The 72,089-nt window shown below is 41.3% G+C and overlaps 3 protein-coding genes across 7 annotated transcripts in view; 1 reads left to right on the forward strand and 2 right to left on the reverse strand.

Annotated features, from left to right (window-relative positions):
- TBPL1 (TATA-box binding protein like 1) overlaps positions 1 to 1,200 on the forward strand; it is a 15,544-nt gene extending 14,344 nt beyond the window's left edge. For both annotated transcript variants that reach the window (XM_026074219.1, XM_026074220.1), the window contains exon 7: positions 1 to 1,200. This exon is cut by the window's left edge and continues 49 nt beyond it. In XM_026074219.1, coding sequence (XP_025930004.1) covers positions 1 to 22 — 22 coding nt within the window. In that variant the 3' untranslated portion in view covers positions 23 to 1,200.
- A 6,413-nt stretch (positions 1,201 to 7,613) lies between these two features.
- SLC2A12 (solute carrier family 2 member 12) lies at positions 7,614 to 42,783 on the reverse strand. Its single transcript, XM_026074223.1, has 5 exons — positions 42,639 to 42,783; positions 34,105 to 35,427; positions 12,350 to 12,472; positions 9,605 to 9,737; positions 7,614 to 7,710 (listed from the first exon to the last, which is right to left on the reverse strand). The coding sequence occupies exons 1-5, from the start codon at positions 42,781 to 42,783 to the stop codon at positions 7,614 to 7,616; spliced, it is 1,821 nt and encodes a 606-aa protein (XP_025930008.1).
- Positions 42,784 to 71,531: 28,748 nt separating this feature from the next.
- Positions 71,532 to 72,089, reverse strand: part of SGK1 (serum/glucocorticoid regulated kinase 1) — a 9,064-nt gene continuing 8,506 nt past the window's right edge. For all 4 annotated transcript variants that reach the window (XM_026074225.1, XM_026074227.1, XM_026074226.1 and 1 more), the window contains exon 12: positions 71,532 to 72,089. This exon is cut by the window's right edge and continues 676 nt beyond it. The gene's annotated coding sequence lies outside the window, so the exon portion shown is untranslated.

The raw sequence follows: 72,089 nt of genomic DNA on the forward strand, positions 1-72,089 counted from the left end.
CGTGTTTGAAAGCAGGAAATAAATTTTATAATTTGCCACTTAATGGTTAGGTTCCCTAACCAAGCACCTTTAAAGACTGCTGCACATTGGACTAAAAGCAAAAAGGAAAACTGGACCAACTATAGCAGAGGAATACAGACTCTTTTACTTGTTCATGGCCACAGTATAAACTCCAGTCCTTTTGGATTTTATTTTTAACAGTGCTGTATTGTAAAAACGGAAGTTTACAAGATATGAAATTGCTGCTTTTAAAAAGACATTCTATTTATTTTTGCAGTAATTTCTGTGTATTCATAAGCAAAGCTGTCACGATGTGCACTACCTTTAAAACTTTTTTTTTTTTAGTTTGAGCTTGTGTTTTATTTGTGAATGGTCTTTTACATTTTTGTATGTTGAATATTGGGCACCAAAGAAGCTGTAAAAGTTATCTTTTTCACCTGATGAATGTGCACAAATAAAAGTTTGGAAAATATTTCTCTTCTTACCTGTTCTGTTATATTCCTTTCCCTTTTTCTATTACAGTTAAAATTGTATAGCTGCAAATTAATTTGAAACAATGTAAGTATAGTCTTTTGCTGATACCTTCTGTTTCTATTTGTAGTATGTGTAAAATTTTGTGTGTGGGTTAGATTGAATTCTATAGTAGTTACGTATGTTTATCTGAAGATGAAATTTGGTTTGTTCCTAGTTCTCTCAACTACATGCCAGGTTTCAAGCATTTTCTTGCTGTTACATGAAGAGAAGACATTTCTAAGTATAAAGGTCTACAACAAGTGTTTTCCTATAGATGATGGGAAAATTCTTATCAACTAAAGAAGCTACTGTAGAAAAATCAACTGTCCCGTCCACCTACTGGATGCAAAAGGAAAAAAAAAAAAAAAGTTGTGTGAGCTTCAGTGTTCAGGAAAGTGTTGTTATACTTCAACTCTGAGAAGATGGTATGGTCATGCTATGGTCAGCTTATTGCTGAAGAATTAACACAGTCCTTTTCTACACTGTTGTTACTGTATAATATTATCTTGACAGGAACTGCCAACAAGCAATGAAGCTTAATTCTGGCATGTATTGGTATTAATCTTGGACTTGGAAGCCAGTATCTGTTTCTCTCAGTACGTGCACATTTGAAGCAGAAGAGGTGAATGCTTAAAAGTAACTGCAAATGCTACTTTTAAAAAGATACAATAAATATGTATAAATGTATGTATGTCTTTTTTCCCTATCTGACTGAAGAGAAATGTAACACTATTCTTATGTGCTGCAGGTAATATACTGTCTTACAGGGTCGTGACAATAGTGAACCATGAGCTGTTACAATATAGGAAGTCACTAATGGTGGAATATTCTAAAGAAGTGAATGACCAGCATAATGTATTTAATTTGTTGGAGGGGATGGTATAGAAGCTGGGGCCATCCCCCGTGACTTCATGCAGAAGTTGTGGAAAGGAAGGAATAATGTGGGAAATGTTCAATCAAACCTTGCAGAACCAAATGAAAGAAGCAACAGAAAGCAACAACTTGCCAAGAGCCATAAGTGATGAACTCATAAAAGTCCTTCTTCGATCAACGAAGGTAGGAAAAGAGAGGATTTCTAACAGTGAAATACTAAGTTGAGTTCCACAGTCATAGAACTCATGATAAAGAGCTCATAAAGGAATACTTGGTATGGATGAACATTTCAATTTATGTAGAAGATGACTATGGCACTCTTGACACTAATGAGAGTTATATGAAAAGTCATAGGGAGCAATGGACAAACCAGCATTTGGGAACACTAATGTACTATTATTACAGTTAAAAAAAAAAAAAAAAAAAAGTAATGGATTTTCCAAGAACAAAGTGCAGACCTAAACTGATGAATGGCCATTAAAACTACAATAGGTGTCTTAGGTTAGGCTTGCCTTTTTTTATTTTTGAACAAATGGCAAAATACTTGAGTGCTACCAGTGAAATTGTGGAGCTTTTGTGAAGCATATGTGTCCCCCTAGATTTATCCAGGGAGAGAAGTGTGGTTTTTTGTTTGGTTTTTTTTTTGTTAGTTTGTTTTGGGTGGGTTGGTTGGTTGGTTTGTTTTAGCACTGTCAAATAGTATGAAATCTGCCTGATAGACCAAAAATGGAAGATAATAAATAAGCTGCAATTAAAGTAGGAACAGTTTCTGATGAAGGGCTGCTTAGATCCATGCTAGCTTTAGTTCTGGTTGAGGCCTTTTGTAACAATGTGTAAAGGAGACAAAAAGCACAGAACTAAACTTGCATACAAGGTAGTATTGAGAAAGAGAATAATAGAAAATAAAGTTAAAAGTTTCCTTAAAGTGTATGCTCACTTATCCCTCTAGCTCCACTGGAGCCTCAAACTGTTTGTGATAAATATTCTTTAAAACCTCTGATGATGAAGGATGTATACCCTTCTGCACTAGATCCCCGTATTTGATCGCCAGTTTCAGTAGAAGGATTTTTTTGATGTTTAGCCTATAAAGAAGAAAAGATTTCCCTGTGAGCATAACCAGGCAGTGGAAGAGGTTGCCCAGAGAGGTGCTGGAATTTCTGTCCTTGGAGGTTTCCAAGACCTGACTGAATGAAGCCCTGAACAACCTAGTCTGAATTTAGAGTTTACTCTGTTTTGAGCAGGAGGTTGGCCTGCAGACCTACTGAGATCACTTCTGACACACAATTCTATGATTTTTTTTTTTTTTAAAAGTGTCATGATGCTACTAAATCTTGTTTTAAAAAAAAAAAACTCAGTAGAGCTGTGGCTGAATATAGGAAAGTCTCTTTCTCGTCTGTAGTCCCCCTCTTCCCCTCTTCCCCTGCTTTCAGTGATCTAAACTGGAAGATACTGGAGCAGGATCAATATCTGGTAATTTTAGGATCATTTGGCAGTGTTAGCAATATGTTTCTCATCACTGCTCTAGACCAATAGGTCCCTACTTGTATCTGGAATAAGCCTTGCTGCTGCTGCTGCTGCTTATTCCTTCCCCCCCTGCCTGTCTTCATAAGCTAGATGTTTTGTTTCTTTCCCTCCTGTGGGGCTCTGTTGCCCCCTCACCAAGGCTCTTTGCCCTGGGCTGCTATCAGCTTCTGCAGTGGTCCTGTGGCCCCCAAGCCAGCCAGCATGCACCCAGCATTTCACCTCTGGTGTGAGTGTCAGTGCCCTGAATTAAACACACCTGTCAGCATTTCTTCTCACTGGCTACATTTTCTAGAGTTCAGTTCATTTGTTTCTGGATTTCCCAGTTGGATCACATGCAAAACTTTGTACAGTGCTGAGCTGTGGCACTAGCAGTGCAATGAAAGGTTTATTTCACATTCTTTAGAGAGAACAGTTCTATTTACACATCCCACTAAGGGTTCCTTTTTGCAGTAGAACGATAACTATGACTCACATCTAGCTTGCAAGTTGTCACAGCCACTAGATCTTTTCCTGCAGAACTGTTTCTAGCTCCATTTTGTCATTCTCTGATTTGTAATTAGGCAGCACAACCAGAGAAATTTGCACTTACCCTTTCAGAATTGTATCCTGCTTTTTTCGGCCCTTCTCACCAATTTGCTAAGCTCTCTGAATTCTAATCCAGTTTCTCCCAATTTGGTATTGCCTGCAAGTTTAATAAGCATGTTCTGTTCTGTAATCCAGTCTACTAATGAAGATATCGAATAATGTGAGATCTGGGACAAATCTTTGTGGAATGCTTCAGAGACCTGGGATGTGATTTGTAAGATGTGTCCTTTTTTTCCCCCTGTATTTTTATTGTTAATGAGTTTGTTAGTGCCAGCTCTGTGTCATCAGATGTGTAGGCTTTGCTGTAAAAGACCAGCAGAATTAGGACTAAATCTGAACTGTAATGAGTAAAAAGAGTCATTACTAAAGTATCATCACCTTTTGGAGGCAACTGAACCTATTAGGGTCTCTGTAGTTAAACCACTATTGGAACTACGCCTTCTTCAGAAAGATGATGTTTTTACTTGTTTCTGCACAAAGTATTTGGTCATGAGGGAAGTTTGTAAGAGTTCTCTATAGAATCCAAACTCTGTAAGGTTGGGAGACAATTTCTGTGATATTTTTCTGAGTCAAATTTATTATTGTGAGAATGCGTACAGGTTTTATTAACTGTTCAACAACAGAGATTTGTTTTGGAAGTTGTGGTAATCATCTTCTGGCATAAACATGAAGCAGATGTAGAGGCTTCTGTAGACATCGATGCTAAAAAACTGAGAAAGGTACTAACATGCAGAAATTCAGAAAAATGGTGGGTTCSAACTTGTTTTTTAACAAGAAGATTTTACATGTTGTCTAGAACTGATAGTGGAATATGTTCATTTTGTAAAAAAAGAGTGTCTTTTGATCAAAAAAAACCTTTACAATATTTGCAGACCTTATCTGCAGCCCTTTACTGGTGACTGAGAAGAGAAAAATGAATTGGATCCTTTGCTTTTCTTAAGCTAATGCTTAGCAGGCTTGGCACACACCAGGCAAAGCATGGCACTGACAATGTGTCCCATATTTTTTTATTCTTTCAGTTTCAGTAATAGAATGTGTTGTTTTCTCTAGCAATAAGGCATTGATATTTTTCAAAACTACTCTTCACTTGGGCATACTATAGTTAAAAAAAAAACAAACAAAACCCAAACAGACTGTGTGTCACAGACTGAGTTGATCCCAAGAGTGCAAAAATCAGAATTCTGAACGGAGCATTACAAAACTAAAAAAATTAAGCACAAATCTTGTAAGTTTTGGGCCACCTTCTGTTTTTTGAAATGCTGACACCTCCAAGATATATGTGAAATTTTCAGTTAAAAAATTCAGCCTTATTTGTATAAAAGATCTACACTGAAAACAGCTGCCCCTTTCCCCCCACTGCCAGAGTCAATTTGTGACCTCACCTCCTCTTGCCAAAAGGCCACCCATTTTTCCATGTGCCTTCCTCATCCACAGCTTCTCTCCCACTGCTCCAAACCCTCCTATTCTTCAGCTCTCCAGCTTTTTCCCCTCCCTGCTGCCATGATACTTTTCCGTGGCTGAGCGCTAGTGCTTTTTCCATCCTTTTTCTGGTGGTTTTTAGAAGTTGTAGGAATACTTGCCAATTCCTGATGCTGCAGCGTTGAGTAAACTGTTTCTGGTGAGGTCAGGGGAATGCTAAGAGGAATGCTATAGGGGGTCTCTCCTACAGAGGGGCAAAAAGGATCATTTCTTCTGTCCTCTTGTGGTCAACATCAGAACTGTAGAGCTCAAACAAAATTCTAAGCATGTCTTCGATTTTCACTGAAAATTTCAAATTAATCAAGACCAAACACACAGAGGGCTTTGAGAAAAAAAAAATCTATCAAAAGGGGTAAGCATCTCAGATCCTGGGTGGAATTTTAATTTGGGATGGCAATCCACCAGATTCCCTGCAGTTTGGTTAATCCTTCAGGGAATGAGAACAAAAGACTCTTGTGCTTTCTGCTTCTGGTGAGGCCTTAAGTCTGAGTTGCCTACAGCCCAGGTGCACAGCCCTGCCATCTGTGTGTCCTGCATGTGCTTGGTCTCTCATTGCTTCTTATGCAACATGTTGAAAGGGCTCATATGTACCCATATCAGAAGAGAAATATATAGATTTTACTTAATTCTTGCTATTTTTTGGATGCCAAAAAGGTATCTTGCTGACCCTTATGTACACCGTCATAAGCATTCTTGAAACTGGCCCAGGCTTGTGGCACTTATGAGGTTATTGTGAGGACTGATGGCACTAGGATAAGGACAAAAGAAATAAGGCAGCCATAAACTAACCAGCTAGCCAGTTGCCTGGCAGTTTGGTGCAAGACGCAAATCCCATGTCATCTAAAACAAGGAAAGCTCTGGAAGAGTTTTGTCCAGAGTATCCCATGTCTTAGATGACACAGGATCTGCATAGATAAAAGTCCTGCATTGTGATGACCACTTACCTGACCTTTATATGGGAAGTCCAACAGATCTTAGGTACTACTTCCCTAAAAGCTTGTGATACAGGAAAGTTGTGGTACACATCTGATCAGCAGGATCCCACTCTGAGGTAGCTAAATTTCTGGTCACTTCTGGTAAATCATGTCCTTAGCCTCACTAGGTTCTTCTCAGATTTTGAAAATAAGCTCATCTTATGAATAATGTTCTTTTTCAAATTTTACAATGTCAGTATCTAGAAGTGTGACAATTTTAGGATCTGATCAGGACTGATCTGATCTGGTGAAAACTTTGCCTACATGAGTAAGTTCCTGTTTCTGTTCCTTTAGTGCAGGACACAGTCAGGTGGTTTTAATGCTATAAGACAGCAAATAAAGTGGGATCACGTATCTAGTTCAAAGTAGTATCTGCACTCCAGGTGACAGCGTCAGTCTTGCTTCCTCAATTAAATGCTGGAAGAAATGCCGCTGTGTGGCTTCTGAGACAGTCGGCAAGCTTTTAAAATGTTTTGTAGGTTCTTTTGTCATTTATTTATCTTCTAGAAAATATTTACTGATCACTCTATTACCAAAATGTATTCATCTTTTAGAAAAAATAGACTAAGTTCTTTTTAGGGAATGGTATAGATAACCCCTTGCAGAGGCTTCTTAAGTATTCGGGAAGCATTTGCTAAGCAATAACCAGAGTCACTTAGAGTCACTTAGTTTATGATTTGCAGTGATTACTGTTTCAGAAATCCCTTTGTGCTGTCCAGTACCATGCAATTCTTACTTTCTGAATCCAAAAGTCAAAGTCTTTTGACAAAGTGGCCTGTGATGAGAAATAAAATGATTTTGGAGTCAACTCTGGTTGCTCCAGCTTCCAACTTTGCTGGACTGGAAAGTCAAAGAAATCTTATCTCCTCTTCTGTACRGCTACCCTCAGTCTAAAATAGTTGATGATGTGACAGTTCCCACATTAAAAAATTCTACTGTTTGATATCTTAGGAGTATAACCTAGGTCACTGAATCCTGGCCCTTGCCATCTCAGGAAGCCACGTGTAAAATTTCCTTTTATAAACTGAACATGCTCTATGTTATAACTATTCAAGTTCTGATGGATAAGACTCTCTGTCAAGTCTTGTTAAGCTCAAGCCTAAATTCATTCATAAACGGTTCATACCCAGTTGTTCTGCACTAACATCAACCTGTATCTTCCATAGTCATCTATTTTTTCTCCATGGTGTTGATTTCCCTAATGTCTTAACAGAGAGCTGTTAACCCCTTTCAGCCCCTTTTTTGCTAGGCTAAACAGACCTCTCTTTTCCAGTCTCCTGCTAAGAGACAGGCTTTTCATTCTCCTTGGCATCCCAGTAGTTCTTTGCACCTGTTCCCGTAAGAACTCGTCTTGAATATGGGTAATTAGAATTGTGCACAAAATTCCAGTTTCCATTCACCTCCTGTTTTTAAGAGGTGAGCAAATTCAGGGGAGGTGAGAGATTCGGGCTTAAAATAGACCGAGCCTAGTGTTCCAATAAGTTATAAACTACAATGATGTTTAATGTTGGCCATAAACCGCCCCTGGAAGAAGCTCTACTAAAGAATGATAGAGGGAATATCTTGTATATAATAAAGGTAGTGAGTGTCCCATCAAAGTGTGAGCATCACTGAACATTTTTTGCATCAGTCCATCAGCGAAGGCTGCCTTGGCCGCCCTTGGCTCTAGTAGAACTGTTCCTTCTCCCTCTGGGGAGGTTCCACTGGCACCAGTTTCTCTCTGCGCTGACTCACCCAGCACAAGGGGGTCTTCACATATTTCCTGAAGGAGAAAAAAACGTTTGCCATTTAATACACTGGGCAGAGTGTTCTCCCCACTAGATATGGAGCTGGCAGTACAGTTGCACAGTTGCACRGTTTGGCGAGGTGAAGACCAAAATCAGCCGCATTCCCACGGTGGCCCGAGGTGCATGCCAGCCCCTGCCTGCAGCCTTCTCCCTTTCCCCACGAGATGGCAGATTTGTCCACAGCTTTCCCTGCCCCTGGCACCATCCTGGCTTCAGGTTCTTTAGCTCACTGCAACCATGCTTTGGCTTTGTGTGTTATTATTTATTTATTTATTTATTTATTTCAAGAGGAGGAAGGAAAGGAAGAGCCAGCCTTCGGCTTCATCAGAAATCTGCATTTCTCAGCCTATTAAGCAGTAATCACCCTGTTGTGCTCCCAGGGAGATCAGAGACCTCCAGGGCAGAAAGTGCAGCAATCCTCTGTTCCTGCAGCAGAATTAATTCCAGGCTTTCTGTGGTGGAAAAAATCACTCTTTCCTACCCCATAAACAAACTCCTTCAGGCCTGGCTGAGTTGCAGCATACCCTTTAGAAAAATCTTCTATGATAATCTAAAAAATCCAAATACAGGATGACCCATCACAGTAGGCTGTTCCCAGGCTAATTGGCTTCACTATCAAAAAGTATGTGTCTTAGTACGAGTATTTCTCCCTGTGTCTTCAAGCCTGCTTCTCTGGGTGCAATTTGTCTTGTTGCCAGGCAGGGACGGAGTGAAAGAGGCTGCACTGCCCGCTCAAGTTAGAATTTGCTGATTAATCAGGGAATACTACTTGGCAGTAGCTGGCAGCAGCGTGCCTGCTCACTGCAATGCAGCCCTGCTGTCACCCCTGAGCCCCAGGAAAATTTGGTCACCAGATTATTTTCCCTGTGATTTCTTCATCCTTTTTATTCCTTATGCTGAACACTTGTGAGACCAATTCAAGAAGGCAAACAGCTAGTGCAGAGTGACTCTTTGAACATATCAGAAGAGTCCTGTGTTTTACATACCAGGCCTGCTTAGTCTTTTCTGTATTTTTATGGCCAGAAACAAATGAAAAGGAAGGGGGCAACAGCACATTGTTAATAAAAATTGCCAGTTAATTTATGGCAATGACACCTGCATTTGGAGATTGTGAGTACACGGCATATACCAGAGGACTGTTTAATTTTATTCTCCAAACTGATGTTCTACTTTTATTGAAGATATGTAATTCCAAGGACCACTCTGCTTCTGAGGGATGGGAAAGGACAGATGGAGTCAAGTCACACAAAAACAGTCAGAATGGGCCATATTAAAGGAAGAGGGACCAGGGCCATTCACATCACCAACATATATGTCTGTCTCTCTCACTGCTGTCACACCATATTTATTTAATGAGGTGGGGACACAAAACATATGCTGGAAGAACCTTTTGGGGGTATGATCTCTTACAGAGCCACAAGAGTCAGGAAACACACTAAAAAATCCCCATCTAAAAGAACTATAAAAATTTACATAAAGCCTTGAAGTATTTGAGGCAGATCTTCTCTCTTGCCCTCTTCCTGCGTGCTGGCCAATGCAGACAGCACCCTAGACACGAGAGCTCAGGTCACTTGTGTGCTCTGCCTCCTCTCTGGGAACACAAATCAGTCAAGCACAGGGGCAGCCAGGCCTGACTATTGATATTCACCACAGTGAAGCTGATAAAAGAAAACCACCATCCCTTTTGTGTCTGGTCCTTACCAGCTTAATGTTTGCTGGGCCACCAAGATCAGCACTTGCAGGCTGAAGCCTTGAGAGAGTCTGGTTCTTTCAGGGGAAAAAAAAAAATYGCTTTTTTTTTTTTGCATATGACATTAAAAGATTTTGTGCCTCTGGCACCACTGGGATGCAATCATATTCAGTACTTACTGTTTAGCTAGTTCCATGGATATTTGCTCCAAAGAGCATCCTTTTGTCTCTGGTATAAACACAATAACAAAAGCCAGGGATGCTAGGCTCATTATTGTGTAAATGAAACACACCCAGGACAAGCCAATAAGGTCTACAAAAGAAGAAAACATATTTATTATTTTCAAATATTAYGAGAATTTTTATGTAGCTATATTTTATAGGTACAGTCTCTAATGCACAGCAGCAATCAGAGGAAAGTTAGGCTATTATTCTCGGCCCTCTTATTTGTGCCTAGCTATAATTTGAAAAAGAAGGGTGCTTTTGCTTTTTCTAATAGTCCTTATGAAAGAAAACTGAGGAGTCCATATTAGCCCATTTAGCATAAGCCTATTGATTTATTATGTTTGCTGTCACTTTGGATGAAAACAGTGAGTAACCAATTGTTACTGGTTTGTGCGAAGGCACAGGGAGCCACAAGCTCCTCAAAATTCCACCCGTGTCTGGTTTTGTTGTAAATTCTTTCATAGGAAAAAAAAAAGCATTTTTTACACTGTTCTAGTTGTCTCCAGTTAATCCTTTCAGCCTGTCAGTTCCCAGCATTTCCACTGCAAGCCATGGGTTCTGTGCCGGAAGGGGATCAGACTTAGCTCCTAATGGGTCCAGCCAAGAATTATTTTTCTTTTGATACTACAGTCCAGGGACATATGATGCCCCCAGGCTGAAGGGAGACACACTACAGCCACAGCATGTGCCTGAGGGTGGGATATGCACAAAACTGACAGGCTACTGCAATCCTATAGCCTTCTCCCCTGCTCAGTCTGAGCCAGAAAGTTGAGACATTTGCCAATTGTGTCATGAGCCAAAAATTGAAGCTGAAGCTGCTATTCCAGCCAGTATCTTCTACATCAGATACCTAAGTACAGGTCCTGCTGGCTTCAGTGAGATCAGCATATACTTATTTGAAGACAGAATTTCAAATTAAGCCTTTCCACTGAAGAGGAAAAACTCATATTTGCTTGTAGTTACACTTGCATAAATCCAAATTAGATCCAGCTAAGCCAACAGAGTTGCTGTGGATTTGCATTCCTTGTAACCAAGAACAAAATAATGTCTGTGTATGCATTAACAAGCAATGCTGCACAATAGGAGAGGGTCTATAAGCTGAAACAGTTGATGCTAAGAACCTAATGTCCACACTTCCTGCTTTGGGGGACATTTCCTTAGGACTAGTTCTATTCTGGTCCAAGGACTTGAACAAGTTTTGGCAGCTGGGCAGTAGTCACCTGGAGTGTATCTTCTGGACTGGTTTTGTCCAAAAGTTTGTGCAGTTCAGAACTGCTCTACGATGCAAACCCAAGGGCAGTGAATGGGGACAATTGAAAGACTTGCTTCTGAAGAGGACTCTTGATCTAATTGAAGTGCTAGTGTAGACATAATGAATTTGACCTGATATCTTTTTCTTACTTTTAATCAAGAAAGAACTCAATGTTTCAAGAAGAAGAAGAAGAAGGAGAAGAAAAAGAAAGAACACCAGTGTGAAATACATTTTAGTCGTAGGTCACCTTCATTTTAAATAACCCATCTCAAAGCACATCTAACAGGATGAAATCCACCTCTGAACTCTTTGTGGGTCTTCTAACAATTGCTTGCCTGTCTCTGCCTCTGTTGGAGAGTAATGTAGAGTTAAGGGAAACCTGGAATTTCTTTTCCCTCTTACATTTTGATTTGCAGTACATATTTTCTTCCAAATAAGACCGAAAATTAAAATTTGCAGAACTTCTTGTGAAACAAAATTAGAAAAAAATATTTCCAATCAATGCATTTCAGTGTTGACATTTAGTCTTTTCCCTTGCTTATCATTGCATTAAAATTAGTTATGTGGTAATCTACTTTGTCATATTAAAACATGAACAATTTTTACCTTGCAAATACACTTTTCTCTAAATGAAATTTTCTCAAAGTCAGGACCTTCCTATACAATGGAATGATTTTAATGGGATGATATTTTTCTGAAGAAAAAAATGTTGATCAGAAAAGCTGCCATCTGATCTAGAGTAGAACTTCATTGACTTCAGAGGGAGACTAAAGCCTAAATATTATGTATTTATAACTCATTAAAGAAATAGTATTTTTGAAAGGCAGGTTCACAGCCTGTGGAGCTGATCCACCAGGTGTTCTGATAGAGCAATGCCCTGGCACTGTAGTTGCACAACTAGCTTCAGCTGGTGTCCTTGTGGGCTGCCACTGAAACGTGTCCTCTCCACACCCAGCCACACACTCTTTTCTTTTTCTGTGGTGCCAATATTAGCACTTACATAGTTGCATGGTAAACTGAATAAAAAATTTGTGTACAGAGTAGTTTTCAGCCAGGGCCATTCCCTGATCTGGCTGACGACACCATGCCAGTGCAAAAGGGAAGAAGAGATTCCCAGCCAGTGGTGCAGGAAAAGTGGAGTTGCTGCCTTAAACAGCAGGGCACATATAAAGTGGTTATGACCCCACATACTCATTCTCCTCCACTATGCTTCCTGTGTACTCTTTATGGATGTGTTGTTGTAGGGTCCATAGGACAGTTGAAATTACTAGGATAAGGAGGATCTGGAGGAAACATTAAAGTTACACAAACAAACAGCACCTAAACAGACCTCTGAATTTGGCTGCTGGGGCATGATGCCTGAAGTTTTAGCAATTGTATTTCTATTGGAAAGATTTGTTATGCCCACTAGGAGAACATCAACTTGGAATGGCACAGAGAAGGCTTACCAGTTACAGTCAAAAATGTCAAGGAGATGAGAAGATTAATACCCCAGTTCATGCTAGAGGTCAAAGCCATGGCACGTCCTCTGATCCCACCAGGGAAAATTTCACTCAATACCAGCCAAGACACTGAAATGGAAGAAAAAAATAAAATAAAGAGAAGATGTTATGTTTGAAAGCACAGCTTTCCTTGCCATAAATTCAGGTAGTCCATAAATTCAGATGAAGCCGTCTGAAAGAATAAGGTGGTTTTCAGGGATGTGAGGTACCTGTGACCTCAAGCCCAGGAGGCTGACCTGTGCTCTGAAAGCAGAGTGTGCCACAGTCGGCAGCAGGCTGGGATGTCCTGGCTAGCTGCTCTGCCAGCAAGAGTGTGGGTGACACCGCAGGGGAGAGCCGCAAGCTGGGTCTTCCAGCGCACACATAGCCATGGAAATATGAAAGGCCACAGGGAAGTGAGCTTTGACAGCGCATCTGTGTATGAAAGGGAGCTCTAACTAAATAACTCTCAAGTGACATAACACTAATGGAACTGGGGCAGCAAATCAAAGTAATCTTCAGTTTCAGAGCAGCTCTATGTGTTTATGCCACCTTATAAATCAGCCTGCCAAACTGAAGCAGGTTTGCCTTTCCAGCTCTCTGCTACATATAATTAGATTGCTGAAGTATAAATGAAGACAGAGGTCCTGATCTTTGGCTGCTTCATACCACACCACAATACAAGTGATCTAAACACTGGTGTTTCTAGCCCACAATAACAAATTCAGTCCTGGTTGGCTTACCACCTTGACAGCAAAAGCAAAAAAACCCCTCCACATTCCTGGGCCATGGAAGTTCCTTCATGTTAAAAAAATCCCTCCTTTTGTTCATAAGCAAGAGGCATTAGCACAAGGTTGCTCTTACTTATGGAGAGGTGATGGGTTAGCAAATGATCAGCATAATTGTTACATGTGCATGAACTGTGTCTTCAGATCCCTGGACATGGCCATACTAAGGTTGGTCCTGTGTGATGTTGTTTCTGCAAAATAACAAATGGGAGCTTTCTCAGGACACTTACATCTGACACTTTTAAAGTTACATTTTAAAAATAGAATACTGTGAGTCTGAGTGTGTGTCACACTTCAGACATTTCTAGGGCTCCTGTTTAACAGTACTAGTAAAGATATAAAAGAAAAAATGCTGTGTGGAAGGAGAGTATAAAGAACCAACTGAAAAGGGAAAAAACAACTGACTCTTGTGTTAACAGAGAAGATTCAAGCAAATTCTACTCTAGATCTCTTTGTACCATAGATTCAAATTTAGTAATATTTTGGAGCTGACACAGATATTCCTTCTTTTTTTTTAATAAAAAGAAAAATATAATGAGCTTTACTTCCACACTGGAGTGACCTGGCAAAGTGGTGACCTTATTCCAGAAGYAGGAAAGAGAATCAAGACCATAATGCATAACAGCCTAATACTGTTACACATAGTCAAATGGCACACAGTCATGATACAACATGCATATTTAACAATAGCTGTAGAGAGACCTCTTTTTTGCTGACCTGGATCACAGCAAAGCTTAATATATCCACTGCTGACAAGACAAACTTTGTTCTAAATAAATGCTTTAGACATGTTCTGTGAGGTTTCTACACATGAGAAAGAAAAGAAAAGAAAAGAAAAGAAAAGAAAAGARAARARARAAAAGAAAAGAAAGAAAAAAGATTAAAAGATTACTGGCTTCTAAAGCAGATATTTTTCACTATCAGGCCAGCTAGTCTTGCTCCTGAGTGAAATCAGGCCTTGGCAGTGCATGGGAATCTCATTATTGTATTTTGTCCCTCTTCAACAACAGGGATGTTGAAACATATATCATTAGTCATAGGCGATATAACATGTCACAACAGGAAGCACTAGCCAAAATGCAAAGCAACGAAAGTAAGTGAGATGCAAAGAAATGCTTTTTAGCAGTCCCTAAACAGCCTGTGGAATTCATCACAATAGGATAGCATTACAGAAGCTGAGCAGGACTGGAAAAATGATTATATGTGAAGACCTGCAAAGAGAATATTCATAGTCACATTAGATAGGATTAAAATAAAGTTTGAAAGATCTCAAACCCTCTTTCTGCAGGGCATAAACCAGTTTACAGATGACAGGATTAGGAATATACTTTCTCTCTAGGCACTTTGTTCTATATTTGTTTATCCAAGATTTTTTCTTGCRTTCAAGCAACTGTCAGCAGCTGCTCACAGAGGCACTGAACTACATGGATCATGTCCTGTTCACCGACATGGCAGCTCTGATGCACTGGGCAAGTCCTGAGCTGGGTTAGTTTCAGCAATATTATGAGCACTGGGGGGCTGCTTATGCCGCACGCAAAATGAGTGATACTGCAGTAGCTCCAGTACCAAGCACTTTTTCAAGGACAGACAGGCTCTTTCAGGCTGAATAGAATTTGTCTGGAAGTATAAGACATTTTGTTTTTCTGTTCAGAAACCAAAATACTTGAGCATCTCCATCAGCCACAATAGTGCTTAACTACTATTATTTCAAAGAATTATTTTAGTTCAGAAAGATCCCTCCAATGTACCAGATCTGTTCTTCATGTTTGCTACTGGTAGCTGATCCTCTGGCACACCCCTGACCTCTAATTTGTTGTTAGGAGTGAATAGTTTTGTTGTTTTTTTTTTTCCCCCTGGGAGAAATAGCAGTTGTAGAAATCTGACACTTACTACAGTGTGTTTATCCCTTTCCCCAAGCTGAAGCAGTGATAATGATCAATTCTTCAATTCTTTGCTTTTAGCACCTCTCTGGGATTGTTTTTTCTATCTGTACCTTTGCCAAAAAGCAGCAGCTCCTGTAGGTACAGAGGGGATGTGGCTTTCTTTTGGGAAGCCAGTAACTGGGTTCTTGCTTCCATTCATATAATGATTGCTGCTACCTTTAAGTGTGTACACAGCATGGCAGTAATTTAACCTGCAGACTCCCAAAGTCACTGCAAAGTAGTCACTGCAGGCTCTACCTTCACCAACCTAAGCCACTACATTTCACAGTGGGAAGCAGCCCATCCTTGAAAAGAAGGTCCAAATAAAATCTCCCCCTCCCCTCTCCATCTGCTACATAATCTAACCTTATTTCCAAATGATGSTATGGTAGTAATCATATTGCACACACTCAATACTTTTTGATATCTACTTTGGCAATCCTTGGCTGGTGTTTGTGGAATGGATGAGAAGAGAGCTGATACCTTCCAGTTCAAATGTGGGAAAGAAATGAGGCTAAGAGCCTCTCATGAGTCTCAGCTGGATTTGTTCATGCAGTGGCTGCAGGTAACTCTCACCTTTGCTGACCTGTAATGAGTAGTATGTTGACAATGGTTAAGAATAAATGTACAGTTGAATATTTTATTATGGCAAAATCTAGAGAAAAAAAAGCCCACTGCATATACAGATGTAGAATTTAATTCAAATAAAATATCGCAGTGGATGAGAATGCTTAAGTGTTTCAGTGAGTACCACAGTCAGTTTGTGTGGTACTTACTTCAGCTGATGTGCTGAAATTCCTTGCCCAAACAGGAAGAACAGAGGGTTCAGATACACAATCAACCACTTGACCAGGATGTCAACACTGACCTCTAAACAAAATCAGAGGGGCTGTAAAGGCAGAAGACAGTAACAGTGGAAGACTTTAGCTACCCTCATTTAGACTGAATAAATTTCATAGTGGAGCACAGTGCAGAGATTACATTTTAGATGACTGTTTCTTTTGCAATTTGTCTGATAATTCATGAGAAAAAAAAATCTTGACTTAATGCTGAACAGAGCTAGTTCAAAATACACAAAGATACTCTGTTATATTGGTTATAACATTTCAAACTCAATATTCTTGTAGAAATGGAAGATCCAAGGTTCTACCATAGTAACTTATAGCTTTAAAAGGAGAGCATTAAAATAAGGATGATTGTTATAAGGGTAAATGCTCTAGAGGGGGTATGGAGAATGTTTAACTTATCTGATTGGAGACTTAAAATATATAAACAACCAAATAAAATAAATAGAAATAGCTCAGCACAGTTAAACAATTAAGTGAACCAAGCTGTTATAAAAACAGAAAAATTCCTTCCAAAAAAGGTGTGTACTGTGTCCAAACAAAGAAAATACAGCATAAATCCTGAAAAGTTATTTGTAAAACCATAACCAGGAAGCCAAATATTTTGAAAATGTATTGGCTAAGAGCATAACATGCCAGAAGCAAAGCTTCTACCAGCCTGTGTGTGTGGCAGTACTTCAGTAATGCAGGCTGTAGGAGAAAAATGTGGGTATGCTATTTACCTCAGTGTTCACTCTGAATAAGTTTAAGGGTTTTGCAAAGCAGAGCCCGTGTTTATGGGAGACAAATCCTGAAGGACTATTTCTAAATGCAGTACAAGGAAACAAAATGATAAGGCCAGTTTTCACAATGGAAGGATATTACTAGTTTTGCTCAGAATATTGCCGGATGATTCAGGAAAGGGAGATGAATGGAGGTGCAAAATTTACTGATGATACAAAATTATTCAAGGTAATAACAATGAAAAAGGATCGCAAAGAGTTGCAAAAGAATCTCAAAGTACTTTGATAAGATGACACATAAAATTCATGATCAATAAAGGCAAAGTACCACATATGGGGAAAACCRACCCCCAGCACCCATACCCGAATGCCATCACGACTTGGGGAATGAAGCCTTTGTGGATAGTTCAGAGACAATATCATCTCATTTGAGGCAGAGGTCATGGAGCAAACAGAGGCTTGGCAATTATTGGGAAAGGAGCACCAAGGAAGACAGAATAACATTCCTGCACCCCTGTGTATGCGTGTCGTGCCCCCGTGCCTGACGCTTTGCCTGCAGGTTTGGTCGTCCCCTCTCAGAACTGGATGAGCTATGGAGAAAGGTACGGAAGGGGTTCCCTGCACGGAGCAGTTCAATGGACTAAGGTTCTTCAACTTAGGAAATGTATGGCTGGGGGAAACAGAGCTGAAGCCTATAACAYTGTGAAGGTGAATAGAGAAGGGTTTTTCACTACTTTTTATAGGACACAAACAAAAAGAAACCAACTGAAGTTACCAGGCACAACTATTCAGGGGAAACAGGAGGGTGTGCTTTGTCAGGGAATGCATACTTTAACTACGGAGCTCACTTTCACAAGGTGCTTCAGATGTGGAAGATGTTAGCCAGTTAAAAATGATTAAGTTCTGGATGTTGAAATATTATTTCTCTATACACATGGAAAAAGATCCATCAATGGCTATTAAATACAACAACAGAGATAAACCCCCAATATTTTTCTTGAAGTCCCTAAACTACAGATAGCCAGAAGGACATACTGTGCATACTGCATGTGCCTTTTCTTGCGTATTTTCCCTAAGCATCTGCTATTGGCTGTTCTCGGTGACCGGGTAACAAATTGATTGTGTGGCCCTTCTGTATGAGCCAATGTGGACAATTTAACGAGTTTCATATTCAGGCCATAAGCAAAGAGATGCCTCAAACCCTTGTGTGACTTTTTCCTTATTCAACTATGCAGTTAAAAAAGAAAAAAGAAAAAAAAGAAAGTACAAACTTAGAACAGAGAAGCAGAAAATGAGAACATCTGAGAAATACTGTGGGCTTGAAGGTATTCCACATTGAAGTAAGGTACATGAATGAAAAATGTCCTTGTTTTGACCTCATTCCTGCCAGGAGGCAGAAGCAAATTGGAAGCTGTACAGCAGCTCTCATTAATGAAATATTAGATTCCCTTGGTATTCATTTGCTGCTTAGCATTTTTTCCTTTCCTATACCTGTATTGTGTGAGATCAAGTTCTTTATGGTGAGATTTAGAGAATAGCAGCTGGAACACTTGAAAGAATTCAGGGTTTCTGAGGTATAAACTGTGGAAAGAGATTAAGTGGATTTACAGCTTAGGAAAGAAGTAGGCAGAAGTATGTAAGACTTTGAAAGGAGCAGACTGGGTTGTTAGCAACAAGAGGTTCGACAGAAGATAAGGAAGGGATTATCCCACAAGTAATGCAGGCAGAACATCGAAGAACATGTAGCAAATTAACAAAGTCAAGGAAGGATGCAGGCAAGCAACTATGAAGCTGCCGAGGGAGGAAGTCAAAGGACATGGCCAATGACTAGGTTTGCCGAGAGCAAACTTTTTTCCAGGCTTATGAAACCCAATAGGTCTTTTATTTAACTGTTTTCTGGCTCTACTGAGTATTAACACAAATAGCCAGATGGCCAACTGCTTCTCAGAAAAGGCCAACTTCAGATGTGGTTTGCCTTGCCATGCAGATTTCAACGGGTGTGCTTGTAGAGGTCATCGGCACAAGCCCTCGCAGTGTGCATGGGAATGAGATACCTGCCCGTGAGTGCACACAGCACTGGAACTGAATGGGGATTTTCTGCTGTAACACACCAGCACTGTCCCACACTGCTCCCAGCATGGACAGCTGGATACTGGGATGGCGTTATGCCGCATGAAGAGGCTGCTGTCCCCATGCCATGTCCTGTCACTCACTGCTGCCTCGCTACAGGAGTTTTCCACCCCTCTGTATCTGCTGGAGGAGGGTGTCTGTGCTCACTCCCTGTCTGGGTTCAGTCAAAATGAGCCAAATTAGCATAATGTGAAAACTTCTTAAGGTAGCTCACTGTGATTGAAATGGTTTAGGGGATCACCCAAGCAGTGGAGTCAGCAGGTCAGGGTCAGGGTAACCCGAGCAGACAGTAAGCAACAGAGAGAGCCTAAGCTGGGCCCAGATCCTCCACAGGCCACTGGAGGGAGGGAGGACGAGTGTCTGCAGCCTCACTAGGGAAGGAGGCCTTTTCCCACTGTAATATAAACTGCTTTTGCAGGGCGAGAGACAGGGCTCCTTCCCGCAGCTCAGCTCCAAAGCAGAATCAATTAGCTGCTGCCTCATATTAACATGGATTATTTCTACCAGTACCTTGCCTTTCTTTATTTTCTCCAGCTCCTGCAGGCAATGATTTTTATAACTCTTGTCAGAAGGAAAGAGAAAATATTTTGTGGACCAGCATGCCTGCAGGTTGTGCAGGGAGTTTAACATCTCTCCCGATGATGTTTTGACAGTGTGGCTACCCGCAGAACGTGACCTCTGCAAATGCTTTCGCAGCAGCTCTGGTGAAGGACAACAAAGATGGCTAGAGGTTTTCTGGGGCTTGCAAAACTGAGGACTGTTTAGACTGGAAAGAAGACAGAGTTGGAGGGAGTTTGTTCAATTTCAGACCAGGTAAAAGAAGTGTGATGCAAGAATAATGGACTGAAATTTGGCCACTTGTGTTGTGCAAGAGGCCAAAGCAGATGATCATGACTGGCCTTAAAAATCAATGGATCTGCTTAATGAAAACCATTCTTCTTTCTGGCTCTGTCCCATAATATGACTGAAGTGGCTGCTCGAAATTAATAGCCAGCAAATATGGAGCCAATGTAAGGATGTATTACTTTGGAGAGTGCGCAACTGGCCAGCAGATTCCCTGTCTGTCAAAGGCCAACTCAAACCCTCTGTGCGCACATGAAAAGGAGTGGAACAATTTTATTGCTAACAGATAAGGGAGTCGGGAGAGGCCTCAGCTAATCTCATGCTTCTGGCTATATTCTGATTTCTGCAGGTGAAAACAGTGTGTACCTCATTCTAAAGCTTTCTAGGTGTTTGAAAAAAGTTTGATTGCAGCTTTTCTCTGACTGAGCAGCTTTGATGACTACTGGTTGCAAGATACCAGGACTGATGAACCAAAGAGTGGAGATTTGGCAAAGCTAATCTGAAATTCTTTTTTTTTTTTCCTCTTCTGGTATACTATATTTCTGTTTCTAATGATTAATCCTTTAGGCTGAATCATTGAAATTACACATGTAAAACAAGTGGGATCCAGTTCTTTTCCCTCTGAGGCTGTATTACAGTAGATAAAAATAGCTGTCCAGTGTTCAAACTATTTGCATCACTATCCAGTAGACAGACTGAACACTCACGTATACCTTTCTTAAGGAACCTTTTAGTGGAATGTGGAATTCTCAGTTCTCCAGCATCTCCTCCCCTTCACATTAGAACAGCAGGAGGTTTTTGGGGAAGGAACTGTGAGACCAGCCCACCAGCTTCTTCTCCTGTTGTCTGGGCCACTTGAGGAGGAGAGTGGTGAGATGTATTTCACCTCTGATTTTCCCTAAGCATCCTTCCTCTCCTAAGCTCCTTCTCACCACTGTGACCCTGCATTTAAACCTGCATTTTAGCTTGTATTTTTATTTAATATTCTAACTTTCATTTCCATGAGCCTGAAAAAACTGTAATGCCTGGTATGGGTTTTCCTGTTTCATGCAAGCAGTTCAACATATTCTTAAGTCTGTTTTCAGGTATCTTCAATTACCTTCCACCTATTTTCAGTTTAAAAGAACAGTCACAAATAAGAATAGCTTTCTTATAAACTGTGGTTCCCATCTGAATGATTGCTGGGCAAAAACTGGTTGGTCTACAAGGATCTAGCAATGATAGGATTGTGCTAGTTAATCCAATTTCGGGCCCATCTTGCCCAATACCTTGAGTGTTTTCAGCAGCAAAGACTTCAGTAGGATGCATCAAAGCTTTACGATAGGCWGATATGTAATAATCTGCATCTCTTTTCAGGTCCCCCAATAAAAGTTGCTTTACACCGATATATGAAATGACAATTCTGTTTGCAGCTCGATTTCACAGGCACTGTCTCTCTCTCATCCTTTGTTATATAGACACTCATAGTGTCCCATCAACACAGAACAGTTTGCAGGACAAACAAAAAGAGAAAAAGAGAAAAGGAAAGAAAAATGAAAACAAGCTTTCAAGGGAAAGCATGCCTGATTATAACAAATCACATACTGTCATCCCAAAAAGGCTGTTCAAATTAAAACCTGAAATGTATATTCCTATTTGTAGGTGTTAATTTGTTCAGCATATTGAATCCAAGATAATCACAGAATCACAGAATCACAGAATCGCTGAGGTTGGAAGGCACCTCTGGAGATCATCTAGTCCAACCCCCCTGCTCAAGCAGGGTCACCTAGAGCACGTTGCACAGGATYGCRTCCAGGCGGGTTTTGAATATCTCCAGAGAAGGAGACTCCACCACCTCTCTGGGCAACCTGTTCCAGTGCTCTGTCACCCTCACAGTGAAGAAGTTTTTCCTCATGTTCAGATGGAACTGTCTGTGTTTCAGTTTGTGCCCGTTGCCTCGCGTCCTGTCGCTGGGCACCACTGAAAAGAGTCTGGCCCCATCCTCTTGACACCCTCCCTTCAGATAGTTGTACACGTTGATAAGATCTCCTCTCAGCCTTCTCTTCTCCARGCTAAACAGGCCCAGCTCTCTCAGCCTTTCCTCATAAGAGAGATGCTCCAGTCCCCTAATCATCTTTGTGGCCCTTCGCTGGACTTGCTCCAGTAGTGCCACATCCCTCTTGTACTGGGGAGCCCAGAACTGGACGCAGTACTCCAGATGKGGCCTCCCCAGGGCTGAGTAGAGGGGGAGGATCACCTCCCTCGACCTGCTGGCAACACTCTTCCTGATGCACCCCAGGATACCATTGGCCTTCTTGGCCACAAGGGCACATTGCTGCCTCATGCTTAACTTGGTGTCCACCAGCACTTCCAGGTCCTTCTCGGCAGAGCTGCTTTCCAGTAGGTCAACCCCCAACCTGTACTGGTGCCGGGGGTTATTCCTCCCTAGGTGCAGGACCCTGCACTTGCCTTTGTTAAACTTCATGAGGTTCCTCTCCACCCACCTCTCCAGCCTGTCCAGGTCTCTCTGAATGGCAGCACATCCCTCTGGTGTATCGGCCACTCCTCCCAGTTTGGGATCATCAGCAAACTTGCTGAGGGTGCACTCTGTCCCTTCATCCAGGTCATTGATGAAGAAGTTGAACAAGACTGGACCCAGTACTGACCCCTGGGGGACACCGCTAGCTACAGGCCTCCAACTAGACTCTGTGCCACTGATCACAACTCTCTGAGCTCTGCCATTCAGCCACTTCTCAATCCACCTCACTGTCCACTCATCTAGCCCACACTTCCTGAGCTTGTCTATGAGGATGTTATGGGAGACAGTGTCAAAAGCCTTGCTGAAGTCAAGGCAGACAACATCCACTGCTCTCCCCTCATCTACCCAGCCAGTCATTCCATCACAGAAGGCTATCAGATTGGTTAGGCATGATTTCCCCTTGGTGAAGCCATGCTGACTACTCCTCATCACCTTCTTGTCCTCCACATGCTTGGAGATGGCCTCCAGGATGAGCTGCTCCATCACCTTTCCAGGGATGCAGGTGAGGCTGACTGGCCTGTAGTTCCCTGGGTCCTCCTTCTTGCCCTTTTTGAAGACTGGGGTGACATTGGCTTTCTTCCAGTCTTCAGGCACCTCTCCTGTTCTCCATGACCTTTCAAAGATGATGGAGAGTGGCTTAGCAATGACATCTGCCAGCTCCCTCAGCACTCGTGGGTGCATCCCATCVGGGCCCATGGATTTGTGGGTGTCAAGTTTGCTTAAATGTTCTCTAACCAACTCCTCCTCCACCAAGGGAAAGTCTTCCTTTCTCCAGACTTTCTCTCTTGCCTCCAGGGTCTGGGGTTCCTGAGGGCTGGCCTGAGCAGTAAAGACTGAAGCAAAGAAGGCATTCAGTAACTCTGCCTTCTCTGCATCCTTCGTCACCAGGGCACCCACCCCATTCAGCAAAGGCCCCACATTTTCCCTAGTCTTCCTCTTGCTACTGATGTCTTTGAAGAAGCCCTTCTTGTTGTCCTTGACATCTCTAGCCAGATTTAATTCCAAACGGGCCTTAGCCTTCCTCGTCGCATCCCTGCATATTCTAACAACGTTGCTGTATTCCTCCCAAGTGGCCTGTCCCCCTTTCCACTTTCTGTATACTTCCTTCTTCTGGTTGAGTTTTGCCAGGAGCTCCTTGCTCATCCATGCAGGTCTCCTACCTCCTTTGCTTGACTTCCTACTCATAGGGATGCACCGCTCTTGAGCCTGGAGGAGGTGATGTTTGAATATTAACCAGCTCTCTTGGATCCCCCTTCCTTCTAGGGCCCTCACCCATGGGATTCCTCCAAGTAGGTCCCTGAAGAGGCCAAAGTTTGTTCTCCTAAACTCCAGGGCTGCAATCCTACTTGGTGCCCTGCTTCCTCCTCGCAGGATCCTGAACTCCACCATCTCATGGTCACTGCAGCCAAGGCAGCCCCTGACCTTCACATCTTCCACCAGTCCTTCTTTGTTTGTTAGTACGAGGTCCAGCAGCACACCTCTCCTTGTTGGCTCCTCCACCACCTGTGTCAAGAAGTTGTCACCAATGCTCTGCAGGAACCTCCGGGACTGTTTGTGCCTAGCTGTGTTGTCTTTCCAGCAGATATCGGGGTGGTTGAAGTCCCCCATGAGAACCAGGGCCTGTGATTGTGAGGCTACTTCCAGCTGTCTGTAGAAGGCCTCATCGACTTCCTCATCCTGATCAGGTGGCCTGTAGTAAACACCCACAACAGTGTCACCCATGCTAGCCTGCCCTTTCATCCTTACCCATAAGCTCTTGACTCGCTCTTCATCCACCCCTAGGCACAGCTCCATACATTCCAGTTGCTCTCTCACATAAAGAGCAACTCCACCACCTCGCTTTCCTGGCCTGTCTTTCCTAAAAAGTACATAGCCATCCATGACAGCACTCCAGCCATGCGAGCTATCCCACCATGTCTCTGTAATGGCAATGAGATCATGGCCCTGCGACCGCACACAGATCTCTAGTTCTTCCTGTTTGTTCCCCATGCTGCGTGCATTGGTGTAATCCTCTAAGACATTTGCAGAGGAATGGCTACAGAAGCCAGAGGCTCTAATTCACGAGGAAGTTGTGGTTGAACTAGTTCAGTTTACCACATATTTCGCTCCTGAAAAGTATGGAGAGGAGAAATTACCCATCTGGGTGGGATAAATGAACCTGCTCTTCCAGTATCCAAGGGGCAATGTCAGGCCCTGAGGGACCTGTGCAACAGAAAAGTGTGCTGTTGGGACACAACCACCAGGGGCAATTTATGCCTTTGCTCTTGCAAAATACAGATTTGTGACACAGAAACTCAGTGGCCTAGGGAAAAAGTAGTGTCCTAATTCTAATGCAGTGGCTTATCTATTAGACCATCCTCTCTGCGCTTTGGCTGCCGGTTTGCATCTTCCTCAGCAGTGCCAATAAGTTACATGATTTCACATGTTTACCCTGCTGGTATGTCTCTCCCTCTCTCCCTCTCTCTCTCTCTCTCTCCTTTTTTTTTTTTTTTTAACTATATAATACATGTTTTGGTTTGATAAACTTTACAAGTGAAATAAAACACCATCTTTGCATTTGAGGTCCTACTAAACAGTTCTAGCTTTTTCACAAAGCTGGCCCAAGAGCAAAATGCCTCTAAAAGATTTCCTCCCTTGCTCCCTAAAGAAACTGGATTTTGTGAAGCTTGACGTATACCCTATAAACTTATATCCTTGACATATACACATTTCAGCATCACAATGATGATCTCTGCGAGAACATGGTCAAGGGAAACCAGTGTAAAATCTTTCTTTATCTTTGATATGATTATCAAAGGACACCATTATTTACTGAATGCTTAAATGTAACACTTGACCTACAATGTAAGAAGGGCAAATTTAGCTAACGAATGACACCCAACTTTGTTTATCATATGAAAGGTTATACAAGATGGTATGCTAGATTCATTTGATAGTGCATGGGTCTACCAAAGATAGTGTCCCTGTGGAACAAAAACAAATTGTTAGGTTCAATTACTAGTTAGCATCACAATAATATTCATTATGTAGACTTTTTATAAAGTGGATCTGGGATTAAAATGCTTTGTTTTGGCCAGCAGCTATTAACTAACCAGAGTCAACCAGTTACTTTAAAGCTATGCCTAAATTTAAGCACAGGAGTCATTCCTCTTAAGTCAAGCAGTACCTTTGTGTCAATAGGTTTATTAAAATACAAAAAATAGTAGAGACTTATTTATATAATTCAGAGCACCAAGATCAAAATATTGAATTAAATTGCTGTTTAAGTCCAGTATAGTATGCCAAAAGGCAGACAGTCTTCTACCGTTTCAAGTGTGTTCTCTCACGGCCAAGTTTTGTGCTCAGCAACCGTTGGCAGAACTGCTGGCACCAGGGTGACATAGCAATATGGTCTGGGGCATGAGGGTGCCTCTCACTATACACTCCCTCTTTTCATAGTACTGAGGGCTCTGCCTTTCAGAAGGCAAAGCACTTGGCCTGACCTACAAAGACATTTCATCACCCATGTACTTAAAAGTAAACTTACGAACAGGAACACAGAAGTCAGTGAAAATGACTTCCCAGATTTCATTGTGCACTTCAGTATACACAGTCTTTGGGTTAAACAAGGCTACTCTGCTCCTTGCAGAATGGAGCCCTTAACTAATTAAATAGAAACTCTTAATCACATTAACATGTCTCATTATTGAGGAATATTTTTTCCTTATTACGACATTTTTCACACTTAAAAAACCCTCCCAAACTCACAGGTTCTATCAAGTTAAGTAAGATTAACCTATCTTGCTGGTAATTTAAATAACATCTCCTGCAATCTGAAATCCTATAATTCAGCATCTGACTGTCCCAAAATATCTTAAACTGGCTTTCACTTCTGTCAATCATTGTGTGAAAAGGCAAACTGATTCCTGGTGTACTTACGTGTTAACAAGGGCCTTCAGATAAACATTGACTGGGGCAAGGCAATAGAAAGAGTGAGCAATTCACAATCTAAGCTTTATTTTTCATTTTGGCATGCCTTGTCTTTCTACCACAGCTTGGTACAGACGCAATGTGAAATAAAGGCCATATGAGGCACCATTTGAATAGCACAGGAATAACACACTGGATAAACCCTAGGAGTGTCATTTCCAAACTGCATGTATGCGTGCATTAAAAGATGATTCAGGACAGATGAACTGTTCTAGGAATCTTGTCTTAAAATAAAAAATCCAAGATCATTTTAAAATTATTTAAAATAGGACTTTCTGTACTGATCCTTAGTGAAACATACACATCTTCCAGGTTTATTATTCTGGATCAGATCCAGCAAAACATTTAAGCACTTGTTTATTTTTGATCACTTGATTTAATCCCCCCACCACCACTATCTTGTTCAAAGGAAACCACAAAACAATGTAAAATTGACGCTGCTCATTTCTGTGAAATTTAAGGCCAGACCCTAGGCGCTCTGCAAAATGTAGAAGCTCAGAAATAAAATATTGCAAACAAACATCATACAAAGCAATGCTAAGCATGAATGCCTGTTAACATCAAATGTATATGCACTACAAATTAATACAATAACCACAAGATTTGTAAAAGCCTGAAATATTGCTCTAATGTCAAAGATACTGATATGAATTCTAGATGCTCCTATCTTCTACCAGTGTTTTCCAAGTTAGTAGAAGTCCATATGGCTTACAATATTCCAAAACATAGGAACAACCCACTAAATCTGCTGAGGGTTGTTGGCATTTTCTGAAATAGAATTTCCATATTAACAGTTCTCTTTCCCACAATATTTTCCAGTTTCTAGTAGGGCATTTGGTGGCCAAGAATACATCCAAGAGCAGTTTGTTACAGAGAAAAAACAATTCTATGCAATCTGGATCATAAGGGTGGCATAAGATATGACCTCTGTGATCCCTGGGCTGTTCAGTGTCATATGTGAAACCGGCTGTTCTATTTTTTGTTACAGGTGCATTTAATGACTGAGGAGAATATACCCCTGAAATGCACAGAAAGACTTGTCCATTTAACCATGCTAATGAATCATGCTTTAACTCAGGTAGTCAAATAACATAGAAATCACAGAAGCAAAGTCCAGTGGACTAAATTTGTCTCCAATGTAATTCTATGGACTTCAGGAGAATGTTAGAAGTCTGGGTTTTGGCTTGCATAACCCAATAAAATACTTAAATACATACATGTGTAGATGACATGAGATTTCATAAGAAGGAGACTGATGGATTAAATGAGGGACTTATCTCCTTCACCACGTTCATAGATTTCACTTTTCATGAGAACCATTGAACTTTCATTTTGAACATGATTCTTCTTCCATCTTCTCTACTGCCCCAAATATATGGCTATAAAACTTTGTGTTGAAATAACTTCAATAATTCACAATAAAATTCAGACAAAACAGGTGGGTTTCACATGGAAATGCCATCACACAACCTAAATTAGCTTCCTGATCATCCCTACTCCCACAATTTCCCTTTTTTGGTGTCAAAGGAATCTGGCTCTCACATTAGGTAAATGTCCAAACATGTTGAAACATCTGTTCCATTTTAGATGTAAATTAGCTCAGTTTTAAAGCATCCATTCAAGCCAATCTAAATTTAACTCAGCTATATTCAGTATGGCAAATATGCCCAGGTTTAAACTAGAAACAGGCATCTATCATCCTAAACTCAAGTTTCATCAGTAAAAATTTCCATATCTTTACTCAGATTTGTCCTAGGTAGGGGCTTGTCTTTACTCACTTCCCCATTTGGGTTTTGCTTCTCACAGGGCTCCCACCCCACACGGATTGCTCTCACTGGAGTGAGATGGTGCATTGCACCAGGGCTTGCCTGAAAGCATGGTAATGCATGTCATTACAAAGTCATGACGGGGGGACTCTGGCCAGGTCACTATCATCCTTGTCTGGAGACATGAAGCCAGAATCCTAGTTTCCGCACGTGGGAGGAACCTTGGCAGTGTGAAACTAGTAACCCAAGGCTGGTTTTGCAGCCTGCCAGTCTGCCCTGTCCTAACATCATACGGGTCCTCAAACTGGGGATTCAAACATCCAGTTTAAAACTGAATGGAGAGCAGACACCTTGTGGGAATTAAAAAAAAGTCCTCAACAAAATGTAATTCTGAAGGGAAGTCATTCCCCTTTGGTAAGCTCATTTGTGAGACTGGGTTTCCGAGTGAAGAAAGTGACTTTTGTGATCACAACCTGCTTATTTGTTTAACTGTGTGGTTGCAGGTGGGGATATGTCCGCCTGTCTTGTGCATGCCCTAATACTTTTGAAACTGCTTGCTAACTTCAGCCAGATAGTTTTATGTGCCCCTGCATTTGGACACACAGAAGACAGCAGCAGGGCCATGTTAAGGCTTCCCAAACACAAGAGAAACTTCAATCTGAGGTTACTCTGAATCAACAGCTGAGGATCCTGTGGTGAGACACACTGGAGTTAAACCATGCTGCCCTCCTGCTGCTGCTCACAAAACTCCCCCTCACCTCACAGGGGGTCTGTGCCCTGCTGGATCTGGCATGAGACCTGATCGTGATGTCCTGCATAGACTGAAAGGATTCCTCGCCCCCCATACACAGCTCCGAGACACGCTTCACATCCGCCACGGATCCGAATTCCATAGCTCCAGCCTCCTCGCCTGTGCTCTGGGCACACGGCAAGGTGATCTCACTCAGTGTGGTACTCTCAGCTTACGGGCTAATGGTCTCAACTTCAGAAGTTAACAGGAAAGACTGCAGTGAATGGAGTGATTGGCATGCAATATTTATGTAGTTTTCCAATCTGAAATACACATCTGACAGCTGAGGCTACCAGATGGCAACAAAGCACACAATATTCCAAACTGAGACAACTCCTATGGGTTGACTATTCCACTGTATACCAGCATTTAACAGGTTTTAATCAATAACAAAGTACTGCCAATCCTACAAGCACCTACTTACAGGAGCTGTGCTTCAATGGGACTGAAATTAGAAAGGCTACTTGGAAAAGAAGGGTTTGCAGTAAGTTCTAAATCCCCCCCTCCAAGACCCTGTTATGCATTTATTTGTTCACCACAAAAATGTGAAAAACGTTTTTTTACATTTTATATTTATCTGGGTGGGTATATGTGGTGTTTTCCTGTCAAGTATCAAGATCTAGAAGACAGTCTTCTCCCATGCAGACACGGATCTGTCCTGGTGCATTGTGGCCTTAGCTGTGTGTGTGCTGGGTGGCTCCCAGCACTCAGGATGCAGGGCATTCCTGCAGCTTTTTCCCTGGAAGAGGAGCCTGCAATGGCCTTCAGAAGAGCTCTGAGATTTCAGCCTTTGGCTCAGGAGAGTGGCACAAAGCTGGCAGCTGTTCTGGGACACGTTCTGGTGACATTTTATGTCCTGGCTTGGCAAAAGAATAAATACCTATGGACTTTATGCACCTAAGTGGTTTTGAGGAAGACCCATGCAGGTGCCTGAAAATGCCCCTCAGTCCCACTTGTAGGTTCTTGCATTGATTTGCATCCACATCCTCAGCATGAACTGCAGTGAGCKGATGCAATTTGCACCAGCAGAAGATTATCCTGAAGTGCATTGACCACCTGCTTAACAGCCTTTGCAGTTATACAGAAACACATTAAGAACTGACATAGGAGGAGGAGCTCTTCTGAGCAAGGCACCAGTGCCATACACACAACCCAAATGCAGACAGTCAGCATCCACCTCTCCACAAAAGCATTCCACACTCCACAGCAAAACAGCCCTGTGATATGCATGGATCTTCTCCTTCCCTGAACTGCATGCAGAGCTCCCCAGGTAATGTCTAAGTCCTGTTTGGCTCAGTTGCTTTATACTTGTTACAACAAATTCAGACCTGCGAAACAGGTGCTCTGTTGGGTTCACACTGAGCTAACATAACTTGCTTCTCTGCCCAGGACTTGTTGGAGCCACTCTGACTTTGTCAGATGGAGAGGATTAACTCCAGACCACACTGTGTTTCTGTATTGATGTTCATGGTGCTACAGTCTCTCTTTCATTGAGGCCTTGCTGAGATAACTCTGTGTCAAAGGTGTGAGGTTATGTTTTCAAAGACCTCCTCATTCAGGGAATATATAGGAAAACATGTAGGAAAGGTGCCCAAAACTATGTGTAATTTAGACTTTGATCTTTAATGGTGCAAAAGTAGCAGATCAGGGCAGAGAATCAGGTCTTTGGTAAGCAGGTGCCATCCCAAACCAGAACTGTTTTTTATTTGTCAGGTGGGTGGTGGGTGAGGAAAGCACCAGGGTTTTGGGCACCCACACTGTTTCAGGCAGGCTGAAGGTGCCCTCAACTTTTTACCTGGAGATCCGTCTTGCACTTGCTACATCCAGCTCGAAGAGTTCCACATTTACAGCCTTGTTTTGGAAAATAAGTCTCCAGAAGTCTGGCTTTCCTATATTTCCTAAATCTCTGTATGTTGCAGCAAATGGTGGTGACCAGTGAAGGAGGTGATATTTCTTTATAAGAAAGGACTGCTATATTTTGCTTCTCCAAATGGTTTGATCATAACATCTCACAAATGAGCTGCTCTGCAACTATTTCAGTGAATTCTGTGTCATTTGGTAAATGGTCATATGTAGGCCCGGCTGGACTAGAGGAATTTCTGTGTTTTCTTCGTGTTTAATTCATTTCCAGGGTCACACTTAGCTTTTAGCTTTGGTGATGAACTGGTGATCTACCTCTGCACTGCACTCATGTTATTAGCCTGCGCTCACTGCACCCTGTCCAAGGCACACATCGTTCCTGTGAGGCTCAGATTGCCCATGTCCCTCTCTCTGTATATAGCCAGTTCGTATGCCTGACCGCGGGAGACTGCATCTCCTTGCAGACATTCTCCGAAATCAGTCAAGAGTCCCCCTCACACTCCTCACCCTTCACGTTGCAGCCAAATTGATATTTCTTATGGGCTTTGCAAGTATCTTTCCCTGCTGAGAGCAGTTCATCCTCATTTGACCTTTCTGAGATACAGACAAAGGTAACTCAGGTCAAAGATGGGTGTCAAGTAATAACTGCATTGAAATGCCTTTGTAAACACCCCTGGGGAGACAGTCTGTGCTGTTCTGTGGCGTGATGCAACACCGACTTGTTGCACCTATAAAGCATCCTAATAATTGTGTGCAATTGAGCGTGAACAAGCAGTTGGATTGCATTTCATTAAACATAATTAATTCAAAACAGAGCAGCAGAAATACTCCTCTTATCTTGCCTAAGGGCTGATGATATAACTATAGGACACCCTAGAATCAAAAAAAGAGATTAAGCAGATGCTTGCTAGTCTGTGAGTTCTTTTATAATGCAAAAATGGCTTTTATCTCTCACTGTCTATTTTTATTGAGGGCTCATCACTGTGGTGCCTGAGTGCTTTGATAAATGAAAATAAATATATTTAGTGTATGTTCAGTCCACTAAAAAATCCAGTTATTTCAAAAAATTTGAGAACAAAGGAGAAACCATGGAAAAATTTGACATTTACAAAGGTCTGCTGTGCAAGTCTGGTCTGTAACTAGCTCTTCAACTATCCCAAAAAAAGAAGGAAAATACAAGGAAAAAGTAATTAAAAAATATGATGGAGCCTAGGTTGCATGATCTGCCCTATGAAGAGTGTGCCATTTTTCTAATGGTGCTTACATACGTTCTCCTTTATCCCCACCTACCGTAATGTAGCATGGATTCAAAATAAAGCAGCTGAATTTCTTACAGAAATGGCCTAGTGAGGAGGGGGAAAGAGCGAGAAACTTTCTGCTCTGTGTCCAAAATAGTCTGCTTTGGTCTATAGATTATGAACAGATGCATCCCCAGTATCTCCTCCACCTCAGTCAGCAGAGCAGGCCAACGTAATGCAGAGTCTGAGGCATTTGCATTGAAAATATAGTGGTGCTGGTGGGATTATAGTGCTTCTGTCCCCAGGCTCCCAGGGCATCGTCTGGCTGAACCAGCCAGACAGTGCTGGAGTCTATGCTGCAGCCTTGATGCCTTGTTCCCTTTGCAGAACAGACAGTGGCCAGTGGTCTGCTCCAGACCACAGACCGGCTTTAGAAGATTAATAAAATAAACATGTACAAACTGTTTATTTCATATAACTGAAAGGATTTGGTTTATTCTTTACAATAAGAAAGGCACACTAAGGATAAGAAATCTAGGCTTTTAAAATACATTCAAGGCTTTGGACTCCAAGCAGAAAATGTTGAAGGCTAGATATGAAACACAAACCATAACCTCCCTGTCCAACCTAGACTATGCAATTACAATAGATCCTTTGCAGATTCCAGAAATTCGTTACATTTTCTATACATTGTCAGTTTTAACTGAACACTGAATTTTTAAAGGTATGGAAGTATCTTGCAAGTGCTTATCTGCACTTTGAGGCATCTGTTGCTCTCTTGGAGAACTTGGCCTTAACTTGCTACACAGATGCATCCATCAGTTTAAATCCACTTTACTCCCTCACCGTGGCTGTATCATCAATGGTTTCAGCATGCTGGAGCTGAGATGGTGTCTGTTGCCTCCCATTTGCTCATCTAGAGCATCTGTGCTCTCTGTCAAGAAAGAGGTCAGAAAGCAAGCATGGGAGTCTAAAGACTTGTCAGATTAACATGGCAAAGGCACCTCAGTTTCTGTAGCCCACAAAGAAGTGGACATCATTATCATTGGCATCATATCACGCCACCCCAAATGACAAGGAACTTATTTATAGTCACGTCAGCAGGAAAGCAGCTCTCAACAGGAGTGCAAGCCTGAACATGTGCCCCTGAAACACCCAGGTAAAAGCTCAAGTAACATACTATTTTCACAGGTGCACCCCTGGTTTTGCAGCTATGTCACTTAGAGCAGATTCCAGACCCAGGAAGGTTTGCAAGGAAGGGAATAATGCTGCAATAACATTGTCAAACTTGCTGCCCTGGCAATGAATGTTTATCTCACACAGCTCTCCCAGTGAGTAATGTTTAAAATAAATAAATACTGCTGGGGAGTTGCTGTTAGTGCGATTGTTGGGTTTTACTCTTGTGACAAGCTTTTTATCATTATACAGCAGCAGGAGTACAGTGTGTTTGCAAGGCAAGATTGAGTCAGGGCACAAAAGCACATTAAGTCTGTTAATAAATAATGGACTCCGTGCACGTGTCTTTTGCAACGTGGCTTAAAAAAATCAACCCTTTGAAGGTGAAAAATCATGCAAGTGTCATTAATAACAAACAAACAAAAAAACCCAGAGCAAACAAAAAGGAAGGAAAAGATTTGATTCCTATTGCCTGGGAATGTCAGAAATGTTCTCCTCTGGAGAGAGTGGGGATCCTGCAGAAGTATGGTAGCTGGAATAGTGCCTCTTTGATTGTACAGTGACTCTGTTTGTATTCTGCCATTTGTACTGTTCAGTATCGGTAGTAGCAATGATACTAAAGTTTGTTCATAAACTATGTCTTGAATTTCTTAGCTCTATCTGAAGACTATTATATATGGTCAGAGGCCTGGATCCTCAACTGAACACAGACATGCTGACATTTCATGGAGTTGAGGGTGCCATACCATACAGAGGTCTAGAGCTCATCATTACCTTGGGTTTATGAGCCAGCAACAGCAAATGCCTACATCTTAACCTTTCTAATATAATGGCACAATAGAATATGAAGAGAAAAGAGAGCTTGAGGACCCATAATTCTGCTGTACAAAGCTCACATTGGTTCTTAATTTCACTGAAGGTGAAAGGTTTCAAGGAGGATGAGGACATTGACCTCAATGGACAGGACCTCTTCCTAAACAGTACACGCCAGGCTTTTCTGTAACAAGACCAGTACATATTAGTGGAAAACACTGCTTTGCCTGGATTGAGAATTACCTGATACCAAGCTGGGCATCTCATACCAGCATGTAATTCACTTGTAAATAAATCATTACAAAGAGTTATGAAAACATGAAAAAAAAAAGAAACACTTACTTGGTCCAAGACCTATGGAAAATGCAGCAACATAAGCAAGCAGGCTGGCCAGTGAGAGCCATTTCAGGACAACGGGAACTTCCTCACTTTCTGTGTGAGACCCTGTAGTGCTTTTGCCCCCTGCCARAGCAGTTCTGTTCTGTTCTCCTGTCCCGGCAATGTCAGGTTTTCTCTGTGTGTTGAATGATATTCTTTCCTGTGAAGCCATACTAGCAAAGAGGTCCTTGAGACTATCATTGGTGAGACTGCTCAGGTTTCCTGGTCTATGAAGAAAGGAATCCTCCAGAGACTGGCTTTTACAGACATTGGTGAAATTCACATGTATGTTACGGTTCACTAACCCCATGGTGACCAGTGATACTGCCATAACAGAAGAGCCAATGCACAGAAATGTTTTGCTTCCAACTTGATCCACAAAAACTGTGGCTGGGACTGTGCTGACCACTTTAACCACTCCAACTCCAGTAGAAGCCAAGCTAGCAGCTTCATTGCTTTGGAACCCAACTGACTTCAAAACAGTAGATGCATAAAACAAAATGTTGGGTTGTCCCGTTGTTTGCACAAAAAAGACTAGAGTAAGTCCTACCAACATTCGGGCCCTCATGTTGTTTTTTGAATGAAACAGGTCCAAGAAACTATACTGGTGTTCATCTTTCAAGGAAGACTTGATCACAGTAAGTTCTTTGGTAGCATCTGAAGTTTCCCGTAGCCTCTCCAGTACTTTTCTTGCGGCTTCATCATTATTTTTCATAACAAGAAACCGAGGACTTGGAGGAAGAAAATACATGGCAATAGCTTGCAAGGCACCTAATGGAATCACAAGGCCAAACATATACTTCCAGCCATGCGACACACTGGCAAATGCATAATTTGAAATATAGGCAAAAAGAATGCCTATCACAATCATGAGTTCATTTAAAGACACAAGGAAGCCTCTTCTGTGCTGTGGGGCGATCTCAGCAATATATACACATGTAGCAATTGATGATAATGATATGGATATACCTATGGCAATCCGTCCCACAATAAGCATTCCATATGATTCATAGGGCAGTAAGATCAGACTCCCCAAAACAAGTAAAGAAGATGCAATAATAATAGCAAATCTCCTTCCAAATCGGTCTATCAGGAATCCACCAGTAAGGGATGCAAATAAGGCCCCAAAAAGAAGGGAACTTACAACTATTTCCTGTTCTTTGCAAGAGAGCGCTAGTATGCTGCTCATCTGAAGAAGAGCTCCAGAGATAAGTCCCAACTCGTAACCCATCAGAAGTCCACTTATGGCAGCAATTGCAGATGACAGAAAAGTAAATGTTCCACAGCCTGAAATCAGAGAAAAAGAAAAAAAAACCTAAAAATCAAAACCATGATTTTTGCAACATTCTGATAACTAATATGAAGTTTATTAGATATACCAGTCCTAAAAAGCTTATTTTAACTTTTAGGCAAAGCAGTTAACTGCATATGAACCCAGGAGAAGTGACCACATAAAAGCCGCTATTTTTGAAAGCAAACATATACATAAAATTTGTAATTCTTATAATTTCCTCTTTAATTGTAATGCTTTTAGGCTCCTGATCTAACAGTAGTCAATATGGTTTTGATCAGGCCCTAAATAAGTAAATCTTCTGCCTCAAAATATCATTGCAACAGGCAACATTGACAATACAACCCTTGTGGTAAGAAAGCAATTTTTGCCTTTGGACAGTCTCAGTATTTTTCATGTGCTGAACTGAGGGGCCATGGAAAAGAGTAAACTGTCCAGGCCATCAGGTCTTGTTCACCCAACTAGTGTACCATGGGCAAGGAAATCACTAATTATCCAGCCAAATTGCTTCAACTCTGACTTGAATAAGTAATAAGTTTTCCTTCACCATTTACTAATTCCTTTACTTCACCCGAGGATGCCATGAAGGCTGCTGGTGCTGGTGGTGTTTCTTTGCTGTATGGAAACTCATCCACTGACCATCAGTCTGATTAAGATAGCCTGGATGTTCTAGGGAAACCAGTCTTTGAGGTACAAATTCACAAACTCCCTGGACTTTGCTCATCACTAATGTCAGATACTTTGGAATATCAAGATCAGATGTCCTGCATAGTTTATAATGGCCACAATGTCAGGAATAAAAAACAGATAGTGAAAACATAAACTGAGTGGAAATTATATGCCTTTGAATGTCCGTTTTAAAATAAACTCATTTTATACAACTACAGTCATTGTTTATTATTGCAAGATAGATTTAACTGATCATACTCTACTAACTGTGAAGCCTTTGCACCCTAAACTTTGAGGAATATTTCAGTTTGTTATTGTTGGGTTTGTTCTTCCTCTCAGCATGATCTTCCTCTCACCATGAAGCTGGCTGCCACACAACTAGGAAAGGAATAAATTGACTTCTGATTTTGTGGTTAGTTGGAGAGATAGCATGTGTCTGAAGAGAGGTGACTTTTGCAGCATAGCATAGTCCATATTTCACTTAATTCTCCTGGATCAAGTACCTTCTTAGCTGGAAAGTGGTATAAAGTCTAACTTATGATTCTAGGCTTTGTTTATTTTTAGTTTGTTTTTCTAAAGCATTAAGGCTCTTTGATCATGCTGACTGCCTGATGCTCCTTGCCAATAACTTTTGAGTACATTGGTAAGAATCAGTCCCATTTGAGAGAGGATATTACATTTCTAAAGAAAATCAGTAGTAGAGGAAGGGAGAGACCGCTGGGATATGTCTGTACTACTAAACTAGCACAGGCCTGGACCCTGGAACAGGGCCACCTGTCCTGTGAAACTGTTAGCATGGTCCTGGCATCATTTTGCTCCGTGCCACCTAGCACTCTTCTAACAGTTCCCAGACACCTCTTGGCTAACAGCGTGAGCCTGGGATCACTCCCTGCAGGCAACCCACATGAGACCATGTTATTTTGGAGTTTAGCCGTGTAGAGTAAGCTGTGCCTCCATGGTCAGAGAGTACATATAAGCCCATTAATTCTATTAAGATAGGTATAGCCTATTAGCTCTCCTACCTGGCTCTCAGTTTGTTCCCGGAGAGCCAAACAGAAGCAAAGAGGCAGCCTCTGGATAATGAGTGCACACATTGCTCCTGGCTCACCAGGGCACTCTCCTCCTCTGTGCTCTGGTGGTTGACAAACGAGAAACAGCTAAAACAGAGGATTTTGTTGTGATGGGCCACAACAACATGGGGGATATGGGAGTATTATTAGAAGTCTTTCAGAAGACCGTGGGTGGAGGGTAGATTGATTGTGATAGAGAAGGGATAAGTTGTAAGACATACAGGACACAAAATTGTGAGAAACAAATTTGCAAGACACTCTGGTGATGGAACAATCTTTTTTATTGTTGCAGTCCATGGCTGTATTATGCCTAAAGCTTTTTCTTCTTTTATGTGTGCAATATCTAAGACCATTTCACTTATTTTGAATTGGATTTAGTACAAGGTTCCACTGTGAGCCAGACCTTTGGTGGAAGTACTATTGACTTCAGTTAAGCTGCTTTGAGTTACCCTTGCTCCATTCTCCAATACATGCACTCAATATGCATTTTATCATTGCAGAAACTACTTTGTCCCTCTCCCTTTTTGCCTTTTTGGTTTGCCTGCTTGCTATCTATTACTAGATCTGGAAAATATATCCTTCCAATGAGTCCTGGCTGCAAATCAGGTCCGATATAACACAATGTTGTGCTTAATGAATGAGCTCGATATCAGAAGCATATAGTTAGTTTTATTCCAATGCTCTGTCCAGAATAAACCACGCCGCTGCTCACGGCTGATACTTGTGCTTGCTTGGATATCCTTGTATTTCATTTTACTGAACTATATAGTTTTAACCTAAAATTTTGCTTTGATTTATGTATTACGAAGCCAAGAGAGACCATTGTCATCATTTAGTTTGATGCTTCTGAACAACACTATACAACACTTTGGACACATGTACATGACTTTTTATTCAATTAGGCCATTTAAAATATTCAGTTTTGATTTAAAAATTGCTAGTGAATGAAGACCAATGTCATTAACTAGTAAGTTGTTCCAGTGGTTAATTGTTTTCACTGTAAAATATCTTTAAAGTATTTCTAGACTTAATTTCTGCAGCTTGAACTTCCAGTCATCAGACCCCATTCTCCATTTTCCTGCACTTATCTTTGGTCGTAAGTACAAAATAACTGCCTGTCATCGAGTCATCCCACAGATGTCTCCTTGGTTTATGAGTCTTTACAAGTTTATCAGTCTCTTAACTAGCCAGAGCCCTGTTCTCTGAACTCTCCCCAGACTATCAGTTTCTCTAATAAATTGTGAACTGGACCCAGTATTCCTGCAGTGGTTGCACAGTGTCAAATACAAAGTTTCCTTATTTGTCCCACTTCTGGTGCAGATTTGCCTGCATACTCATCTATGGATTCTCATAGCAGTGTACAGGAGCTCATCCGCAGATGGTTATCCTTCAGGACAACCAGTTTCTTTTCTGACTGGGTTCTTTCCAAGACACTGCCTTTCCTTTAAATAAGGCCTGCATTCTTGTATCCTAGTTAGAAATGCAAATTAGTCAGTATTTCTCTGTATTAAGATATATAGGAAGGACGGGTTCAACTTACCTAACCATAAGAGATCTATAACATGTCTAGATTTCTTCTGTAATCACTTGCGAAAAATAGGCACTCCTAGATGTTTAAAACAGGTCAGATGCTTATTTCTCTCCATTTACTATAAAAGGAATATGCATGGTTTGCTCAGATGCAGATGTCTAAAGTTAGCCAAGAGGAACCCCAGCCATCATATTCACTTGTAGTCAGCAGACCAAGCCATCCATATTTCATTCAACCAGTGACATATATCATTTATTGCTCACCCATCACCTTTATCACCTGCAAATATTATTATCCATGATTATCTTCTCCCAAGCAATTGATAAATATCTCAATTAACAGAGGGACAAAACTTGCATTTAAGGATCTCCAGCAGAAAATCAGCAGCATGAGGGTGTGTCTCCTGTTTACCCTGCGAGATCTGTATCCTATATGGGTTTTAATTCTTTTAATGTGCGACATGTCAGTTTTGTATGGTTCTAGTTTCTTAGTCAAAAATACAGTGACAAGTCAAATATCTTAAAAGAGTCTATCATCAGCACTGTTCTTTATGACCTAGACTGTCCTCTCCTCAGCCTGTGGTCCTCAGATCAGTGCTACGGTAGCGATAATTTATTTTTAAATGGAGAGACTGTACAAGCTGGGGACACAGCTTGGAAACCTGGGAAGTTGCTAGTGAGGCACCCAAGGCCATATAGTTTTCGTCCTTATACCACTATGAGGTTTTATCATAACTGGGAGTGATCTCATTCACTATACCTGAGACTTGCCTGTCCAGAATTGCCTAGTAACTTAAACCCTGAAACCTCTGCTCAGTTTTCCGTCATGGTCTTTCTCCAGACAAAATTCCCTTTGACTTCAGCATGTGTTTTGCTTTAACATTTCAAGATAAAACACGTTGCAGTAGTTGTACTCACAATCCTTTTAAGTGTCATTTTTAATGATATTTCTGACAGTTCTTAGGCATTCCTTTTTTAAAAAAAGCTTCTTAAAATGTATGTTCCTCTTATTTTTATTAGATGTCTGAAAAATACATGGCAGTATGCAGCCCAAGGGAAAAAAATATTTTAATGATGGCTTCCAGAAAAATTTCTCCTTTTGCCTGCAATAAACACCATGGTTAACGGGTGTAATAGCTGGTATGTGACAAGTGATTGGAAAGTCTATTCATTAGTTTCCCCATGTAAACAAAATGGTTTCTCACAACTGTTACTCAGGTCAAAAGCAGCACTACTTGGCAAACAAACTTATCTTTAAGAACATTTGCTGGAAATGTTTATGCTTTGTGCCTGAAAAGCAGACCGACTGCAGTCATAGTATAGCATCGTGTTCTGCTTATGAGACTGGATGTTGGAAGCAAAGATCTTAGTCAGGGTGTGCCCCTTTCTACTTATTTTCAAGCACATATTTTGGGAAAATACAATCCTTCCAAAGGCAAAATATTTGCCTCTGCATGTATTTTATGAGCATTATAGATAAATGATCTTTGCCAGGGAAGGTTTACAGGGAGTCTGAGCTGGGAAAGAGCACTTTTCCCTCCTTTCATGTGCAGGAGTTATGGTGAAACGTGCCTCGGAGCCCTTTTTCACTCAGCGTGGCAGGCTCAGACATCATGTTAGCCCAGGTACGGAGGTTTCTTCAGTGCAGAAAGCATTTCCACCCCACTCTCCCTTTCTCCCAAGAGAACATTCACTGTGTAAACAGAAAACTCTAGTGGGGCGGGGGTGGGGGGGGTATCACTTTATATGACCTGTGCAAATACAGTCTATTTTAATAGGAGGGAAATGAACATGGTGCCTCCCAACATGGTGCCTTCTTTTGTTGCCTTAGATGTAATTTGGAGTGAGAAATTTCACAATCTGGGAGGGAGGGAAAGTGTTTTCCAGGAAGATCAAATATACGTTTTTTAATTCTTGAGGGTTCTTTGATCTACTTAGATGTTTGGAATGCAAGCATGTATAGCAAGTGGGTCATGTGGTTTCATAGGATAAATATGTAATGGTTTGTGTTGGATATGGCTGCATAATTAAATCATGGTTTTGTTTCTTGTATGAAAGGTGATTATCCCATTTTCACACCATTATGGCCTTTGCCATGCTGTCATAATCATCTTTTCTGTGTATTCCAGTTGTGTGGTGCAGAGAGATAAACGTTAGTGATCTGTCTTGTTGATATATTCTAATGTGCAAGGTTTCTCTAGATCTAGATGATCAACAGGTGCATTTTTTATTTGCTAGGATACATCTGAACTAACTTTATCTATCTAAAAGTTTGGCCTGGAGTCTAAAATACTTATCCCAAAAGATCCTAGGGGATGAAACAAATTGCTGGATTGGAACAAAATTATGTTGCAAGCAGAGCTAGAAAATCTCAGAAAATATTAAGTTTACCCCAAACTGGTGTCAGGGCCAGGTGGTGTCTTGACTGTTAAATTTGACTCCTCCCACCCAAGTGTGAAAGGCTGTAAATTGAACTAAAAAAAAAGGCACAAGGAAGCTCATGCATCACACATTTTCACACATCTAAATTTCTGTGATAGTGGGAACTAAATAGTGGGAACTGTGTACTTTGTACACTGTAAACCAGATGAATGTGTTGTGCGAGTAATATTCAAATTTCATGAATAAAAGCATCCTGGAACTGATGGAAAGACAGGGCAATGTAGGTCCTGGACAGACCCAGCTAGTCCATCTCTCTTAGTGCTCTCCCATGTATTTTCCCTAGTAAACAGGCAGCTTGGCCTTTCATTACATTAAATGAGATTCCGGGCTTTGTTTTTCCCAGCAGGAATCAACAAGTTCTTTAATTCCTAAGTAGGTAATTAGAAATTACTTGGTTTACTGCTTTAATTTCTGAGGGTAAGGCCAGCTATATAATTTGCATTTACTCTTCTAACTGTAGCCCCTGTGCTTCAGTAACTTTGCTGTTTATTTTAACTTCTTTGCTTCCCTTTGATAACACCGTCCTGTAACAATCTGGATTGCTCCCCTCATATCCTAAGGTAATGCTAAACACATCTGTACACTGACTTGCTTTCTGTTTTGATTAACCTCTGCTTCCTCTGCTTCCAGCTACCAGTAGATGTTGCTGGACTGATCGCTATTATACTCCAACAAAGCATTTGTGCCAGTGGTATCCGAATACGCATGGGTTAGTCAGTTCATTCATTTTTAAGTGAACAAAACTCGCTCAGGGCATAGTCATTTCTGGCTTACAAAAGTGCTTTTCTGTTTGGGCACAGCTGTCTTCTGGGTGAGAAATGTCACAATTGTAGGTCATTTGCCCTTGATCTTATCATCAGTAAAAGAGACTCAAGATGCAAAAACATGCTGTAACTCAGAAAAACAGCTGTGTGAAGAGCAGCAAAGGTGAAGAGCTATGAAATTTGGCTTCAGCACTCAAAAATCTTTTTCAAAAGAAATTCTACAGTTGATTTTTCAGCATGTAAACACAGAAGCCCTGTTTCTTTATGAATTGCTAGGGGAAAAAAAACAGGAGGAAGTACCCCCCCCCCCCAATTTCCCCCTGCATGAGCAGGTGCAATGCTGCTCTTTGAACTCTGTGGCCTCCCTGAATTTCAGTTTAAAGGGCTGAACTGATCCAAAGCATGCAAGGGTTGGAGCAGCATTGTCATCTTAGATGGCAGTGGGTTGTCTGATTTTTCAGGTGACTAATCTTCATAAAGAAAAAAGATTTACACAATAGACAACACATGCATGAACAGTAGGACCGAGGCCTTTTGGGAAAAGTATCACATATACCTTCATTCACAGCAAACCTGGTATTTCCTTCTTTATTCACATTTTCCCCCTCTTGCACTTTTAGAAATTGAGCCAACGCGCACTGAGACTCCCTTAGCTTTGCCACGCTATTTTTCTTTGAACCCCAGCGGCAGCTACACTCACTGACAGGCAGCGTTCAGGTCCCGCCACTTTACCTGGCGGAGAGGAAAGCTTGTGAAGGTTGCTGCTGCTGCTGCTGCTGCTGCCACGGCGGCTGCCTCCGCTGTCATCCTCATCCTCCCCTGCTCTCATTGACTGGCGCTGCTGGCTGAGGTCCTCCCTGCTCTGCCCAGGTGCCATCGCCGCCCCAGTGCCCCCGTTGCACCTTGGGCACAGAGCACTTCACCGGGCAGCAGCCCTTCCCCGGCTGGCGAGGGGCGCACGGATTATTTTCCTCATGGCAACAAGTTAGTGAAGCTGGCTGAAACCGAGTGCAAACTGCAAAGCGGTTTGTGAACAACTTTGCTGCTATTTCAGCAGGCTTTGCCCTTTCCAGTGACACAGGCTGTTGCTCTTCTTGGGAGCCTATTGCAGGCAAGGGGAGGGCCATCTGTCGGAAGTATTGCTTTGCCTTTTAACAAATAGTTGGAGGCATCAGACATTCACACAGAGCTCAGTGCACATTCTTTACCCATTAGTTTAAAGGATCTCTCTCTCTCTGTCTCTCTTTCTCATGTTCATACACATAGTTTTTAACAGAAAAGGAACATGGAAGGGGAGGATTTAGAGTGTACGCTGTATCAGCTGAAGTTCAGATGCAGACACGGTATCACTTCATTCTTTTAAATTGTGAGCAAGTTGTGGTGAGAAATAGCAGAGAGGAGAAAAGAGCGATGTCCATCCTGTGTGGTCGGGAAAGGTAGGAGTTGTGACAATATATTTTTTCATGCCATAGATGCATGTGCTATTTTACAAGCAAATAAAAAGGCAATCCACCCTCTCCCATGACAATTATTTGTGGGAAAACTGAGAGTTTCAGCTGTATTGAGTCAAATAGGGCTTGATTTTTGAGAGCTGCCAGGAGTCACGCAGTCCCTACCAGCTTCAGGAGAAGCAGCAGGCAGAGGGTGGACAAGGCAGGAGGGAAGGGCTGCGGCGAGCAGAGATGAGCTGCTGACACAGACTGGCTTGCACAGTCCCAGTTGCAGCAAGGGAAGAGCTGAGCACTCTGCATAGACCCACTGACCTCAGTGAGGCACGTTGTCCAAGTTATCCCCAGTGGGAATCAGTGTTGTATCATCTGGCATTGCTGCAGGCTTCTTGTTTGTTCTCTTTCCTCCTTTCATTACTTGCTGTTTTGTCTCAGCTGTTTTTGTTTGAATACATTAATGTCTGCAGATAGTGTGGGAGGGAAGGCAGAGGTGGAAAGCTGGTAGCTTCTGCAGTATTTCCAGAAAGGAGAATTCCTAAGCATTTTTTTCCTAAATTAGGGCAGACAAGACACACCCTTTATCAGTGTTTGCTTGACAGGAAAATTTGACAAAAGGCACTGTAACTGCCCCATCTGACAGGTACATCACTGTCAGCTTCAGGAGCTGGAGCACTTGGGACACCACATGAGTAGAGATTCCAGCAGGGAATTTGTTTTTGGCAGTACTTTTGGCAGGGAGTTAAGGGAGTCAGACTGACTCTTCACTCATGTGTAATATATTTTTCATGTAAAATGTCTACCTGTCAGACAGTATGGGACACTATCAGGGCTGTTACCAATTCCTTGGCATTTCCAGAGAAATGCTGTTTTCTCATGTGATACATGCAAACAAATAATGTCAGCTTTTAAAGAAATTGTTCTGATGTTTGGGAAAAAAATGAGAGGCTGTTTCTACTGGGGAAGGAGAGGAAATCTTTTCAAAGATTGAGCTCAACTGTGACAAGATTCCTCTGCCGTAACCAACCTTCTCTAATCGCCCACACCTCACATAGCTCACAGCTCTGCTTATATGGGAGCTCTCTGGAAACTCATATTGTTTCAGTTAATTCTATGTCTGCACACTTGTTCCCAGCTCCTAAATGTCTTTATATGTAATGGTCCTGGAGAAGTCAGAGAACTTTCTTGGTTCCTGTGTCATCTTGTTGGGGAGCTAAGTACTCCTCCCAGACATTTGTCTTCGAAGGGAGCTCGGTGATTTGCTTCTCCTGCACAGAGCTAGTATCTGGAGAGGGCAGACCCTTTGCTGAACCTCAYGAGTCAGTGATTCCCACTGGCTGCTGAGGAGTCAATAGGAAAAGAGACTCAGTTTAACAGCAGGTTCAGCTTCACAAAGAACTGATGAGAGGCTTTTGGGTTCCTCAGTGAGGTCTCACAGAAAGAAGGGATATCCCATCCCTGGGCAACTGGATATACAAGAACTGACTACTTAATTTTGTTTTAATATTAGTTTTTACTATCCAACTGATGGGATGCTGCTTTACTAGTAATAGAGACTGCTATGTTAAATTATCCAGCTTACAACACTGCATAGGTAGAACTAAAAGCAAAAAGGGATGATGGATATTACCCCTTCCCACAATTGTGAAGAACTTCTACAGCTTCTCTTTGTCCTCCTCACTCCCCCAGTTCCACCCAAATAGATTCTGTAAATCTTTATGAAGACAGCCTGGGCAGATGTTTCCGTTCCTGTTAAATTTGTAGAGAGTCCTTCTTCAGCTGTGAACTGAATCAGATTCATCAGTTAGATGATATTATTTAATTTTGACCAGAAGTGAGAGATGCAGTGTGACTGTGCCCCTTTTCATTCATAACCTTCTGTCTAAATATAGTCCTCCAGCTAAATATACTAGTTATGTATAGCTGCTGGCACCTATATATATGGGAGAAATTAAAAACCTCTTAGGAACTGCATCCTTCCCCTGAACAAGAAATATTCTACTTCCAGGAGTAGTAATAAAAAGATAAGGTTGCTTTTCATCAAGTTTTGAAATCTCATATTGAACAGATTTTAAGTGATAAATGCCAAGTAAATACACCAGTGAATTCCATCCCATTTTTTTTACAGTAAAAAAAAAAAAGTTTTAGACAAATAGTGGGATTTATTTCAACTGCCTTTATACCTGAAGTTGAGTGCTGTCAACATTCCCCTCAGAAACCAGAGCCTAGACTGATACAGAAATGTTTACCTACATGTTTACCCAGAAATCCAGCAGGCTAATTTTCTCCTGAAAATTATGTCAACATACCCCATTTTTCTTCCTAGCTCTACTCTTATTTCATGATAGATATGCCAGCTGCAATATGCAGTTGCTGAACTTTGCCTCCTGTGGTAACCTCATGAGATACTTACCTTTCATGAATGGTAAAGCAGCCAGTACACAGTACAAACCCTAAAGGCCAGTCAAAAATAAAGGAAAACCTCATTGTTCTGGCTGTTTTGCTTCTGAATATTCCTTTTGCTAATGCCTCATCATTTCTAGAGGACATTGTGTTATTTAATTAGAAAGATTGGTTGATGCAGTGGGTAAGGGGTTAACCTGGCTAAATGTTGTGGGTGTGCAGAAGTCCTCTGGGCTCTTAAAGGGTGCCAGCATAGCATGTCAAGCAGTGGTCCACACCCTTACCCAAACTCCAACTCACATTACATGCATGCTGACTAGTTGCAGCGCTGCATGCAGTCAGGCTTTGGACTTGCTCCAGGACATGGTAAACCTCAAGCACACAACAAGTCTTTTGATCAGGCCCAAGTATGATTTAGCTGAAACACAGGTGGGTCAGGCACACCGCCCAGCCGATCCTTTCATACATGTACCAGCTGCCATGGCAGTATCACGATATAGGCAAGAAGGCTATCATGAGCATGATGTGAGCCATCCTGGGCAGACAGGACCTTCATTAGAGTTCTTTGGTGCTGAAAGGGCAGAGGACTCTGTGGGCAACCTGAGTTTGGACTGCCCAGTGAGTAGTGCATGCTCGCCATACTGAGCGACAGTTATTGTGGAGGTACCAGCGAGCTTTGACTTGCTCCCTAAATTGCACTCCACCCCAAATCTGAATGATAAACATTTCTCTACATCAAGTCTTGGGGAAAAATGTATAAAGTAAGCAGAAATGTGAAATATTTTATCTTGAGATCTGCTGCTTGGCATGGAATTGATATGTTGTGGGGGTTTTTTTGTTTTGTTTTGTTTTTTGTGGAGTCATCAGTAGCCAGCTGATAGTGAAAAGCCACAGCTCAGCAGTTGGGAGAATYTGTTTTCACAGTTGTGGCTGAAAAGCTGAGGCATCGATATTGTTGGTGTTAACTGGCACCCTGGAATGGGAAGGAACTGGAAAAAGGCCAGTCCTAGTCAATAAAAGCAATCAGAGGGAGGAAAAGCAAAACAGTTTGTGCTGAATATTACAGCCAGGGTGATCATAAAGCGATCTCATGGAACAGAGCAACTGGGACATGCTGACTGGTAGCCCACAGAGTCCTGGTTACAGCACCCTGTATCTTCCTCCTTATTTCTAGCAGAAATAAACAAGCAAACAAGCAAAAAAAATAAAAAAATCCAGTGGACCAGACATGAAAAGAGATAAGGAGGAAAAGCAGGGAATGTGCTTCACTCATTTTGAATTATCTTCTATTATTTTCCTCATAAGCCAATAAAAAGGAGACAGTCAGGAGACAAGCCAGTAGTATGAGTGCAACAGTATCATGAGATTCCCCTGTTTGTTATATTCAAGTGCAGCYGGCAAGAAATCACCTTTTCTGATATTTTCTCAATTCCTTGCTTTCAAAACTGACTAAACAGTTTATAATTAGAAACACAATTAGGCTGGAAAAATAAGATAAAGTATTCATATTAGATTGCTGAATAATCTGCCTAGAGAATCTGTGAGGCTGGGGCCAGAATCTCTTCTAAATTCTCCAGTCCTGATTTGTATATGTCTGCATTTCCAGCAATTGAATAACTCAAATTTGGGACTGTGGAGAGACAGGAAAGTTAGTGTTAACCCAATAGGAATGTATCAAGAGCTGAAAAGCTTTCTGAATTAGTTTTCTTAGGCCATTTTTATAAAAGGTAGAATAAAGAAGGTTCTCTTAATTCCCTGTAGATTTTGTGACTCATGGATGGAAAGAAGATAATAAAACTCACATAATTTGTTTCTTCTAAAATATGGAAATAAGCTTTTGCAGCAAAATTATGGAGGGTATATGCTTGACATATCAGCTGAAGTTGTTTCCTGCACCTGTGATTGCTGATCTTTGCTCTCAAAACTAATAGTTCGCTGTTTGCAAGCAAGGTTCATAAGATAGCCAGCACAGGACAATGGGAGGAAAGGTGGGAGGAAGAAAGAAAGAAAAAGTCAAGGAGAGAAAAGAAAGAAACAGAGCAACAAAGCAAAGAAAAACATACCTTCTATTCCAGAAAACAAGTAGCAGTCTCAAAAAGCATAAGTAGCCTTTCCCATCAGTGCTGACGCATTAACACCCACACACAACAGGGAAAATGTGCCAAAATTCCAATTGCAGAGAAATAAAAAATAGATTAAAAAGACAGAGAGAAGTATCTCAAGAAAATGAAGTAATCCATCCTTCAGAAACCGTGAATATAGAGAAGATAATTGTTATTACTGTTAAGCAGTTAATTAATTTTAATTCTGGAGTCACCTATGCAAAGATGCTTTTAAAAATGTTAGATAAATTTCATAAAGCCAATATCTAGGTTATGTCATTTTTTTCATTTTACAAACAAATAACTCTAAATACATAAATAAATGCATAATACTAAGCAAATAAATATAAAACAGTCTGATGTCACATAGTGAATTCATGTCACAGCTGAGAACACAAGTTTCTTCATTCTGAGTCCTGTGGTTTACTTACTAAGTAATGATCTTTGTGTTTGGCTTTTCGAGATGCAGTGAGTTATACCCATGTATTTTTTTTCTGACTGTAAAAAGTCTTTTAGAAAAGTTCTTGACTTCTTTCAATAGAACAAATAATAGACACAATCCAGAGATCATCACACTTCACAGTTCCCTCCAGTGCCTGAAAAACACCTACTGACTTGCTGCAAAACCACTTTTTCCTGCTGCTCTTCTGTTAGCACCCTCTTTAAAAGTACTCTTTAAAAGTAGAATGTGGCCAGAGTCAGTAACTTTAAGAGTTATATTTTGGCAAAAACTTAAAATCAAAAAAAAGTTCAGAATGGGGAGGTTGGAAAGTAAAATACACAAAGAATTGAGGTGAGAAAAGGAAATAAAAACTGAAGTTTATTTCATATTTTTAATTGCATGGCAGTGTAGCCTTTCTATCAAGTCAAAGGAAATGTTATCTAGTTTTGGGGCAACCTGAAGTGCCGCATATCATCATTACTGAATAACATGCTGTGGTTTCACAACACACATTGTTCTTTCCTATTTGCTTCAGATATTTTACATTTATCTTTTTTTAAAATAAACCATAGAAACAGCAGTTCCATACATTTAAAAGAAAGTTGCCCATTTGAAATAGAAGCAGGAGCCAGTGACAACTGAATGTCAAAAAGTTTAGTAAAAATGCCTAATCAAATTTTATCCTGTCCAAATTTTTTATCCAATTAATCTTGGCRAAAAATGGCAAAACAGTTTCTCTCCTCAAATTGAAATTATTATGGGCTTGATTTTTCTCTTGCTTGCCTTTGATACAACTTTCTGGAATCAGCGGAGAAAGACCAGTACAAAACAATAAGAGGTGCATCAGAGCCATAYTTCAAATATCTTTATTATTAGCTAATATACTGCTTTATGTGATCAGAGAAATTTCAGCCAGCTATTTCACTGGTAGAGGTGAATACACAAGCCTGAACTCAGAGAAGAAGCATTTCAGAGAGCTAGTTGGGGAGGAACAGTGAGCACATGGTCCTTATTTTTTTCTTTGGTTCCTTGCAGAGGTAAGTGCACTCTGACCATAGCCCCATTGCAAGGTCTGGGCTTGGATCGGTGAATTAGTAATGTTATCTGCTGTCTGAAATCAGGCAGCTATTAGGAACTGCAAAACAAGGTGCCAAAAAATGGAAGTCCTTTTGATCACTGCTCACTGGAAAAAGGTTTCTTCTATGTCCTCGTGTGATGAATTGTTATAAATGTGTAAGCTGCAATTCTCTTTGCCCATTCCTACAACAAAAGGGATGTATATTGCTAAGAAAAATGTAACTGCTAAAATGTATTTTTTGTTGCTGGGAAACATTTACTTCTGCATGGAATATGTCAGTCACACAGGAAATGCAGTCATTTTCATGGTTTTAATTATTTCTACTGAGAAAGTGTTTTGTTTTCTCCTGAAAATCTTGTTGTTGTAAAAATAAACAATTGCATGTCATTAATGCAAAAACTTTTTGTTTTTTGACCACACCTGGCAACCTGAAAGGAATTCTACATGCATTCATTAATATCAAATGTCTGGATAAAGGTTTCCAAWATCCATCAAAATTTTCAAAACATTACAGGCAAACAGGAAATGAAACCAGCTTCAAATGCACAGGTCATTCCATGTTCATTCAGTGTGTGTGAAAAAATAAGCAGTGTGCAATCATGTTGTGCAATGGACATTTAAAATCATCCATTTTTGAGAATACTTCTTGCCTTGGCTTGTTAACAGATAGCAAAGATAGTCTCCAAGAGGACTGATATGTTCACTGTTTCCCAGGGGAAATTCAGTCTCCTTCAAGGCCTCAAGTTGGGCACTCAGAAACTTAGTTACCTGAAATCACTAGCCACCTCTGAACATTTACAGCCACAGTTTTGAAGAGCAATTACCAGCGGTCTGAGGAGAAGAAATGGAGCAGGGGGAAAGAAGCAGAGGGAAAAGCCCTGTTCTGCACTGAGGCCACAGAGATGTGAGTGCATTTGCCCGACTCTTAAAACGCCAAGAGAAGTCCCCTCTCCCTCCGCCCCTCTCTGCCCAGGCTTTGCAGGAGTTGGTAGTGCCAGTCCCAGCTGGGGCCAGGCCGGTTACTGGTTAACCTCAGGGGAGGCAAGTGCTAGGGGTATCTTCCTCGCCAAAAGAAAAAAGAAAGCAGCTCCTATTCATCCATACTTGTCAAAGTAGGTTACAAAGGAGCTTGATGTTATTATTCCAGTTTTACAGTAGGAGAATCTGAAAGCTCATGGGTTGGAGCGATGTGTCCGATGTTACCAGCACAGCATATGAGAGGGAGCTTAGAAGAAATAGAGGGTTTCCGCCCCAGAATCACTTCTCAGTCTCTGCACTCACTGAAATCTTGCCATTTGAAATACAAATAGGGAAAATAGTATGCTGGCAGCAATCTCACACAAGGTCCCAGAGAGGCTTCCTTTTCTGACTGCATTAGCCCCACGTGCTGTGCCAGCTATGCACTTTGCTGGCAGGGAGACAAGGGGAGGAGCTGGGAAATGATTTCTCGCTTCCCAATTTAAACAGGAAGTTTTCTCTCAGTAACTATGAGAAGGGCCATTTGGCAATCAGAGATTTCCATTAAGAGCAGTTCCTTCATCTTTTCTGACTTAGTTCCTGAAGGCAGGTTGTGTGTATCAGTAGTATCTGCTTTGTTACTTGACATGAATTGGTTGGGTGTGTGCCCGTGGGGCATGCAGGCAAGGAAACTCTGGCAACACCACAGCGTCACACTGGATCCACCACACACCCTCCGAAAACACTTGGTGCTGCTCACAGTCGGCTGCAGTTCAAGAGCTGACATTTGCTGTTCAGCGGTTTGCATTTTTATTTGCCTTTCTAAAAGCCCAAGGTACTTATCACATCTGGCAAAGCTGATTTAGTGATTTTCAGGGAAGAAGCAAACTCTCTTCAGGGAATATTACTGTAATTTTCTATTTAGTTTAATAGCATGATTTTTACAAGTCATTTCCCTGAGCCACTGAGGGCGCCGGTCTGAAAGCTGATGCTGTATCTCTCCCGGTTATTAGCACAGGCAGACATAGCATACGGTCTGCACCTTGTGAGGAGGCAGCTCAGCAGTGAGATCACCACCTGCTGAGCACGGCTGCTCGGCTGCATTATTTCTGTGGAACAAGAGACATCAGCATCAGGGCTTGGTCCTCTCCTAACATTACAAAAATCCTGGTACGCTCATTTGGCTTCTCTCTGGCTTGGCCTTCCAGCCTATGAGCAACTTCGTTCAAAATACACCCTTCTTCCCTCCTTCTTGTTCAAATTCAGACTCGATGCCACTAAACTTGGCTTAAAGCTCCCTATTTCAGATTAATCACTGAAGCATTAATTGTTTAAATTACTGTTGAAGAAATAAATATTGGCAAAGGCYGACGTACTGTCAACAGTACACTGTGTGCTCTGCAGGAGACACACGGTGCCTTGAAGAGCCACAATATGGTCTCTGAGTAGCCATACTCTGCTCTTCTTCCCCAAAAAGTGGGGTCTGAGATCAGGTTCAGAGCAAAAAGGGTGCACACAGTGCTTTAGCCTTCCACTATAGCTTCTAACTTCAGCAAGACTTTCCAAAGAAATATGGGCAAAGCACAGATTTGTAGTTATCTGTCAAAAAGTTTAGCTCTTGCAAACTTTCCTGCCATGGACATAACACACGAGAAAACTTATGTGCAGATGGAGTCTATAGGCAGGAGTTGTCTAACTGGACTGAAGGTTATTTTCTTACCACAGAAAGTAAACAGAAACTCCAGGGCAGCACTAGGGCAGCTGCTGACTTACAGCTGCCTTTATGAGAGCAAGGGAACTCGCTAGCCGCTTCCTGGCTTCTCCGGGAAAGTGAAAGACCCATTTTCCTTCTCTGACCTCATCACAGAGAGATCATACCAATCTCACTGACTTTTTAAGAAGTTACTGGGGAGCTTTGGCACTCCCCTGAAATTCTCCCTGCTAGACAGGGAACTTTGGACATTTTCCTCATGCTCCACCTTCTTCTCCTTCAAATCTGACTCTTTCCTAGATAATGAACCATATGCATTCCACCACTCAAATGAAAAATCTCTTTTTCCACATTTGTGACTCTCCTGAGATTGCACCTTGTTATCTTATTGCAGTGGGTCTCTGTCCCCTCGTAATGTACAGCCCTGAATTTTATTTTCATTGTGCTCCAGTGAACACACCCTCCTACACATATGCCCAACCTCACACACACAAACTCACTCATACTTTTTTACTCCTAGTTCTCTGACCGTTTTCCTCCAGCTAATGCAAGAGCAGAGCAGCTACAGTAGTAAGAAGGGAAACTCAGACCTTCTGTTTCCCTCTAAAGAAAGTCACATTTATCTGGAAGACATCTGACATTTAAATGGCTTTCCCCATAGTTTAGGGTTCTCTGTGACTAACAACATATCTAGGTATGCATATCTGCAGTAAACATTACAGTGTCTGTCTCCCTTGCAAATTCTAAAAGTGAACACACTTCGGCTAGCTCTGAAACTGTTGAACACACGCCATTGAAATCAGAGGCAACAGGTTAAAGCCCCAAGCTATTGGGGCATTGTGATTATCACATCTACACAACCAGCCCTCTCACAGTTGTAAAAAATGGAAAGCTTGAGTTAGTTCAGCCTCATTCATAAAAACTCAAATATGAGAATGTGAATCTAAAGAACTTTGCATTACTTAATTTTTGAAAGCCCCATTTTCTAAGCCAGTCTGTTGATTTTGAGGGCCCTGGCTCATGATTTCTGAACACAGAAGGTTGGCTGCAGGTGGAATGTGGATCGATTAAAAAAAAAAGTCATTTTTTATAAAGGTCTCCATAATTCTGAACGTGTAGTTGCTTGGAAAGACGAAGTGTTTAACATTTCACCTTCAGCTTGAACATACGTGACTTTAAAACTGAGGAGGAGAAGCAAGTTCATAAACAGAAGAGATTTGGTTTTCATGTTTCTGACTGGCTGCTCGGAACAGCAGAATGGTTTGGACAGTTCAGCCCCTGCCCCATTGACATGGACCAACCAGAGCTAGGCAGGCRCCCCAGGGACAGTGCTCAGGTGTGCGCTGCCTTTGCAGCATCCTTGACAGTCAATTTACTGTGAGAAGGAGAGCCTGAGAGCAGCTGGAAAACACTTCACCCAGCTGAAATCCTCTCCACCCGCAGTGGCAACAAGCCAAACAGCAAGGGCTGGAGGACACAGGGGCAGCAGTGAGCCCCGGGTGCACGCCGTCTTCCCCCAGAGCTGGTCTCCTGTTCCCAGCACAATCCCACTGCTTGGACACCTGAGGATCCAAGGGCAAGGAGGGGGGGCCAACCTCCTCATGACAGTCTGAGCACCTTTATCAAATCCTGCTTCCTCCTAGAAAGAGGGTGATATGGAGCAAGTGGGATATGTAGGGGGGTTCTTGGGGAAAAAGTAGTTCAGCTATACTGCGCTGTGTTGCACGGCACAGTAACTCCGCAGATTGCTAGGTGCAATGTATATCTTGCAGATAAGAATCTAGAATCTATTATACCTACACAGGCTGCAATTACAGCAAAACGACAGTATTTTAGTTTTAGATTTGACTCGGCTGCTTTCAGAGACCTCCTGTGCTATCACTCCAGCTTTATTCCTGAGAGACTGGTGAGTCAAATCACAGTGCTCCTGGTTGTCATGAGTTTCAGAGAGGAGAGATCTCTGGGTGGTCTCAGGCCTCCCAGGCCGAGTGGCACAGTCCCGTTGGTCCCAGAGGCCACCACTGCCTCTGTGTGCACATGATGCCTGCCCTGGCTATGCCACCACTATGCAACTGGGCTGCTGCCATGGGAAAAGACAAACCTGGAGAGCAACCTCATAGCTGTCTCGGCAACAATTTGTATAGCTCCCCCTGCTTCAGCCCCTTTAAACAGAACAGGAAAAGGAAGCCAACAGCTTTTCTTGTTTAGGCTGGGTGTCTTAATGACAAGACAGGTTTCTCTCAGCGAATTTTATATATACTGCCTGAGTACTGCATAGGTTTATTTCATGCACAAAGATGCCTAGAAGGACTACTATAAAAGCAATTCTGCAGAAGTAGGGAAATCCCAGAAATAAAGGTTATTCATATCTCTGTAATACAGCCCTTTTGTGCATATGCACAATACATTGTTTAATATCAGTATTGCATACAGTCTTTTTCACACACCCTCACCTTGTTCAGTACACAGAACAGAGAGTGTTTAGTTAATAATCATTTGATGGCCTGTGTTACATTATAGCTCACACTGCAAAACCACAGCAATCACTGCTGCCCTTATAACCCACAATCCTGTTCAGTAGTTTGATTTTTGTTTTGTCCCAGTTTGTGGTCCTAAGCCTGGAAATGGACATAACCTGCCATGGAGATATGATTAACATTTTTCTTATAAAATGCTGGATGGTACTGTAATACATAAAAGTTTCACAAGCCTCAATTAATTTATCTTCACTACATGCCAGTAAGATGAGTGGACATCATTATCTCCATGCTGAGGTTGGGAAATGAAGATATGTATAGTTTTATATCCAAAAATATCCTTAAATTTCAGGTGCCCAATCTGAGAAACCTAGGATTTATCCTTGTCATTTAGTGATATACAAGTTCTAATACATTCAAAGGCAGCTTCCATTGTCTTTGGGTTTTTTTGTTGTTGTTGTCTTCAACACATCTGAAAAAAAAGCTTCAGGATCTTAGATCATGCAAAAAGAAAAAATAGGTCTGACAGCATCCTCTGTAGGCCACCTAGTCCATCTTCCTGCCCTAAAAAAGGGTCAGCTGTGTCAGTCTCCTCTGGATATCCCCACAGCTAAATCATACCTGTTTAAACAGTTTTTAAAAATCTCTAAAAATAGAGATTTCACCGTCTTCTGAGTCAGATCTGTTCCAGTGCCCAATTATATTCATTGTTCGACTGATGTTTAGACAAAACCTACAGTTTTGTCTACAACTAGCAGTGCTACGACTAGTCCATCTTTTCTTGCTCTGTCGACAGTGGACATGGAGAACTCTATATTCCTTTTCTCTTTGGAGCTGCTGTTAATATATATAATGACCACTATTATGTCTGACCAAAGTCTTCTCTTTTCTAAACCTTTCTTGCTAATACAGAGGTATTCTCTAATACAAAAGTATTCCCAATTCCCTCAGCCTTTTCTAACAGACCTTGTTTTGAAGATGTGTGAATATCTGCTGCTCGCCCCTGGACTCCCTGGCTGGCTTGCGCCTCTCGTTAGGGACCGGTGTCCAGAACTGGATGTAATAATCCAGCTGAAGCCTCAGGGGTGCTGAGTGAGAGAGGAAAATGTCCTCATGCCTATGTGTTACTTTTCTGCTTATGTGTCCCAGATGTGATCTGCACATTTTTTCACAACATCATTGTCCATGATTAATTTGGGGTCTGCTATAACCCTAGCTCCTTACCTGCAGAACTATTATGTGGCATGCCAGGCCTCATTTTGCAATTGATTATTCTTACTTCAATATAGACCTTGGTGGTTTTCCTAACTGAATTATTTCTCACTTTTTTCAGCTCGCTACACAAGGTTGTTAGTCTCCTGCCCTCCTGTGTGCCTGCAGCTCCCCTCCTAGCCAGGTGTTGCTGTGGTATCCCACACAAATTTAATACGCATATCCATTAATGACAGGCGTGATGGAGCCAAACACGTGGAAGAGAAGCAACCCCAGGACAGATCACTGTGGAAGTGACAGCATATTTTCTTCCATTTTGACAACGCATTATTAGTAATTCTTTAAGTAGATTGCCTGCTATAATTATTTTTCACACATCTAAGAAATGAGGCACATGCAAATGAACAAACTCCTGTGGCAAGTCTGGCATAAGTAGCTTGCCCAGAATCACACAGCAACTCTGTGTCACATGCTGGGATTGGACCTTGGCTTTCATGCACCTCGGTGATGACTTATGTCACTTCCTTCATTTCACTGCCTCCTGGGGCCTTTGGGTGGAGGAGGCTCTCCTGAGGAGAGAGAGGGGTAAGGTGCAGCCAGGTCGGCACCTGGCGCCTGCAAGGGAAGGACAGCATTTGCTGAGGGTAGCGCCTTTAGGGACTTCAGCTTTTAAGCTCTAGCATGCCTCTACATGCCCTAACTCCTGATTTAGCCAAACCTCAACAGTTTTTAAAAGAACAGGAAAACATATATTCTTGACACAAAGGTTACCATTGATAAATTTCGAGCAATTGGTATGAGGCAAAATGGGGGAGGAGGACACAGCAGTAATGTTTTTGAAAGTAAATGTATTTTTTAGCACTGGCAAAATTCAATATTTTTTCCCACCATTGTTTGTGCAAAGAGCACTGTTTAGACTGACATTTGCTGCAAGCAGGTCTTAAATGCACCTACTGATCCCAATGGATATGGCTGGAGCAGGGTTTTCAAAGTCAGGGCAAACCGAGGTCAGGGACTGGAGTATACAGGTGTTTTACGGGGCTGATGGTCTACCCTGAAAACATTAAAAAGCCAGGGCAGGAAACCAGAGAGTCCAAGAGAAGATATTCGGAAAGAAGGAAGGATGGCAGGAGCAAGAAATCAGTGCTCAAAGGGTCTTAAAAGCAAGGTGTAGTAGTTCAGTTACAGCCAAATAGCATTTTTTACAGCTGTGGGCAACTATTGAGATTTCTTCATATATTTATGAATGGGGCAAAAATAGCCAATCCCTAAATCCTTCATTAAGCATATTAGTCAGATTGTTATGCATTTAGTCATCAAAAGCCTGTAGCCAGCTGCAGTGTGCATCCTCAAAGCAGTTATTGACAATTCACCTCAGGGCAAGTCTTTTTTACTCTTTTTTTTTTTTTTTTTTTTGACCGAAGTTGATAAAGTTTGATAAGACTGCAAGCAGTCAGAAATAAGGTACCTAACATAAAGCACTGGACAACTTTATTAATACATATCGCCATTTATTGTGTACCAATGCAGAGTGTCTCTTTGAGAGACAAACTGTCCTTAAGCGCTCCACCCTCTGGTCAGATTGCAGAACAGCAGCAAACATTAGGATTCAAAATAGGCTTTGTGCATATTTTTCTTTCCTTTCCTCAAATTCCTTGGTTAGATGTATTATATAAATAACACATACCTCCTTTATGTTCCTAATGATATCATAATCTTAATGATAACATAAATACATCAGAACTATGAGCTCAGAGACTCAGATTTTGTATTGTTGTTTCAGTGTTCTTAAGCACAGATAAGCAAAATAAGTTTCCATTTTATAGTGGTTCAAATTAGCACATTTGGAACAAAATTCGACTGCTTTCAATGGGGATTTTTGACCCATATTTGGAGATACCTTTAAAGAATAAAGAATAAAATTTATCTTTGTATTCCACTAGATGTCACCAGCACATTATTTTTGGTAAATCTGGCCAACTAGTCATTCCAGAATAACTTTACTGAGAGCTACTTCGGAGAAACTTCTCACATGGATTTCTGCTTTGGAAGCTGAGTGTTCTTTTGGAAAAAAAAAATCCCTTTAATTCTGGAACAGAGTGCTCTCACCATAAAGAATAGTTTAGAAAAAGATAAATCATACCAAAATTAGTACACTGAGCAGTTATTTTGGAGTAACTAGGCCACAATTAAAAAAAAAAGAAATATTCACTAATAAGAGAGAGTGTTAAAATGAGAATTTGAATTTTGAGTCTGTGCTCCTTCTTTCCTGCTGTCAGCACAGTAAACGAGGACCAAAGAACGTGTTTTGTGACAGGATGCATTAACCTGGTTGTGGGACAAGCCCCCTGGCTATTTTGAAGGCTATCACAGAATCAAAGAACGACTGAGGCTGGAAGGGACCTCCGCAGATCATCTAGTCCAACCCCTCTGCTCAAACAGAGTCATCTAGAGCACATTGCCCAGGACCCTGTCCAGATAGCTTTGGAATATCTCCAAGGATGGAGACCCCACAATCTCTCTGGGCAACCTGTTCTAGTGCTCAGTCACCCTCACAGTAAAGAAGTTTCTCCTCATACTCAGACAGAACTTCCTGTGTTTCAGTTTGTGYCTGTTGCCTCTCGTCCTATTCCTGGGCACCACTGAGAAGAGTCTGGCCCCATCCTCTTTACACCCTCCCTTCAGGTACTTATACACAGTGATGAAATCCCCCCTCAGCCTCCTCTTCGCCAGGCTGAGCAGGCCCAACTCTCTCAGCCTTTCCTCATAGGAGACATGCTCCAGGCCCTTCACCATCTTAGTAGTCCTTCGCTGGACTCGCTGCAGGAGCTCCATGTGACTCTTGTATTGGGGAGTCCAGAACTGGAGCCCCCAGCCTGTACCTGTGCATGGCATTATGTCTCCCTTGGTGCAGGACTCTGCACTTCCATTTATTGAACTTCATGAGGTTCCTCTCTGACCATCTCTCCAGCATGTCGAGGTCCCTGTGAATGGCAGCACAGCCCTCTGGTGGATCAGCCACTCCTTCCAGTTTTGTATCATCAGCAAACTTGCTGAGTGTGCACTTCATCCAGGTCACTGATGAGTAAGTTGAACAATATTGGACCCAATATAATACTTCATAGTGCCCTGGCTGAATACCTCTGTCTCCAGGCACTTCCACTGCCATCCTTGCTGCAGTGTGGATATCTAGCCCATCATCGCAGCAGTAGCTTCAATTCATTAGGGACAAACTCAGTCGGGCCTCACTTTTGCTGCAGTGCCATGCCCTCTGTTACCTGCTTCTTCAGTGGGTTTTGGAGGCTCAGCTATTTGTCATCACATCCCCATTGCCAGTGGTACCTCAGCTGGCTAATATCAAATTCACTGTGATATACTGTGTAACATACCGATGTTCAGAGCCAGCAGTGGCAGCAGCGGTTAAATTGGCCCAGTCTCTCCACCATCTCTAGCGACAGAAGTATCCTAAAGGCAGCACCTCACCTGCTTTTCACTGACAGCAACCTGAGGCCTCCTCACAGCTCCCCTTTGCATTTCCCCACAACAATGTTGCAGCCCATTTTTCATCTCCCAGAGCTGCCCCATGCAGTTCTCTCTCCATGTCAAACTCTATTTAATCCATTATCCCTAGGTCTTTACATGGCCTCGCCTTGACACCTYGTTCTATAAAAGAATAGGTTCATAGCGCAGAACTACAGGCTATAATGTTGATTCAGTTGCTAGATGGTTGTATTTTTCCATGAGTAATGAATTTCAGGCTTTGGTGTGCTTTTCCAGAGGGGAGTAGGGCCATTGCACATCCTGCTGCTCCATGAGATAAGGGCATACAACAATAGCCCAGAGCTGGCGCTGCACAGCCCCTTGCACATGACAGGGAATGGACCTTTGCTGCCAGACCAGGTCAGGGGCCAGTGAACAGGAATCAAAATGGGTCTTTTCCCAGAAAGTCATACATTGCTCATGAGTCACCTGATATCAAAGGCAAATGGAGCTGCCAAACACCATAYAGCTCCATGAGCGATGTCTTACCTAAACCATTTAATGCGTTCATATGCATCTTTGCAGACATTTCCCTCTTCCATGTTCTGCTCCCAACTCTTTTCAAAGTCCTCCCCCAGTTATGTCCTTATTCTTCAGCCCATTTTTCATTTTTGTGTCTACCCACCTCCCTAACAGCACCCTCTCTATTGGCACCATGCTAGCTATGCTCCACCAAAGGACGTTAGGAGATAAGGGGCCATCTGTGCTTACCTGTGCCACCCATCACCTACAGAGCAATTCAGCTTCTGCCTGCCAGAGAGCAGGACATGTCAGGTAGCAAGAGATTCATGACAGGGCACCAAGTGTGTTGAATATATTGCATGGGTAAACAGAGCATTTGCCAAAATGTAGCAAATGTCACCCCTTGCAATGTTCAGCTGCAAAGGGTGCATGGCAGAGAGCTAGGGAAGGTGGCTGCAAAACTTCCAGATGTTTCTGGAAGCAAATCACATTGCAGTGGTGTCAGAGACAGTGAAATCCCACACCTGTTTAGCAGGGTCACCAAGGTCTGGAATGACTGGAGCAGGAATTACAGCCAATCTCTTCCCAGGGCTCCATGTGCACCGTGCTTTTAGAAGGAACAGCTGAGCCACTGTATGTGTGAATAACTTTATTCTTCACAGCACTTGACAGGAATCAATTACCTTTGATCCATGGCAGCTAGCACCTCTCAGCAGCATTATCATCTGCAAAGAAGTCTCTGTACTTATGGAAGAACCTGCCAAAGAGTATGGTGTCCTCCAGTTCTTCTCTCAGTCATTGCCAGCATCTTTTTTGCCCTTTGCTGTTCAGAGACAAAAACAATGAGCATGGCTTAAGTAAGATGCTGGATGAACCTTTCCTGAAATTCCAGATTTTCACCCATTTGGTAATTTGCTTTTCCTCACCTCTAACTGCCTGTTCAAAAATCACAAGTAGCACGGAGAGGGTGAAGAGGGACTGATAGTCCACTGTCCCCTTTATTACATTAATAATTCTAGGACATCAAGGTGAAGAGCAAGAAATGAGACATCTGGGAGAAGAAATAGTCAGTCATTGGCACAGTCAGACACGACTGCTGTCCTCCTGTGACATGAACTGACAGGCTAGATGTGACTTGTGACGTATGACTTGACACCATTTTTTCTAACATATCAGAAAAGAAGGTGAGAAGTCTGCTGCCGGCAGAAGGTGTGATGACAGGACAGGGAAATACACCTGGACTAAATTTAATCTAGCTAGCATGAATGTCAGGGTAGTGAAGAACACAGCACATGTGGTTTCTGCACAGGCTTACTGCTGAAGCAAATACATTATATCCCCTGCACRTTTGCAGAGCCTGGCCTGAGAGCCGGGTTGTCACCTCTTGCTTGCTGTCGCTGTCAGAATTAACAAGGCCAAGCACTGATCAAGCTGGCAGTGCTCCTGTAGCAGAATTTAACACAGGCTGCCACACCCTAAGAAGCGGAATAAGCATTTGACCAGGTAGCTGCCCTGCTAGCAGTCCCCAGCATAGGATGTGGGAGGTCTACATGAGGTCCTTCCGTGAGAGCAGCCTGCAGATACTTTATACCTCCTCTGAGGCTATCTGTGCATTTGTGCATTCGCAGGCTGATTGCAGGGTGTAGATACTCCCAGAGTCAGATCTGACTATGGTTTAGGAATCAAAATTAATTACCTGTGAGACCCAATACTGTGCTTCCTCCTAAATGAAGAACTTGTAGTTTTGTCATTTTGGTTGAATCCAAAAGGGAAGAATATATTATCTCAATTACCTGGAGTAAGGAAAACCTATCCTAGAGAGTACTGAATGCAGCAGAGGTTGAAGACAGAAGGAKCATACTAAGAATGAGAAAATATCAGAGTATACCTCTGCAAATTTCAAGATGCACCTGCTATCAAATGTTTAGTTTTGTGTGTCTATAAATTCACTTTTGTTGCACTTGGAGGGTAAATGAACTTGTTGTTCAAGTCATTAAGAAGCTGTCATTAATTGGCTTAATTTGAGGAAATCAGTACAGAATATTTAAAACAAATGGAATTAAAATGTTTTTCTGCTAAAGAATTTATAGCATGAAAAATCTATAATCATAGCTCTGGAATATATTGGCAAGCTGATACTATATTCAAAGGAGGGAAAGGGGAGTAAGATTTGCTTTTGACGTAATGAACTAGCTTCTGAAGTGACTCTTCATTTTAGTAAATGTGCTTTTCCAGCTGCTTTTTTCAGAGYGTGGATTTCAATAATAAATCAAAAAGAAGTCACACTATAGAGAATTAAGCTTCCTGGAAACACCACATTTGCGCTCACAAGATTCTTTGCATCCTTTTTATATCCTGATCCTGTAATCAGTGTATTCTTTGTCCTTAGCCACAGAGTAATTTAGCATTAGTGACTCACCTTATTTAGGACTGTTGCAAAAGACTTCAGATTTATGGAGAACGTAAGTGGAGAATCTAAACCTGTAAAGATAGACACTCTAAATTTAGGAAGGATAATGAGAAGCATTGTACTTAGAGCTAAAAATGAAAGCAAATAGCACTGTAGAAACAGATTAGTGTCAGGCTATCTGATTCTTAAGCTGGACTCACCTAGTAAAAAATATGATGGCCAAATCTTGCTTTCAGTTTTACCTACATAAACCCAGGTAAGCTCTGATGACTCACTGGCATTATGGTAATTTATGCTGACATAAACAAGAGCAGATTTTGCCCCATTTTTTGTGTCCCCCCCACCTTTTTGAAAACTGGCCAGCGTTGAAAGGACTGAAACAAAATTTGCAGTCTTTCAAATAGGGATAATTAGAGACAGAGTTTAGAGCATCCAGGACTAATGTGTAACCTAATGATTCTGCAACAAGTATCTTGTGATTCTGTAAATTCAAAATTTCAGATAGCATAAAAGCTTTCCTGTAAATAAAAAGTGGATGATCAATGCAGAAAAGGCTGACATGACCATGGAGATGTATRAGTTCCCACTTTTTACATCTGATAGCATATTAATAGAGAGGCTGTCTGCAGTGTTAAAAATTTGGGATCAGGCTGGTGGGGCCTGCTATGCCATGATCAGTACAGGACTTGAATCAGAAGATTCACAAAGAAAGCTGCACACTGTATGCTTTAGTACCTTGTATGGGAAACTAAGGCACTGTCTATGATGGGAAAAGAGAAGGCATGAGATTTCCTGGCTGCAGAGAAAATACCCTGCTCTGAATCTGCACAGAGACAGGGATGTGACAAAGGGCAGACAAATAGACAGGGTCACGGACAGCTGGGTCAACAGGTTTTCAATTGTCATCTTTGTGGAACTGAATTACAATTACAATTTGCTACTCAGTGAGAGATAAATAGAGAGGTATAATAAATCATATTTTTAAATGCAGTTACATAGATAAATGTTGGATATTAAATGATAAGCAGTGTACATTTTATCTCCACATCTAATGGGCTTGGGTACTGCATGTGCATGTATGACTAATATGGTATACATAAGTGTCATCCATCAGCAACAAGCACTTTGTCAGGAGTACAAGAGCACTGAAAATTGAGTTCCTGAATTCTCATCCAGGAAGTGTATTGATCTCTATTTTTAAATGATCTCTTCAAAAAGGCAATTCTGGGACCTGTGCAGTCTTTCTATTTTTTTACTTAAAGAGAACTTACAGGATGACATGATAATATAAACGTATACTTGCTGCAACAGACAAAAGAGCTTAACTGAAATGGAAGCACTGAATAGAAACCATATACTTGGCTACACATGGGAAAAATATCCACTGTTTGGTTCATACGCACTCATAAAATGCCAGGATATAGATGCAAGTAGCCTGTTTGCGCTTCCTCACACTTCATAAAAATTTAGGATTTGCCTTATTTATGACTGTTACCTGTCCTTTAAAACAGTCCCTCAGGAGTAAAAATTATGTACTTATTGGCAAAAATTATTCTTCACTGTAACAACCTGTATGTAACTTTAAAACTATTGTGGGCCTAATTTTCTTTTAATTAAACAGCAGAAGCACAGACTAATTTTAGTGGAGTCAGACTTGCTGTGCCAGAATCAAACTGTCAGAAAAAGGTGAGAATCAGCTCACTCTCTTTTTTTCTTTTCTTACTTCACAATCAGTGATCTTTCGAAATAATTTTATCAAATTAAATTTTTCAAATTAAAATGCATGACCTGCATTCAGGCACTTTAATTTGAGCATTCCCCGATTTCTTAAGTGACTTGAGACCTGACTACATAATGGGAAGAAGGAAAAAAACAAACAGATATATGAATATACCTAAGGGAAGATTACCTGGATTCAGTTTAGGCTTGTCTGAAAGATTAAGTTGTTTCTCTCAGAGCCTTTATGTGAACACTATGGCTCAAACACAGGACCCCTTCAAAAATGTTGCACAGCTCACGAATATCACAAGCGTGTGCTGGAATATTGCTGTCATGGTCCATAGTCCTGGGCCCTGACATGCAGGGTTATATATGGCAAAATAACAAGAAAAGCCCCATTGCCCACAGCTAGCAGCCCACATGCATCTTCTAGTCACCACCTGTAATCTCCAGTTATGGTCATATGACTCCAAATGATCAATTTACCATAGCCCAAGTGAGTGACCATCGGTGGCTCTGCCATATCTGTAAGATACAGAGAGCTGAATTAAAAATCTCACTTTTTCCCAAACAGTGGGGTCCTGCCCCCGTCACAGCTTCCCTTCTCCAGCTTCCTGCTGGCCGCTTGCTCAGTGTCAATCCCAAGGCAGGATAGAAAGGGGCAGAAGGGGTCACCCTCCCATTTTGGTTAAACAAACTGCTATTTGGGTTCAGCTGCCTCTGAAAACACATCATCACTATTGGACCAGCCCGGCTGTGGAGTAAACCTCCACATAGGTAGCTTAAACCTGAAAGTTTTACTTTGCAGCCACAGCAAGGATACATGGTTTGCATGCAGTTCATTACTACTACTCTGCTCATGGGCAGTAACTCATTAAGGTGAGGTAACTTGTAAGGTCTGCTGTCATTATTTCTTACCATCAGCTTTGATCAAGAGAACATAGAAACCAACAGAATTTATACTTCTGGACTACCCAGTGTAGTGAAGTGGACTGAAGGCAAACAATCAACAGCATAAAAAAGTGCTCATCTGAATGCTTTGGCAATGTCTGTAGTAGACTGAGTGGTAGAGCAGGTATGTATTCAAGTTAAACCTTATTCATATAAATAGTCCCACTGAAAGCAAAGGGAGAACTGGAGTGAATATGTGCCCACAAATGTGTTGGAAACCTCTATAACCTGGCTTAGTATGAATACAAATGTATTTTAGTATGAACAGCTGGTGAATTATTTTTGACCCAGATGGTAACATACCCTCATCAAATGTTTGGCTTGACTAATGTTAGCTGAATAGCTCCACTGACTATGCTTTCATGTTGTATGAAAAAATGCCAGGAAGAGGTTTACGTGATTTGATATAACTGTAGATTTTTGGCATTATWTCACATAAGAATCCTCCATTAAAAGTTCTGCAAATAATTATCTAATGGAGTCTCCCAATATCTTATCTATTTCCAGCTGACATTATCTGTCATAGTATTTTGCGTGATGGTAACATGCCAAGAGATAAAATGTCATGATAATCATTTTTAGTATATTGTCTATATTTCAGGGCAGACAGCCAAGGTGATAGGTGCTTTATAAATACATTTTTTTTCTTTTGCTTTCTATGCATCTTGTTCTCCAGCACTTTTCCTTCTATAGGCTGCTTGCTCTTCTTCTCTCCTTGTTCTCAGTTACTGAAATATTTCATTTTAGTGACCACAAAATAWGGAACAATATATCACTAGTCATCTGTAAACTGTAATTTAAAAATCTGTGCTTTAAAAATATGTTAATAATCACATCCAATAAGCCTTCAACTGACTTGCAGTGATGTTTTAAACAAATATGTTTTTTTCTTTGCTATTTTTTTCTTAATTGCTTACAAGGCTTATCAGCATCTGCAAAGGTTAAATATTTCAACTATCTAGTTAGCTGTGTGATYTTCAATTGGTTCTGCACCCTTTGATATCAATTCCATGTGCCTATGATGTGACCTGCTAAATATACATCTATATTGAGCAAAATACATGCATGGTAAGTGATCACTTAGGAGGGATGAGTCTGCTTCAACTTCAGCATTTACTAGCTGGTTAAAATTCCTTTTATTGTCAATGGGAAGAAACCATTCCCTCCAGAGGATGCATCACCTCTGTTTAACRCAGGTGAGATCAGTTGCCCTCTGGGGTACCTGTTTCTTTCCATTGAGTAAAAAGGGAGAGTGAGTGACTAGCCCATGTCTGACCCATATTTAGAAAGTGATATGATTTACTTAACTTAGCCATAGACTGTTAACTGAAGCGTGGTTTGATGTGTCTCAGTGAGACGATATTCCATATTCAGGGTTGAATATAATAGTGACTGGATAATCACTTATTTATTGGGCAGGAATGGTTCTTTCAAGGTTTAACTTAAGTCTACAAATTCATTTTTAAAATACATCTGCAAATAACCAACCTGTAAGCTGTGATGGATGGATACAATTGCCTGTACCCACAGCACCAAGCTCTGGTTCTTGAATTTAAGGATGGCCTCTCACCCAGGCTATGCAATATGGCCAGACTCCTGAAGCTGAGTAGTTCTGGAGCACTGAGAAACTTCAGAGACAAATCTGGAAACAAAAGTCACATCTGAGACCCTTTTTACCATTAGTCAATGAAGCATGTCCCATAGCTTGTGGGTGGCCATCACTTAAAAGAAGTAAATGGGTTGTTTTGTCCCTTCAGAAAAGGCAGTTATATCCACATATCATCTCCATTTCTTATTTCAATGTAGCTCAGCACAGTCAGTCATTAACTGCAGATACTTCTGTGTAAATCTACACAAAGGCTATTTTTAGCATGTATAACTGAAAAGATACAGCACAGGTCTCAGCAGGAGACTTCTCTGTATAGATTATACATTTTAACAGGAGAGAGATTAGCTGCAGAGCTGTCTTTGGAGTTGTGTGTACATTTACCTGAACTAATGAGTTGGTTTCCCTGGGAAGAGCAAAAATGGTAACTGACCTGCCATATATTTTTTAAACAATGTATGACTATGTACTATATCACTATAAGGAATATTATGTTTTCTAGCCTACAGAAGACCAGTATAGAAAATCTCAGCATATCAAACCACTGGAAAACAGTCATGAGTATAAACTCTGAAGAGCAGAAGGAAGGATGTTTACGAGTGCTGAAAAAGAAGGATGAAGTCTAAGAAGGCTTAGGCTTCATCCTATAAACCACTGAATTGTGTGCTTCATATGTTACACTCACAAGGAGTGGTTTGTTTGTTGGGATATCTTCTCTTTGTAAATGTGTGAGACCACTCACCATATACTGAGTTTCTCAGATCCTTCCAGTGAACAGATCATTAATGAATAAATTGATCAAGGCTATAGCTCATTTACTAAACAGACCTTCCCGGATAAGGAAGCATTGAAGGAGGCCRTGGATAAGAGGTGCATGTTGTTCTTGCCTATTGGTGCTCATTTGGTGCAGCTCTGAGATGGCTATCCCCACCTGCTAGGGAGAGGCCGTAGGTAAACAGTGTTTTGGTAGTAATTGAGAAATCTATGCGGTGAATAAACAATACTGTCATAAACTACTGGAAACTGTTCTGTCAGCTGGATGCATCTGAAAAGTCGATGGATCCAGTGAGGGATGTTACAGAGGAGAATGTATCTGACAGAAGGAAGGGTTGATGAACCTTTGATAGGTTGATGAAAGTTTGGTGAAGACCCGCACAGCTTCAGGAAAGAAAACTCTCTCTCCCTGGGAGGTAAAGTCTGAGTGGAAGAGGAATTGGAGTTATGAGATCATTGCTGCYTCTTAATTAATAGCAGCTTAAAGCAATTCATATTCCAGACACAGAAGGGCATCATTTCCCAGATGTGTGAGCTACCAGACCTTCGTGTCACCAAGTACTCAGTCACTCTGTCTTCCTCCTCCAGAAAGAAGCTGAACTCTGTACTGCTGTGACCACACGATGTCACTCTTGGTCTAAATTGGATTTCACGAGCACATGCCACCTCCTTGGGTCCCTGGATGCCTCCAAGGGGAATAAACCCTGGGTGATCAGAGGGCTGTGAGTTGGGCAGCAAAGGGAGTCTTTCACCTGTAGATAGCTATAGTTCGAAGATCAGTAACTATAAAATATTGTCACTACCAGTGAAAGCTCAAAGGGATTTCCTGCTCAGTTCCAGGTGAATCATCACACAGAAAAGTGCCAGCACCACAACTCTTGGGCAAAGGTACCCAGTATAATGACCAGGGACTGAAAGGACATGGATGCTGATTACCTTCTTCATCCCTCACTGCAGCCCTTTGAGAGAAGAGCAAAGGCCCTCTGGCAAGGCAGTGAAAGGCAAGTTTTGCACTCAGGCTGCAGGTGCTGTACCTATCCTGTAGACAAGCGGAGAAGTCTACTTTTTTTTTTTCTATTTTATTTTATTTGGCCGCATGGGAGCAGAAGGAAACTCCTGAATAAACAAAAGACCCCTGGTCTCTTCAGGGCTTGTAAATACCAAAAGCTGGAAAGCTTACTTCACAAAACTGCAGATGACCAAATGGAAATATGCAGTGATTATGTAACATTACTGTAGCACCCATATCTTCACAGAAAAGCCAACAAACTATTAAAATTTGGTTACTTGAAGAAAGCTGTCATCTGGTGCCTTACCTGACGATAAAGCAATCCACTGGCCAGATTGTGTCTGAATCAAAACATAAATGCAATGCATCTTCTGCACTGTTTAAAGTTTTCTTTTTCAAATAGCAAAACAATTTTTTTTTCTGCTCTCATTTTGGAAGCATTTTGCAGAAACTTTCCACAGACAGTTCCAGCCAGCATGGAAAATTTTATCCTAGTCTTTATATGTTGGTCTTAGTATCAGAAACTGTAAATGTGGGGTGTGTCAGGAACCATCTTTAAGCCATCCTACTAGCTCTGCAAGGGATAACTATAGCCACATGGTATCACATAAACATCTGTAGAGCTGGTGCTACAGGAAAATAGAAGAGTAATGCAGTGGAATATTTCAGCTCACTTCTTAGCTGAGTGTAGATGGGCCAGGGGCCAAGATTCACCTCACCTAACTTTTGGTACCTCAGGTGAGATGCCTAATTAGGATCATCATCCAAAGCTCTTTTCTGAGCAGTGTCCTCCATTTTAGTTTTTTTTCACTGGAGGTGCAAAGCTGTACAAGAGTCTTGTTTTTATTATTTTGATAGGCTTCTTATTAGAAGTGTACAGAAGAAAGGCACAGACTAAGGTTTTAAAACCTTTTGGGGGAGGAACAGGCACCTCCCACTTACTCCTGCTTAAAATCCAAACTGCCTTCCAGAAATACCTGCCACTGTTGATTTTGGAGGGAATATGAGAAAAGTGCAGTCCTCACTTAGAAGCCTCACTTAACTTCCTAAGGATCATGAAATGAATGTGACTTGTGGTACATAGAGATAAGTAGTACAGCTTAAACCACATGAAATGCCTGAATTTGTTCATTTAAATGTTTGTGTGTGTATCAATACACTCCATCAAAGGTGTATATGAGGGCCCAAGGTTRTTCGCCATACAACATACAGCATAATGTTAGTTTAAGTTTCATTGGGTCAGCTGTTCTGCTGACTAAAACTACCCAAGCTCTGTTACAACACTGCCACCAGCAGAAAATTTGGATCATTACTTCCATCTTACAAATGGGTGCAACTAACCTTGGATGCAGCACTTTCAGTCAAAACACATAACGCCTATGACAGCTAGGGTTTCAGGAATCCTAGACCTTTGCTTCTAAGTCCAGAGACTCTTCTCCAAAGGCAACCTAGACCTTCCACAAGGCATGCTGTTAAACACACACACACAACCCCCCCAACAACAACAAACAGCAGACTGCCATACACGTAGCAATTCCCTTTCTGTGTGACTGGACCATGTTAGATTCAGAGATTAAAAATGTTGACAGATCATTCACCTTTCTTTGAACACACTGAAACATGGTGGTGTCATGTGCTGAATATTCATTGCTAATGGTTGCAGACTTGTGCACAAAACAGCAAATGTACAATTAGCTAAGGCATGCTAAAATGGTTAAAATTACAAAGGGAATGACTGCTTTTAAAATCAACTCATTAAAATTACACCATTTACTTGGCACAGATGAAATTCACCAAGGTAGATCTCTGAGTCACTGGAGTTCCACACTTATCATTAGTGCCTTCCATGCCTTTTTTCTTAAAAAAAGTTAGAAAGTATTAATTTTTTGTTACAATGGGGCTGCAATTCTCCTTTTGCATATCTACACATAGCACCTTGCTAATGCCTGGGAAATGCTGTAAGACAAAGATAATGCATATCACAAAATTTAGTCACTTAGCAAGTACAGTTTCATTTTCTGTAGGTACAAATGAGTACTATGCATTTTAACACCTTTGGCCTAGAAATCATCATGACAAAAGATGTTTGGGGCACATTATAACACTGGAAGACTTTGCAGGGCTTGTCAGTACAGTATTAAAAGAATGAATGAGTTTGGGGCTGTTGGAGTTTGAGAATAAGGTGGCTACATCTCTTAAATATACCAACACGATCCAAAAGCAGAGAAGTTTCTCAGCTGCTAAAAGTTAGTATTTTCATCTAAAAATGTAGTCCTCCAGAGACATGGTTTATAGCTGAAGGCATGCAGTTTTTTTGTTCATATCTCCAACAGATAATAAAAGATGGGAAGTTACTGCATGCTTGTATCTCAGAAATACAATGAACAGAAAAATAGTCCATAAAAGAACTTGACTTACACTCATTGCAGTGGCCTGAGTTGCAGCTGATTCTCTGTCCAGGTTTTTCTGAACAAATTATCATTCTGATTCTCCAAATTGCTGAGACCACCAACTGCACTAACTAATGGGTGGTGGGAGCTGTAAATAAGATGCTCAGTCCTTCACAGAAAGAAACCATCCATCACCATGCAGGGAAAAAAAAAAAAGTGTGGGATCACCTCCAAAAGAAGTGGATGTTTTAATTCCTGGCCAAAAGTTGATCCCAAGTCCCTCTTACAGGCTACTTACTCAGCAGTATTCAGTAATAAAAACTTAGGTTTAACAGCTTGATTTTAGACAAGCGTGTACCCTATCCAAGTAAGTATATTATCAGTTGGTGAAATCTGCCTTCCCGTTACAAATGTTGTTACCACTAGAAATTCAGGATGCAGCACACTACCGTTGCTGCAACAGCTATAGCAATGGCCTGTGCTCCAGGACGAACAGGGGCAAGTGGTTTCCGTCAGCCTCATGAAAACCTGCTTTTATCATATGCCTGCAGCATAGCTGTAAAATTGCTCAAGTCTTCGTTATACAATAGCTGACTTAAGGACTTGATTCTGCAACTGTAATTATGTTTTGTCTACACCAGAGAGCAGTACCATTGTTTCGTTAGAGGTAGAGAAACCCACTTTAAGGAAGTGGGAACACTATTCTACTGTATAGAAGAGCATACACCCACCCTGACATTCACATTTGGAAAACCAAGTATTCTGGCAAGGTGTATCTGCATTAGGACATGTGTGGGTGTGTCTCGATAGAATAATGATCACCTACCTAAGTAAAATTACACAGGCATTTTCTCTGAAAATGCTGGCTGAAACTTTTCATGGAAAAAAGGCTAAATGAAAAATGTTTTTAAATGAAAAATGACACAGTTTATGGAAATATTTTTCAAGATTTTACTGCAAACCAATGGGTTTGGTCACAAAAAAATATGATACATATAACCATGTTAATTATATTACATTACAATGATGGTATACATTACAAGTAAGTCTGTAAGTTTAAATATACATCTAGAGTTACAACTGAATGTACAGATATTTTTTTACAATACATACAATCAGGAATGAAAAACTCCCAAAACCCCAAAACATAAATAATGCCCATTTTACAGATGACATCTTTTAAACTAAAAAAAAAAAAAAAAAAAAAAGACCAACAGCTTTGACCGACTGCAGCTGGGGCATTTTGGTCCATAAAAACCCTTTCTAAAAATATAAATCTTTTTTCATAGCAGCAATGCTTTCTTCAAGCATTTGGATACAAGTAATTGTGAGCCCATTTCACTAATTTTAGTTGACTGTATAGATTAAAAAAAAAATTCAAAATTACGCTTAATTTATCTTCCAAATATGGAAGAAACAAACAATGCCCCACATTGTGGTATCCTGCAAGTGTCACATTGATGCTTTAAGCTACATCCATCTGTAGTAAGCAGAC

The sequence above is a fragment of the Apteryx rowi genome, unplaced genomic scaffold, assembly GCF_003343035.1.
Source record: "Apteryx rowi isolate R43461 unplaced genomic scaffold, aptRow1 scaffold_381, whole genome shotgun sequence".
Classification (NCBI taxonomy): Eukaryota; Metazoa; Chordata; class Aves; order Apterygiformes; family Apterygidae; genus Apteryx; species Apteryx rowi.